At 45.4% G+C, this 69,636-nt stretch overlaps 5 protein-coding genes across 5 annotated transcripts in view; all 5 read left to right on the forward strand.

Annotated features, from left to right (window-relative positions):
* The first annotated feature begins 311 nt into the window (after window positions 1-311).
* On the forward strand, window positions 312-4,832 carry LOC145540761 (keratin, type I cuticular Ha7-like). The gene is made up of 7 exons (XM_081575843.1): window positions 312-966; window positions 1,163-1,245; window positions 2,228-2,384; window positions 2,747-2,908; window positions 2,997-3,122; window positions 3,592-3,812; window positions 4,417-4,832. The coding sequence occupies exons 1-7, from the start codon at window positions 379-381 to the stop codon at window positions 4,508-4,510; spliced, it is 1,431 nt and encodes a 476-aa protein (XP_081431969.1). The 5' UTR covers window positions 312-378; the 3' UTR covers window positions 4,511-4,832.
* Window positions 4,833-15,412: 10,580 nt separating this feature from the next.
* On the forward strand, window positions 15,413-22,872 carry LOC145540792 (keratin, type I cuticular Ha7-like). Its single transcript, XM_081575928.1, has 7 exons — window positions 15,413-15,841; window positions 18,066-18,148; window positions 19,145-19,301; window positions 19,622-19,783; window positions 19,872-19,997; window positions 20,679-20,899; window positions 22,752-22,872. Exons 1-7 carry the CDS (start codon window positions 15,413-15,415, stop codon window positions 22,870-22,872), a joined length of 1,299 nt encoding a protein of 432 aa, XP_081432054.1.
* Window positions 22,873-31,486: 8,614 nt separating this feature from the next.
* On the forward strand, window positions 31,487-34,967 carry LOC145540243 (keratin, type I microfibrillar 48 kDa, component 8C-1-like). The gene is made up of 7 exons (XM_081574433.1): window positions 31,487-31,834; window positions 32,039-32,121; window positions 32,463-32,619; window positions 33,395-33,556; window positions 33,651-33,776; window positions 33,949-34,169; window positions 34,814-34,967. Exons 1-7 carry the CDS (start codon window positions 31,487-31,489, stop codon window positions 34,965-34,967), a joined length of 1,251 nt encoding a protein of 416 aa, XP_081430559.1.
* Window positions 34,968-49,404: 14,437 nt separating this feature from the next.
* Window positions 49,405-52,846, forward strand: LOC145540394 (keratin, type I microfibrillar 48 kDa, component 8C-1-like). Its single transcript, XM_081574959.1, has 7 exons — window positions 49,405-49,861; window positions 49,965-50,047; window positions 50,712-50,868; window positions 51,544-51,705; window positions 51,800-51,925; window positions 52,098-52,318; window positions 52,768-52,846. Exons 1-7 carry the CDS (start codon window positions 49,526-49,528, stop codon window positions 52,844-52,846), a joined length of 1,164 nt encoding a protein of 387 aa, XP_081431085.1. The 5' UTR covers window positions 49,405-49,525.
* Window positions 52,847-62,975: 10,129 nt separating this feature from the next.
* The window catches only part of LOC145543291 (keratin, type I microfibrillar 48 kDa, component 8C-1-like), a 6,933-nt gene continuing 272 nt past the window's right edge, over window positions 62,976-69,636 (forward strand). The window contains exons 1-7 of the mRNA XM_081584335.1: window positions 62,976-63,738; window positions 65,485-65,567; window positions 66,877-67,033; window positions 67,912-68,073; window positions 68,168-68,293; window positions 68,466-68,686; window positions 69,477-69,636. The exon at window positions 69,477-69,636 is cut by the window's right edge and continues 272 nt beyond it. Of these exons, the coding sequence (XP_081440461.1) occupies window positions 63,391-63,738; window positions 65,485-65,567; window positions 66,877-67,033; window positions 67,912-68,073; window positions 68,168-68,293; window positions 68,466-68,686; window positions 69,477-69,597 (1,218 nt within the window). The 5' untranslated portion in view covers window positions 62,976-63,390 and the 3' untranslated portion in view covers window positions 69,598-69,636. The remainder of the gene's footprint in view (window positions 63,739-65,484; window positions 65,568-66,876; window positions 67,034-67,911; window positions 68,074-68,167; window positions 68,294-68,465; window positions 68,687-69,476) is intronic.

Below are 69,636 nucleotides of genomic sequence, written 5' to 3' on the forward strand. Positions count from 1 at the left end.
TCATCAACATTCCTCTAATGAGATGAGGAACTCTTTTTTTTTTTTTTTTTTTTTTTTTTTTTTTTTTTTTTTTTTAAAAATATTTATTTTAATTTATTTATTTGGCTGCACTGGATCTTAGTTGCAGCATATGGGATCTTCATTGCAGCGTGCAGGAACTTTTAGTTTCAGCATGTGGGATCTAGTTCCCTGACCAGGAAACGAACCCGGGTCCCCTGCCTTGGGAGCTCGAAGTCTTAACCACTGGACCACCAGGGAAGTCCCGAGATGAGGAACTCTTAATGGCAAACTCAACAGCTGAGTAAGAGGATGACGGTACAACAGTAGGTAGAGAATCAAGGAAGGGAGGTCAAAGCATGGAGCTCACACCCTCGTGGGATGGGGTATAAAAGGGCCGGGAGGGAAGAGGGTTGTCAGACTCAGTGGCTCAGCCTTCTCAGCGGCTCTGAACCTCCTGCGTATCCTCAGTCCACCATGACTTCCTCCTGCATCAGCTCATGCCACCCTCTGGGCTGCACCAACAGTCTTGGAGCAAGAAACATCTGCGTCTCCTCCTTTGATGCTGGAGACCAGCTTGGGGCAGAGGTCAATGCTGCCCTTCTGGGCCTCTCGGCCACCCTGGCACATGCCAACCGAGTCCGAGTGGGCATGACCCCTCTGGGCCGACCCAGCCTCTGTCTGCCCCACAGCTGCAATGCCACCTGTCCCTTGCCAGGGACCTGCAACATTCCCAGCAACATTGGAATCTGTGGAACCTTCAGTGAAGGCTTCTTCAACAGCCACGAGAAGGAGACCATGCAGTTCTTGAACGACCGGCTGGCCAGCTACCTGGAGAAGGTGCGCCGGCTGGAGCAGGACAACGTGGAGCTGGAGAGCCAGATTCTAGAGTTGAGCAAATGCCCTGAGTCCACCGTGTGTCCAGACTACCAGAGCTACTTCCGTATCATCGAGGAGCTGCAGCAGAAGGTGAGGTGTGGAGCAGCCTGGGTGGGGTGTGCTGGGCCTGAAGGAGGCAGAAGGGCATGGAAGGCAAACACCCACCAAGAGCTCAAGGAGCTTCGAGTTCTTGGAGTCTCCTGAGCATGTACGTAGACATCACACGAAGAGCCGGAACCCAGAGTGTGATGCTCTGTATGTGAACTGTCTTCCTGGCTTTCCTCAGATCCTGTGCAGCAAGGCTGAGAACGCCAGGCTGATCATCCAAGTGGACAATGCCAAGCTGGCTGCCGATGACTTTAGAATCAAGTAAGTAAGGTTCCCTGTTGGCTCAGTAGTAAAGAATCTGCCTGCAATGCAGGAGACCTGGGTTCAATCCCTGGGTGGGGAAGATCCCCTGGAGAAGGAAATGGCAACCTACTCCAGTATTCTTGCCTGGAGAATCCCATGGACAGAGGAGCCTGGTGGGCTATAGTCCATGGGGTCGAAAAGAGTCAGACCCAACTGAGTGACTAACAAGTAGGGTTGAAGGAGGGCTCAGAGTGACTCCTTCCTCCGCTGTGAGTCCCAATGTCAGAATACTTGCTGAGTGAGTGAATTACTGTCCTTTTTCTTCCTTATTAAATTTTTTTTGCTGGGCTTCTCTCACTTTTACAAACCAAACTAATAGAAGGTAGATCAAATTGAGTATCTATAGTTTGGTATTAGTCTGTCTTCATTTATGGTTCCTAAAATGGTTGTGATAAGGCAATCAGACTTCACTAACCGGGAGCAAAATCAAGTGATTTCTAGAATAAACTAGCCATCGACAGCCACTAAATTTCACATATAAGTTAAGGGAGTCTCTTAGAGGCAAGTCAGGGTCCAGATTTATCTATGGAGCAATCTATGGAGCTCTCAGGTGCCAGATGTTTCCACTAAACAAAGATGAAAGCTGAGAGATGGATCAATGACCAGGCGGTTGGCTATTGCTTATCCTAGTTAACTAACAGTTCATACAATGGCATGAACTCTGTGTTGGGTCCGAAGGTACATGATCTTAGGCAGGTCAGTTAATCTTTCTGAACGAAAGTTGCCTCATTTCACAATGGTGAAAATGATTAAGTGCTGTGAATGCCTCACTAGACGGTGAGCTATTTGAGAGTGGGTGCTGTGTCTAACTCATCTCCAAGGCCAGTGCTGAGCCCAATGAGCAAACAAGGGTCCAAGCTGGTGAAGAGGGTAGGGGCGGGGCCAGCTAAGAGGGGCTCTCCTTGGCATCTCGGTTGACTTGCGCCTTCTGTGATGGAAGGCACGAGAGTGAGCGCTCCCTGCTCATGGTGGTGGAGGCGGACATGTGCAGGCTGCACAAGATCCTGGATGACGTGAGCCTGGCCAAGGCCGACCTGGAGGCCCAGCAGGAGTCCTTCAGGGAGGAGCAGCTCTGCCTCAAGAGCAACCACGAGCAGGTCTGGTCCTGCGGCTGCAGACTCCATGGGGAGGGGAGGGCGCTGGGCAGAGAAGGGAGCACCTGCCACCAAGGGTCTCCAGGGTTAGAGTCTGGGCTCAGGTGGCAGCTGCATAAAGGACTGATCTGGGCCTGAGAGTCAGCCTGGCCCAAAGGGATGTGGCAGAATGGGGTTTCTTCTCTAAAGGTGTGCTTGTGAGATTGGGAAGGTCTCCAGGTGGGTCCTTCCCACTGGACCCACGGCAAGACCTTTCACGTCAGTGTGTGTGGTGTTGCATTTCATGCTGCTTGTCGGGGATGGGGCTGTCTGCTCTGTGAAATGCCCTTTTCTTACTGCAGGTCTTGGTCTCTCTGTCTCTGTAGGAAGTGAACACTCTGAAGCGTCAGCTGGGAAATAAGTTCAAGATTGAGCTGGACATGGTGCCCACCGTGGACCTGGGCAGGGTGCTGGAGGAGATGCGGGGCCAGTACGAGGCCATGGTGGAGACCAACCTCCGTGACGTGGAGCAGTGGTTCCAAACTCAGGTGAGGGCGGTGCTGCAGAGCAGGGAGGGATCTGGCTGCATCTGGCCAGGGAGGTGATCAATCACTTCTCTGTGTGCTCGTGCTACAGTCTGAAGGCATCAGCCTGCAGGCCGTGTCCTGCTCAGAGGAGCTGCAGTGCTGCCAGTCAGAGATCCTGGAGCTTCGACACACGGTGAACACTCTGGAGGTGGAGCGCCAAGCCCAGCACAACCTGGTATGGTCCTCCTCATCCTCACCACGCTGCGAGGGTCAGAGGCCCTGGGCTCATAGCAGCATCTCTTAGATGTCTCACTAATCAGCTTCATTAACAGTTAAGTCAGAGCTCAGGATCTGAGTCCTCTGAAACTTGATGCCTTGTTGTCAAGGTTATTTTGACCCAGAGAATGGTTTCCATTAAAAGTCACTTCCTTCAGAACCAGGTGTGGTGGTTTAGGCACTCATTCTACATGATTTTACTGTATGTCTATGTCAGGCATGGGGGATGCATGGGTAAACATGACACCATTCAAGTTAGATTTTTTTTTTTGGTGAAAAGTCTTGGCTGTATTGACAGTGGTTTATCCAGAGCTCAGGAGTGTCCTATGACTTCTTGGAATCTGTCCCATGTGGCTGAGTGTGGCCAGGATTTTCACTGCATGATTTGGGGGCAGCTAGGTCTCTCACCCCGTTATTTTCCATTATAGAAGGACTGTCTGCAGAACTCACTGTGTGAATCTGAGGCCTGCTTTGGCACCGAGCTGGCCCAGATGCAGAGCCTCATCAGCAACGTGGAGGAGCAGCTGTCTGAGATCCGGGCTGACCTGGAGCGGCAGAACCAGGAGTACCAGGTGCTGCTGGATGTCAAGGCCTGGCTGGAGTGTGAGATCAACACGTACCAGAACCTTCTGGAGAGTGAAGACTGCAAGTACGTATGATCTAGGCCAGGGGTCCCCAGGCCCTGGGCCATCCTGGTCCTTGGTTCATTAGGAACCAGGCCATAGAGCAGGAGGTGAGCAGCAGATGAATGAAGCTTCATCTGCCGCTCCCCATCACTCCCATTATCACCCAAGCCATCCCCTCTTCCCGACTCCCAGTCCTTGGAAAAATTGTCTCCCACGAAACAAGTCCCTGGTGTCAAAAAGGTTGGGGATTGCTGATCTAGGCAATTCCTGGCTAGGCCATTTTACAGAGCACTGAAGTGCTTGTGGAAGATCTCATTGTAAAGAACAAGCTACCCTGGGTGTGCTCTCTCAGTGAAACATTCACCTCTCCCAGTGTGTGCAGACTGCAATGCTGATAGAATGTTACAGGAATGATAGCAGGGTCCCTAAGCCACATTGACCAAGGGACTCCTGGATGTGGAAAGATACAGTGAGAGTGAAAGTGGGACTACTTTTGTAGATTCCATTGGGCTGTGCAATTTGTTGCTGGTGGACCTGTCCTTAAGACTTTTGGTTTTACCTTTCTGTCCATCACTGAGATACTTTTCACCTCCCAGGTCTAACTTGTTCTTTTCTCTATCCCTGCAGACTCCCCTGCAATCCCTGCTCTACGCCTGCCTCTAGCACCCTTCATCCCAGCAGTGCTCTGCCTGCCTGTACCGGCACTAAGAGCCAGGTCTGAAGGTCTGTGTCCCAGGGCAGAAGACCCAGGCTGCTTGTACTGGGGCTAAGATTGCCCTCACCAGCTTAGTCTTCCTTCAAAAAGACCAAACCCACTGGAGGCATTTTCACTGAATCATAGGGTAACAGATAACTTCTGAGCAGTGGTTTCCTGTTTATTCCTTAAGCTGTAATTTTTCCTTTTGTTTCCATGTTGTAATGGTCTTTCACTAAAGACCAGTGTCCCGTCTGGGATTTTGGTTCTACTCCAGTGCTTTAGAATCTCCTTAAATTTAATTGGGTTCCTGTATTCAGTGGTCAATAAACCTCCTTCCTGTATGACATGCTTCTGGTGTTTGGCAATGTATGTGGTATGATAAAGAGCCCTGGCTGTCAAGACCTTGGGTGGTCACTGGCCCTGGCATGTCGCTGTCAGGAGCTCTCTGGGGCACTGGGGTCTTGGCCTCTGGACGGAGGCCCTTTGCTGACATTGGGATGTGTACATATCTTGCCCATCAATCTCAACTGACTGGTGAAAGGAGGCGGTGTTCATTGCCAAACCTGAATTCCTTCAGAATAGCTCAAAACTAACATGTCCCTACTGTGCTTTTGGCATCTTCAGCCTCTTGGTATTTTGTCCAAGAGCAAAAATCACACAACTCAGAGTTCCAGTCTGGTCAAAGGGAGGTCATGTTGAGAGCTGCCTTGGCCAAGTTGCCAAGTTTTTTCTTCATATTTAAATTGGCCCCTTTCATGGAGGCCGTCTTCCCTGGTGGCTCAGATGGTAAAGAATCTGCCTGCAATGTGGGAGGCCTGGGTTCAATCCCTGGGTCAGGACGATCTCCTGGATGAGGAAATGGCAACCCACTCCAGTATTCTTGCCTGGAAAATCCCGTGGACAGTCTGTGAGGTTGCTACAGTCGACATGACTGAGCGACTAACATTACACTACTACACTTTTATGAAGGCATGGGATCCTCATCTATTCTCTTAGACATGGCAGCCCAGATTGGGTTCTGGGGACAGTTTTCTTGATCCTGGCTCACCTCTTGTTTACATTTTTCTCTAGACAGATGCTGCCACTTTTGTATAGGCTTGTCTCCTCTGCTGCTGCCTTTGAAGTGCTGAAGTGAGGAATGCAGTTGGAGTGAGTGCTGTCTGCTTCCTGGACATGGCTCTGACCCAGGCCAAGATGGTTCCCAGCCAGACACAGTGGAAGAGCGGACAGGGAACAGCACCTGAGAGGCTCTATTCTCTCCTTGCTATGCTAGTCAATTTAGCTTTTGGCATATTTATGCTGAGCGGGTCCAGAAGAACGAAACTCTCAGGTCTCAGCTTACTCTTGAACCCTGGTCCAACGACCAGTGCAGAATCGATTCTTCTTCGTGGTAGTGAGACAGGCTGGGACTTGGGACTCTCTACTGCAATGCACACGTGTGTGAGTGTGTGTGCTAAGTCACTTCAGTTGTGTCTGACTCTTTGCTACCCTATGGACTGTAGCCCACCTGGCTCCTCTGTCCATCAGATTCTCCAGGCAAGAATACTGGAGTGGGTTGCCATGCCCTCCTCCAGAGGATCTTCCTGACCAGGGATCGAACCCACATTCTCCTGCATTGGCAGGCGGGTTCTTTACCATTAGCACTACCTGGGAAGCCATGCACCTAGACAAATGTCTCTTTGAGCAACAAAATACAAAGAAACTATAAGGGACTAAAAATAACTGTGTGCATGTCCAGCTAAGGCAAATCCTAGACAATAAGAAGCAAAAAGACCAAAAAGACCAACTGCTACTTCTGAAGAGCTGGGGACAAAAACAGGGTGTCGGGAGCAAAAACAGGGTACTGCAAATGCCCTTGCACTCAACACCACCAAAGGGGTGGGCCAACCATCTAAGCCACCCCTCTGGCTCATCCCCTGGACACACCCCTATTCTCACTGCATGTAAGGAACCAGCTTGCCCCGCCTTGGGCAGTGAATAAGGGAACCTGTTACTTGTTTTGCTCCCTCCTGCAGCTGCAAGAGCCCCGTAAAGCCTTACCTGGATTTCTTGTCTGGCCTCATATCGATTTATATTGATTGGGGGAGGCCACGAACTCTGGTTGGTGACAGTACCATAGTGTGAGGGAAAGAGCATGTGCTCCAGAGTCAGACAGACCTGGGCTCCAGTCTGACCTCTGTGACACTAGCTGAGTGAAACTGGCTAGGTCACTCCACACTCTTGAGACCTATTCCTCAGTGGTAAAATTAGAAACATACTTTCCTCTCGCTGTTGTTGAGGGATAATCTGTACAGTGCTCCTGTCATACGGAAGGAGCTCGGGGCATATCTGTTTATGGGTTTCCCTGGGAAACTGCAGGGATAGTTTTTTCCTCTTAGAGGGACAGAAGAGCTAGAGAGGTGGTCACATAACCCATTAGCAGCACCAGGGGCCATACATTTCCATGTGGGTGGGCTGGAAGCCTGGCTGTATTCTTTGGCTATTTAAAAGCAATAATGAAATCCAACCACTATCGCTATTGGAGTTCAGTTTTTCACTCAAGTGGCCTAACCAAAATCAAAAAACTTTCTGTGGGCAGTCAGAGGATAATAATGTACTGGCTGTTCTTGTGGGCTTTCTTCTAACAAGTAACTCAAATGTCATATGTTGTAAAAAGTGGCCGTGACCACCATGTGATGGGCCATGGAAGTCTGGCCTATACCCCGTTTGCCTTGCCAGGTCACATCCTGAATGAACTCTAATTGTGGGACCCCTCCAGGGCTATGAGGTGTGAGGAAAAGGCTATTCAGATACAGGGGACTGCAGCCGGGGAGGCTGGCAGGTGGTGAGCATCCTGGCCCAGGGCACCTGGACATTGTGGTTTCACTCACATCCATTCTTGCAATCAGAGGACTCAGGGCTCCCTCTGATACCAAATCCCAAGCGCTCCTCTTCTTACAGGCAATTCTCCCAGCTGCCCACTAGTTTCCTCTCTCTTGATCTCCCTGTATTGTACTACCCGCATAGATTAGACTGATACGGGCCCTGAATTCGGTATCTGGTTTTACTTGGGACACAAAAATTTCAGCCATGTGGACTGATTATTTTTTTCCCCTGAGACTTTTGCTCCCTTGGCTTGGAACCAGGTCCAGTTTTGAGCCACCTAGTAAGTAAGGCCATTAGTTTTCTGTTTACCAGTCCTGTATTACCAAGGTGCTCATCTATAATATTTCTTTCCAAGCTTCACATAATGACACCAATTAAGTCTCTGCAGGCCCCTCCATTTACTATCTGTTTTTTTGACTCCAAATGGCATTTCCCCCAAATCCTAGCAAAGTGGAAAGGAGTAAGTGTGGCTGCCTACAGGCCCCTGGGGTGGATGCTGGCCCACACAGAGAACTCTGGGAAAGAACCCACACTTCTGTTCCCACCACTGTCTATGTTGGGAAGACAAGAAAACTGAGGTGGAATTCTAGACTTTCCATAATAGGAGCATTTTTTCATTTAGACAGCATTTTTTTTTTTGGATGGCCCATGATATGCTACTCCTAAGGCTCCACTTTGCCTTCCTCTCCTTTATAGAGTCCCTTGGACTGCGAGGAATTCAAACTAGTCAATCCTAAAGGCAATCCGTCCTCAATATTCATTGGAAGGACTGATGCTGAAGCTGAAGCTCCAATACTTTGGCCACCTGATGTGAAGAACCAACTCATTGGAAAAGACCCTGATGCTGGAAAAGATTGAGGGCAAGAGGAGAAGGAGGCAACAGAGGATGAGATGGTTGGATGGTATCACTGACTCAATGGACAGGAGTTTGAGCAAACTCTGGGAGATGGTGAAGGACAGGGAAGTGTGGTGTGCTGCAGTCCATGGGGTCACAAAGGGTTGGATACGACTTAGCGACTGAACAACATCTTCCTAAGAACAAAATCAAATTTGCCTCTTCTGAAGCCCACTTAAAATAATTTTCATGAGCTCATCTTGTTGAACCGTTTTTCTGTCTTTTTCTTATCTAATTACATGTTTCTCAACCATGCCTTCTCATTTAATATATATGGAAAAGGTCCCATCTTTTTACTTAAAATTGTTTTAACTTTCAAAATATAAATACAAACTAGTGACAGTTCAGTTATGATACAGATTGTGATTGTTTTCAAATGACATGCCTTCTAAGCAAACTATCTTCCCTGCCACCTGTTTTGGAGACTGCAAAGGCCACCCCTCCAGCTTTAGCAAGGGGAGGAGGGACTCTCATTGACCATCACTGCTGGTTTGGATATGAGCCCCTGTGCTAAATCAAGCCATTGTACCTGCCTGCCAGGTGTAATAAATATCAGTATCTGCATCTGCAAAGAGTTTCTCTGTCCCTCCAAAGAATCCGACTGCTCTCTCCTGGCTCCAGGCTTTTCTCTCTGACCCCCTGGTGAGTAGCTCCTTTTAGCTACCTTTCATTCATTGGCTACAAACTTGAACTCCGCTTCTTCCTCTCAAGCCAGCTCTCTGCCTTGACTTCTCAGCTTCCTTTCACTTCACCTTATTGTCCTAGGAACCCAGAAGTAACCTCAAGCACACTTTTAGGGGTCCTCCTTCCTTAGAGGAAGTCCTTCCTTTGACCCCTACCCCCATATAGAGTACATGGCTCAGACCTGTAGCATTCTTTTGTAATATCTCTGTTCTCTATCCCTTTCTTTCTGATGGTGCTGCAGGCGGCCAGATTTGGTTTCTATCACATGCTGTCAGGATTCTTTAAGAGCCTCCTCTTGCCCCATCCCTTCTCTGCCAAGTTCATCCTGCACACACCTCCAGCCCTTCACTCTTCCGTTTAACATATCTTAAGCATATATTATGTACCAGGCACTGCATTATGTATTAGAGAGCACACAAAATGGAGATTCAGTGTTCCTACCCCAGGGTGCGTACTAGTACTAGATTAAGTTTCCTGAACTGCTACTTTCATCATTGCTCCTTCTTGCTCAAAAACCACTGGAGAACTCTGTTCTGTCCCCTGCTGTATTTCCAGTTCCTTAGATGAGTGTGTGGTCCAGAGTAGGAAATTGGTACCTGTCTGTTGAATGATTAGAATGATCAGATGGGTCTATTGGACATTCTGTGGCTGAGACCTAGTGGCTTTGACTTGGTGTTCGGAGACAAGGAACCTGGACTTGAGAGTCAGGCAGACTTGAGCTAATATTTCAAGGTTTGTGAGCTCAGGTAAGTTACGTGATTGCTCTGAGTTTTTCCTTATTCTACGGTGGGATGCTTGAAACTACTCAGCAGTGTAATTATAATTAAGAGATGGTTACCTGGAGAAGGAAATGGAAACCAGCTCCAGTATTCTTGCCTGGGAAAGCCCATGGACCCTCTGAAACCCTGGTGGGCTCTAGTCCATAGGGTTGCAAAGAGTCATACACAACTGAACACATACACACACAAGCAACAAGTAAGCAATAGTGGTAAAGGTTCATTAAAATAATGTATTTTAAAAAGAGAGGTGGTTATATGTGAAGCACATGGTGTACCTGACGTGGTAGCATATAGTAGATAGTCAAATATGGTATATCAACTTTGAATATATAGGGGTATGTGTGTGTCACAGAGAGAGAAAAAAAAATGAAATGAAATCCTGTATGTTAAGTGCCAAATGAGATTCCCAGCACATAATAGATGTGGCCTTTGTCAAGGCCAAGGTGCAAACTTGACCTCTGTCTGTCCTCTACAAGCGTTTCCATTTGCACCCCTTTCTTAGCCACAAGATTAACAAGCACTATATGGGTTTCCCTTCTTGCCCCTCCTTTCTTCCATCTCAGATGTTCTCATAAAACAAACCTTGGTGAAGAAGAGGGAACTAGGAAAAGAAACAGAACTTGCCTATTATATTGACAAAATGCAAGCTAACAGATTTTAAATGTGATCATTCAAACACTGGCTCCTTCTGCACTCAGCAAACACCGTTTTGGTACAGTGGGCTTCATCTACACAGGATGGTAGTCACAACAAAGCTCATCTATCTTCCTAGAGCAGCCCTTCTGTTCTCAAAGTGTTGGCCCCAGACCAGCAGAATCAGTATCACTCAGCAATTTGTTAGAAATGCCAACTCTCAGACCTGACCCCAGACCTATTGAATCAGAAACTCTGATGTGGGACCTGGCAATCTACATTTTGTAAGCTCTCCAGGTGGTTCTGATATTGGCTAAAGTTTGAGAGTCACCTGTGCAGATGTTACAAAAATAGGAGACCATATTTTTAGCCATGAATTAGCCTGGGTTTCAGTTTTACTGGCCTTAAAAATGCCCTGTGACTCTCTACATGTGTGCTAAGTTACTTTAATTGTGTCCGACTCTTCGCGACCCTATGGACTATAGCCTCTCAGGCTCCTCTGTCCATGGCATTCTCCAGGCAAGCATATTGGAGTGGATTTCCAGGCCCTCCTCCAGGGGATCTTCCTGATCCAGGGATCGAACCCGGGTCTCTTATGTCTCCTGCATTGGCAGGTGGGTTCTTTACCACTAGCGCAACCTGTGACTCTTCAGAGCTATGTTTTTGTGTCATTCAGGGGCAGACCCCTGCTGTATACGGAACCAGCTGGTGCCCAGGAGAGTGGTGGTGATATAAGTGTAGTTCACACGAGAGGCTTGGACAAGAAATTTTGCTGGGGAATCTACTGGTTGCCTCTTAATCCAAATTCATCAGAAATTCCATTCTAGGGACCCCACTGCAGAGTACGGGAACAACACAGAGTGTATTCAGAGGAATATCTTCAAGCTGGTATGAGGGGCTTTAGAACCTTGCTAAATGAAGAACCAGGAGTGAGAAATTGCACCCTTGTCATGAAGAGTAGAGGTCCGCCCATGTGGCAGAAGAACTGTGCTTATCTTCTATAGGCACCCATGGGTAGAACTAGAAACTAAATTAACTAAAGGGCAAACTCTCTGACTTACTTGCTATCACCAAAGTTCAGCACCCAAACCTGCCTGGCACAGAGATGGTATTCAACAAATATTCGTTGAATGAATGAAAGAACAAATGAAAGCAATAGGCAGAAATATCATAGAAGGAGGTAGATTTTTTCTGCATAAAGAACTTTCTAACAATCTCCTATATTGTAAGCCCCTTTAAAGCAGAGCTAGCTGTTATTTATCTCTTTTTTTTTTCCAGAAAAAAAAATGGATTCACAATGTTGCGCTAGTTTCAGGTACACATCAAAGTGATTCACTTATACATGCGTGCATGCATGCTTAGTTGCTTCAATTGTGTCTGAATCTTTGCGACCCTATGGACTGTAGCCTGCCAGGTCCCTCTGTCCATGGGATTCTCCAGGCAAGAATACTGAAGTGGGTTGTCATGTCCTCCTCCAGGGGATCTTCCCAACCCAGGGACTGAACCTGAGTCTCATGTCCCCTGCATTGGCAGGTGGGTTCTTTGCCACTAGCACCACGTGGGAAGCCCTCATAGGTTTACATATATTCATCCTTTTTCAGATACTTTTCTCATATAGGTTATCACAGAATATTCAGTAGAGTCCCCTGTGTTATTCAGTAAGTTGGTGAAAAGCTGAAGGCATGCCCTCTGAGATCAGAAACAAGACAAGGATGTCCACTTGCACCACTTTTATTCAACATAATTTTGGAACTCCTAGCCATGGCAATCAGAGAAGAAAAAGAAATAAAAGGAATCCAAATTGGAAAAGAAGAAATAAAACCGTCACTGTTTGTAGATGACATGATACTATACATAGAAAATCCTAAAGATGCTACCAGAATACTAGTAGAATTCATCAATAAATTTGGTAAAGTTGCAGGTTACAAAATTAACACACAGAAACTCTTGTCTTCCTATAGTATATATAGTAACAATGAAAGATTAGAAAATTCTTTTTGGTAATCAAAAAAGTAAAATATCTAGGAATAAACCTACCTAAGGAGAAAAAAGACTTGTATTCTGAAAACTATAAGACGCTGATGAAAGAAATCGAAGATGATACAAACAGATGGAAAGATATTTATTTCTTGATTCCAGTGTCTTGCACAAAGCCTAGGAAACCATGAGCTATAGGAGCCAAGTTGGCCAGTGACGGGATGGGCCATCTTTGAAAGTGGTAGGTGAGACAATGAATTGGAAGGTTATAATGCTAAATGCTCTTAGGCTAGAGGACTTGGAGATCTCTTTGGGCTTGGAGAGTCCATGTTTTAAAGTCAGCTAAACATGTACTTCCCTGGTGGCTCAGTGGTAAAGAATGTGCCTGCAAATGCAGGAGAGGCAGGTTGGGTCTCTGGGCTGGGAAAACGCCCTGGAAAAGGAAATGGGAACTTATTTCAGTATTCTTGCTTGGGACGTCCCACGGACAGAAACAGCCTGATGGGCTACAGTCCACAGGGTTGCACAAGAGTCAGACAAAATTGCGTTGACTAAACAATAACAAAATATGTACTGCTGCCTCAGGGGCCCTGGTGGTGAACTCATTCATCTTAGGAGTGGGGTCAAGGTAGCATCTTCGTTAGCATAGCCTAGAAGCTGGCTAGCTGCCCTTTTCCAGGGCTTATTGAACAACCAGCCACTTTGTTTGTTTGAGGAATAGAGGAAGCCATAAAGCTTCTGATCCTCTGAGTGTGTCTGAAGATTAAGGACATTCAAATTTTGTTCTAGAGTCTCCTAGAGTCTCGGACAACCAAGGTAAGTGACTTTCAAAGAAAACACAGGAAGTTTCAAAAGATGAAAGATCAAAGTTCTTGAGTGTATATCTTCTTAAATAAAATGAGGAAGAAGTCTCTCAATGAGAGGACCAGCGTCTAACAAGGGAAGATGCCAGAAAGCAGGGGGAGACATCTGAGAACAGACATCAAAAAGTACTAACCGTGCCCACCTTAATTAGCCTATGGACGCCAATACACAGGAGCATAATTTAAGTTCTTGAGAATCTTGAATTACCTAGTTTCATTCATTAGTTTTTTTCCCCAATTCCGAAAATTATGTTTTTTGTATAGGGAAAGTCTAAATCGCCAAAATTAGTAGTATTTTCATTTTAATCTAGTTTAAAATACTTTAATTTCTCATTTGACTTTGGCTCATGGATTCTTAAAAAGTGTGTTATTCAGGTCCTTGTTAGTTATTCATTTTAAATATAGCGGTGTGTACATGTCCATCCCAAACTCCCTAACTATCCCTTCACCTACTGTAGAGCGCGTGGAACTCTGCTCAATGTTACGTGGCAGCCTGGGTGGGAAGGGAGTTTGGGGGAAAATGGATACAGGTACATGTATGGCTGAGTCCCTTCGTTGTTCACCTGAAACTATCACAACATTGTTTAATTGGCTATACCACAGTACAAAATAAAATTTTTTTTTAAAAAATGTGTTATTCAGTTTTCAACCACCAAAATCAGCTTGGAATTTAGGTTTCTCTTCCATTGTTCTGGCCTAGTGTTTCCCCCTCATATTTACATAGGAAACTTCCATCTCTTTTCTGTTCATTTCGTTCTAAAGGGATCTGGATATTATTTTTCCTCAGATCTAAGGAGAATCAGCTTCCAGGGCAAGTTCCCTGTCTTTGACTCCCCTTAACTGAAGACTAAATATGAAATGGTCCTGGCATTCAAGGCTTCCAACAACCTGGACTAAACATAACTTTCCAGTGTTAGCATATAGTCTTCATAGTAAGTACCAACACAGGTAGACTATTTTCCATTTCTCAAACATGTTTCATTCTGTTCATTTTGTTCTCTATGAGAAATGCTCTTCCCCCCCAACCCTTTCTGGAAGCCATCATTCAAAGCACATTTACTTTTATTTTTTGATGTGGACCATTTTAAAAGTGTTTATTGAATTTGTGACTATATTTCTTCTGTTTTATGTTTTGATTTTTTGGCCACGAGGCATATGGGATCTCAGCTCCATGACCAGGGGTTGAACCCCACACCTCCTGCATTTGGAGGCAAAGTATTAACCACTGGACCAGTGTGGAAGTCCCCAAAGCACATTTTAAATGTTCCTATTGGACTTCCCTGGTGGTGCAGTGGTTAAGACTCTGCCTACCAATGCAGGGGACATGGGATCGATCCCTGGTCCGGGAAGACCCCACATGCTACAGGGCAACTACGCCTGTGCACCACAACTATTAAACCTGTGCTCTTAGAGCCCGCACATCACAACAAAGAGTAGCCCCTGCGGACCAAACAAACAAAGCCCATAAGCAGCAATGAAGACCCAGCACAGCCAAAAATAAATAAATAGAAAAATAATTTAAATATTCTCTTTGCCATGAAGAGAACACACTGGTCTCTCAGTGTGTTTTCTTCTACTTAAAAATCATCACAGTTCTTTAAGAATTTTTTTTAGTTAAAAAAATTATTTTCTAGCATTCTCTCTTATTGCCTTTTTAATATCAAGATCACTCACTTCCTTATCCTTCTTATTAAAATCTAACTCCCTCCCTCCAGCAGTGTCCCACAATGCATAGTCCACACCAATCTGCTGAAATGAACTCCTGACTTTTTCCTTTCCTCAGTGTGCCTGTTGGATTAATATTTTAAACTTGCCATGATGGGAACATTCGGTGGCAGGAAAAGAGTATGGAAGTGAGAGTGATTTTGAGGACATTGTTGGAGGCTCTTGTTCTCCATGCCTTCACAGGGATCAGTGGACAGAGGGGTGAGAGACAAAAGCCGCAGGATGTGGCAGCTCAAAGATGACCTCATTTTCCCCGTTTTCTAGGACCCTGTGGTCAGGGAAGGCTGTGTGGGTCATGGCCTCTTTCATGAGCTCATTAACTCTTTACAGGGGGCAAACTCAACTGACTAATAGCGAGATTGTTTAAGAATCCATATGCATATTCATGAGGAAAACGCCAGTTTTCTTGTACCAACGCCCACGACAGGCCTATATAAGGTCTAGGGAAGAAGGGAGATTTCAAACTCGAGCAAATCCAACCGTGGACAAAGCAAGAGTCTTGGCCATGACTTCCATCAGCTGCAGTTCTCTCCTCAGTGGGCCGCTCTCACAGGCCGGGGCCACCCTGCTGGGCCTCTCAGCCACCCTGGCACACGCCAACCGCGTCCGAGTGGGCACGACCCCTCTGGGCCGACCCAGCCTCTGTCTGCCCCACAGCTGCAACGCTGCCTGCCCCCTGCCAGGCACCTGCAACATTCCAGGCAACATTGGAATCTGCGGGACCTTTGGCGAAGGCTTCTTCAACAGCCACGAGAAGGAGACCATGCAGTTCTTGAATGACCGGCTGGCCAGCTATCTGGAGAAGGTGCGCCAGCTGGAGCGGGACAACGCGGAGCTGGAGAGCCAAATCCGAGAGTTGAGCAAATGTCCTGAGTCCACCGTGTGTCTGGACTATCAGAGTCACTTCCGCTTCATCGAGCAGCTGCAGCAGAAGGTGAGGTTTGTGATGCTTCCCATCAGAGGTGGGCAAACAACAGTTCCTAGGACAAAGTCAATCTCTTGCCTGACTTTGTAAATAAAGTTTTATTAGTACACAGCCATGCTCATTCATTGAGGTACTGTCTCTGGCTGCTTTTAGGCTACAGTGGCAGAGTCCACTAGTTGTGATAGAGATTAATGGTCTGCAAAGCCTGAGAGATTAACTGTCTGGCCCTTTTACAAAAAAAGATGACTGACCTTTGCACTAAATGTTCAGGGCCTGGATTGATGGTGGAATCAGCTGCAGCTGATGTTTTTTTAAATTGAAGTGTAGTAAGCATTGACTTACAATGCTCTGTTAATTTCTGCTGTACAGTAAAGTGATTCAGTTATACATATGTATATATACTTTTTAATATTCTTAAAAACATTTTTTTTGATGTGAATCATTTTTTACAAGTATTGAAATGTTACAGTATTGTTTCTGTTGTTACTGTTTTGGTTTTCTGACTGCAAGCCATGCGGGATCTTAGCTCCCCCACCAGGGATCAAATCTGCACCCCCTGCAGAAATCTTAACCACAGAACCACCAGGGTAGTCCCTATATTCTTTTAATATTTTTTTCAATTATGGTTTATCCCAGGATATTGAGTATAGTTCCCTGTGCTGTACAGTTTGTTTATCCAGTCTTTGTATAATAGTTTGCACCTGCTAACCCCAGACTTGGGGGGAAGAGATTCTCTTGAGTGAAGGTGAATGTGAATGTGTAAAGGATAAGATGTAGCATTTGATTCTCTGGGATTCTGAGTTTATGCTAACTTAGTTTCAGTACTTACAATTCCTCAATTGTAGTTGCAAAAACAGTGCAAATTAAGTTTGGTGCAGTTAAAGGGGTCAGGGATATATGTTCTAACGCCCTTTAAGAGCCAATGTATTCAGTAGCATTGGTCTCTTATGTATATCTGCTATCCCCTTCAATTATAAATGGAATGCTTCTGTAGAGCTTACTTAGTTTTGGAGACAGAAAGACAAAGAATGTCAGAATAAGGGCCATGGAGCTATGGCTAGATTCAGAGAAGAACTTTGAGGAGGTTGACCAACCAGTAGTAGGGACAACTTATTAAGAATGGATCCTACCTTAAGTGTAAGTTGGTATAGCTGCTATGGAAAACGGTATGGAGATTCCCAGAAAACTAATTCTAACAGAATAGAATTATAAGAATAGAATTATCATATGATCCAGTAATCCCATTCCTGGGAATATACCCAGACAAAAATATAATTCAGGATCAGAAAGTTACAGGCACCCCAACATTCATAGCGGCACTATTGATAATATCCAAAACATGGAAACAATCTAAATGGCTATCAACAGATGAATGGATAAAGAAGATGTGGTACATATACAAAATGGAATATTACTTAGCCATAAAAGGAATGAAATAATGCCATTCCCAGCAACATGGTTGCAACTAGAGATTATCACACTAAGTGAAGTAAGTCAGAAAAAGACAAATTCCATATCATATCACTTATATGTGGAATCTAAAATATGGCAAAATGAACCTATCTACAAAACAGAAATAGGCTCACAGACATAGAGAGCAGACTAGTGGTTGTCAAGGGAATGGCAGGAGGGAGAAGGATGGACTGAAAGTTTGGGGTTGGTAATGACAAACCATTATATCGAGAATGGATAAATAACAAGGTTCTAATATATAGCATAGGGAACTATATTCAATATCCTGTGATAAACCATAATGGAAAAGAATATAAAAAAGAATGTATATATATGTTCAACTGAGTCACTTTGCTGTATAGCAGAGACTGGCACAACATTGTAAATTAACTATATTTCAAGGAAAAAAAAGTTAAAAAGAATGGATCCCATCTTACCTGAAACTTTCATAACCAGCCCGTTGTTCTGTGGCCTAGATTCTAGCTCTTCTTGTTTATATCAGATTAAGCCTCAGATCTGGCAAAATAATAAGTCTTAGCTATGTGTTCAGTTTGCTACTCTCTCCCACCTCTTGCTTCTTTTGGCTATACACCTTCCCCCTTTGCCATGCATCCTCTTGCGTGTGCCCCTTCCATGCCACACCAGCATCGCTCACATATTTGGGAGTTTGTGTTGTCAAGGCGATATTGTAGATTGAACCCGGCCAATGGCTCTTCTTTTGACTGAGGCCATAGGTGACTCTGGGAATAAATGAATTCCTGAGTGTACTTTCTTTCCTCAGATCCTGTGTGTCAAATCTGAGAACAACAAACTGGTTGTGCAAATAGACAATGCCAAACTGGCTGCAGATGACTTCAGGACCAAGTGAGTCGGGGTAGCACACCTGGGGGAGGAGCCAGATGCCTACCTTGATGTCTCTCTGGTGATGCACCTGGCATCAGAGATACAGTCAACCAAGATCCCAAACCAACAGTTACAGCTGACATAAACAGAGGGCATTAAGTTCAAGGTCTTGAGAAAACACCCCTGCCCCCTGCAGTTGTTTCACCTTTATAGTTTATAGTGTGATTTGAAACGCTTCCTCCACTTGAGTCTATGTAAGAAGAACCTGGTAAGGTGGGGAGGGCAGTGCTGGCATCTGCTTTCTGAGGACACGGGGACTGGAGCCCTGAAGGGACTTGCTGACTGGAAGTCACATGGCTGTTGAGCGGTAGAACCAGAACTTGCCCCCTCATTTCCTATCCGAGGTCATTTTGTAGGAAACTCTGCTGCCTTGGTAAAAGATGTATCTCCACAATGCAGCTCCACCAATTTGTGAGCACTAGTAATTCATGATAGAAATCTGGAGCCTAGAGCCATGTGGAGGTCAGAGGGTTTACATTCCCTGAGAGGGTCCAGTGGGGCAGCAGGAAGGACATTATGTTCTATTGTCTTTCTTCTGGGCACTGTGGACACCTCACTCCTCCAGGGTGAAGGAAGTTTCTTCCCATCCTGGCAGTTTGGCTCCTAATCTAGGACAGAGTCCAGGGTCCATCTCAGTTGGGGGGCATGGAAGATGAGGGTTTGCAGTGAGCCCACTTGTCTGGCTACTCTGATGCTTCCCCTTTGGCCATCTGCCCTTGAGGGCGGCACTGTCCGTGGGCCACCCTGGTATCGTCAGGCCCGGCTGCTCTGCCTGGTTGTCCTAGGTGCTTAGTGTTGAATGAGTGAGAATCACCCTGCAGTTTCTGCGAGCGCACGACCCAGGCAATGCCAACTCACAACTGGACGGCAGAGGGAAGGCCAGTGAGTCACTCTGTGGGTTGTGTCCCATGGGCCCTCTTCTCTTTAACCCCGATCCCTGCATCTGCCCTGGTGAAGGTTCCAGACGGAGCACTCCCTCCGCCAGCTGGTGGAGGCTGATATTTGCGGGATGCGCAGGGCGCTGGATGACCTCACACTTGCCAAGGCTGATCTGGAGGCCCAGCTGGAGTCCCGGAAGGAGGAGCTGCTCTGCCTCAAGAAGAACTATGAGCAGGTGCAGGGGCCCTTTGGGTGGCACGTGGAGATGTCCTGGGGGTGAATTCAGGCTTCTTTGGAGGAAGCAATGAGGCTCTTCCTTCCGCTTGGGGTAGATGCTTGTGCCTTGTGGTTAAGCCTTGAAGGGGAGTTCTGACTTTCACAGGGAGGCTGCTCACTGAATGGCTTCGGAAACCACCACACTGATGCAGGCAGTGCCTCATCCTCAGAGGAGTGCAGGGAAATTGCTGGAGTGAATGGAAGTGGGAAGTGGGAGTTGAGGCTCTGAGCAGAGGGCAGCAGGAGCCCCACCAACGGGATGTCCTCCTATGCCCATAGGAAGTCCACACTCTGAAGTGTCAGCTGGGAGATAAGCTCAAGATTGAGCTGGACTTGGAGCCCACTGTGAACCTGGGCAGGGTGCTGGAGGAGATGCGGGGCCAGTACGAGGCCATGGTGGAGACCAACCTCCGTGACGTGGAGCAGTGGTTCCAAACTCAGGTGAGGGCAGTGCTGCAGAGCAGGGAGGGATCCGGCTGCATCTGGCCAGAGAGGTGATTGATCACTTCTCTGTGTGCTCGTGCTACAGTCTGAAGGCATCAGCCTGCAGGCCATGTCCTGCTCAGAGGAGCTGCAGTGCTGCCAGTCGGAGATCCTGGAGCTTCGACGCACGGTGAACGCCCTGGAGGTGGAGCTGCAGGCTCAGCACACGCTGGTGAGTTCCTCTGGGAGCGTGGAAGACTCAGGTGGGCTCTCGCTTCTCATGGGCAGTCTTCAGGTTCAGTACATGCCTCAGTTAGGTATCGGCCAAGGAGCAAGCTTTAACCTTGACTTCTTTGCCTTTGGGCTTCCCTGATGGCTCAGTTGGTAAAGAATCCACCTGTGATGCAGGAGACCCCGGTTCGATTCCTGGGTCGGGAAGATCCATTGGAGAAGAAAATTGGCTACCACTCCAGTAATCTTGGGCTTCCCTTGTGGCTCAGCTGGTAAAGAATCTGCCCACAACGTGGGATTCAATCCCTGGGTTGGGAAGATCCCCTGGAGAAGGGAAAGGCTAGCCACTCTAGTATTCTGGCCTGGAGAATTCCATGAACTGTATAGTCCATGGGGTCGCAAAGAGTTGGACACAACTGAGTGACTTTCACTTTCACTTTCTTTACCTTTGGAAGAACTCTCTAGTGTATGTGGATGCTGAGGAAATGAACATTCATGCAGTGAGGGAGGTTTTGCAAACGTCTCCTAAGGTCTATAATAAAGAGACACAGCATGTTGTTAGTTGTTGCTGCTGAGGACTTGCTCTCTGGGCCTGACGACAGCTTGGAGTGTCATGGTCTGAAAGGGTTGAGGACAGGGTCCATGACTTTTAACCTCTTCCCCTCTTTCTTTGGTATCACAGAAGGACTGTCTGCAGAACTCACTGTATGAATCTGAGGCCCGCTTCGGCACCGAGCTGGCCCAAATGCAGAGCCTCATCAGCAACGTAGAGGAACAGCTGTCTGAGATCCGGGCTGACCTGGAGTGGCAGAACCAGAAGTACCAGGTGCTACTGGACGTCAAGGCCCGGCTGGAGGGTGAGATTGCCACATACCGGAACCTTCTGGAAAACGAGGACTGCAAGTATGTAGCCTGATATTGTTTATGTCAATATCATGTGTAAAAGCTGCTGCTGCTGCTGCTGCTAAGTTGCTTCGGTCGTGTCCGACTCTGTGCGACCCCATTGACGGCAGCCCACCAGGCTCTCCCGTCCCTGGGAGTCTCCAGGCAAGAACACTGGAGTGGGTTGCCATTTCCTTCTCCAATGCATGAAAGTGAAAAGTGAAAGTGAAGCCACTCAGTCGTGTCTGACTCTTAGAGACCCCATGGACTGCAGCCCACCAGGCTCCTCTGTCCATGGGATTTTCCAGGCAAGAGTACTGGAGTGGGTTGCCATTGCCTTCTCCATGTGTAAAAGCAGAGACCTTTTATTGGAAACGAACTAAAAGGAGGGAGTGGCATTGCAGATTCTACCTCTGAGGACAAACTTGCTCCTCAGTAAGCCTGGTGCTGCTTGGACATGGAGGAAGGTGTGTAAGAATTCTGAAACTCATGCCATCCATGTTACACATCCAGGTGCTAGTCACTCCCACAGGGGCTAACATACTGAGGGTTCAGTACATTTAGGTTTTGCTAAATTCCTTCTGGAATATCCCAGGAGCGTCACTTTCAGCATTTAAAAATATTGCATGGAGCACTGGTACCTATTATCTCATTTTTAGTTTCTCAATAGCACTGTGACATAGGTGGACAGATGGTATAACCCAATGAACAGTCAGGAACAGGATCAGGGACTGTGTTTATAAATGCTTTGTTGCTGTTGTTTCGTCATTCAGTTGTGTCCGACTTTCCATGACCCAGTGGACTGTAGCCCACCAGGCTCCTGGGGTTTTGGGTTCTGGGGTTCTCTAGGCAAGAACACTGACGTGGGTAGCCATTTCCTTCTCCAGGGGATCTTCCCAACCCAGGAGTCGAACCTGCATCTTCTAGGTCTTCTGTGTCCGCAGGCAGATTCTTTACTGCTGAGCCACCTGGGAAGCCCCTAGGGGCTGTGTTTAAATTGAGAGGGTGGTTGGCCTTGGCCTGTTCCTGCTCCGCTTGCTTTCTGCCTTTCTCTCTGCTGTGTTCCATTCCTCGTGGGAGAGAACATTGGTTTTGTACAAGGCATTCTGAGCTCTGGCTACAGCCTCACTGAGAACTTGGGACAGTCCCTCCCCTTTCTAGGCTTAGAGGGACCTGTATGGCCTAAGCTCTGCTTTGCTCTTCCAATTCTTTTAAAACTTATTTGGCTGCACCAGGTCTAAGTTGCAGCACGTAGGATCTTCAGTCTTTGTTGTGGCATGTGGGATCTGTCACTGTGGCATGAGGACTCTTAGTTGAGGCATGTGGGATCCAGTTCCCCGACCAGGGATCGAATCCAGGCCCCCTGCACTGGGAGCATGGAGTCTCAGCTACTGAACCACGAGAGAAATCCCCTGCTCTTTCAGTTTCAAAGTGCCTATTTATTTTGGACTTTCCTGCACTTCTCATTCATTGTTGTCGTTCAGTCTCTCAGTCGTGTCCAACTCTTTGTGACCCCATGGACTGTAGCACACCAGGCCTCTCTGTCCCTCACCATCTCCTGAAGTTTGCCCAAGTTCATGTCCATTGCATGCATATTGCCATCCAGCCATCTCATCCTCTGATGCCCTCTTCTCCTTCTGTCCTCAATCTTTCTCAGCATCAGGGATTTCTCCAATGGTCAGCTGTTTGCATCAGGTGACCAAAATACTGGCGTTTCAGATTCAGCATCAGTCCTTCCAAAGAGTATTCAGGGTTAATTTCCCTTAAGATTGACTGGTTTGATCTCCTTGCTGTCCAAGGGACTCTCAGAAGTCTTCTCTAGCACCACAGTTCATGCCAATGTTTAAACACTTTTTTTTTTCTCTCTCTACAGGCTCCCTTGCAACCCGTGTGCGACCCCAGTCTCCAGCACCTGTGTGGGCCCTTCAGCCTGTACCTCCTGCTCTCCCTGCCTTTCTAGGCCTTCTGGGCCCTGCTCATCACCTCAATGCTGAATTACTCCTCACCTGGAGGAGCCAGAAAATGGCAAACGCCTGTAGTCCCTTGGCTCCATCCCCCAGGCCTGCCACCCCAGGCCTTTCTGTCCCAGTCAGCCTAAGGGGAGACTGAAGGCAGGCAGAGCTTCTCTACTGATGGGCTTTCTGGTCCAGCCGCTCGGCCCTGGCCCTTAGATTTGTCCTTCCTCCCTTCAGAGTGTCCTGACTGCTCTACTTTCTCTCTTCTGCTGCCCCCTGGTCTTTCAGACCTTGCTTTTAATTTGCTAATAAACTTCATTTCTGCAGCATAAGGAGCCCAGTGCCCTCGGGTCTGTTCCTTCATCCCATGTTGAGTGATGCTGAGAGTGATGCTGCGGGGCTCCCTGAGCCAGTCATTCGTGTAGAAGCAGAGATTGTGGTTTACTCACCAGGGTGGTTCTGGGAGATGGCAAAGCCAGTGAGGACTGTGGCTAAAATATGAAAGTGCAGCAAAATGGCACAGGTGAGAGATACCTAGCTCTTGACCTGACCAAGTCTGATTGCAGAGCCAGATCACAGAGCTTTAAAAATACAGACTAAATAACAACCCCCACACCCCCACCTTTTTATCTGGATAAAGCCAGCTGGTCCTTGAGCAAGGGAAAAACTCAGGTCAGAGGTTCTGCTGGCCCCTCCAGAATACTCTCCTTAAAGTAAGTTTTTGTGATCACATGCTCATTATGGGCAAGGCATCGTCCTGGGGCTTTATAAACACTGGGACACAGGGTCCCACAAAAACCCTGCAAAGAGGGAGTGGCTGTTACCATTTCAGCTGGGGGGCTGAATCAAGGCTTGAAGCCCAGTTTCTTTGAACTATATCCAAAATTCATACTTTGGAAGCTTTGAAGAGGCAAAAATTAAACATGAGAAAGTTTAGGACACTAGTTCTAAAATTGTGGGTCCTCCAACCAGTAGTAACAGCATCATATGAGAACTTGTTGGAAATGCATCTTCTTGGGCCCCACCCCCAGGCTTTCTGAATAAGCAGTCAGTTTCATTGAGCCTTCCAGGTGATTCTATGCACAATCAAGTTTAAGAAACACTGTTGGGGGTTTATTTGGAAAGTGAGATCACTGCAGAAGGGATGGGCCTTACTCTCCTGATCTCATGGGTGAGGAACTCTTGATCCCATTGAGTTAGTGGTGAACATGTTAAGCGACGATAATTGCTGAGCTGGTCACTATATCAATCTAGAAAAGGCCAAACTCACCCACCCAAGCTCCCCTACAGGCTCCATTGGCAAGTCCTTCTGGCTGCCCAGCTTGGAGCTCCAGTCAATAGACACGTGAACCTGAAGCTCCATATTTAGGCAGCCATGGCTAAGAAGAGCATGACTCCAGAAAGCAGCATCAGAATTGGCCAAGTAGTAAGTAGTGAGATCCCCATCACTGGAAGCACTCAAAGAGGACTTTTATAACCACGTGGTGAAGACATTGAGGAAGTCACTCAGGTATCTGATGGAGCTGGATAAGATGGTTGTAGAGGGTCTTCTAGCTCCTCAAATTGATGACTTTCTACTTTCTAGGTCTTATTAATCAGTGAAACTACAAGCAGAGCCAATACACTGAATCAAGCAGCTGGTTCTTGTCTTCCCTCTCTACTCCTTAAACTCTCTGAATCAGAGTAGCTTGCTGCGAAATTTACAAAGTCTAGCTGATGGCTCTTGAGTTCAGCCCATGCTCTGCACGAGTAACCACAGTCCCAAGTCTCAGGGATGGAGAGGTTTTAAGTCAGAACCTGGCTGCTGTGCCTCCAACTGCTCTCAAGCCTGGAAACCTACCTGTTGGCCACTGTCTCTGTGCTGCTGCTGCTGCTAAGTCGCTTCAGTCGTGTCCAACTCTGTGCAACCCCATGGACTGCAGCCTACCAGGCTCCTCTGTCCATGGGATTTTCCAGGCAAGAGTAATGGAGTGAGTTGCCATTGCCTTCTCCAACTGTCTCTGTAGATGGGACTGATTTGCTTGGGAGCCATCAGGACTTGCATGGTAGGAAGCTCTGGAAGGTCAGAGGCTGTTCACCCTCCCCTCCCCTCCACTGTGCCTCTGCTCTTTTCCCAAGTGTAGAGCTGTCTGGGCGCAGGCGATGCATCCCCGAGACACATATCCAAGAGTAGGTCCTAATAAGAAAGAGCAATCTCAATCAGTCTTAATTTAGCCCCCAGCCCAGACACCTTTGCTTTTTCCTTTGTACTTAAATAGCTCCTTTCATCCAACAAGTTCAAAGCCAACTAACAAAATAAAGCCACTTACTCTCGCACCATGAGTGAGGAGGGAAGCATTGTGTTTTCCATGTAAGGAGACGGAGAGGAGGTGAGTCATTCATTGGTGGAGAGATTCTTCTGGTGACATGAAATGAGTCAGTTTGGCCTCAAGGTGACTGACCTGTGTTTCTTAATACAATGCCTTGTCATCTATAATTAAAATATTAGCTTTGATGAGAGATTTTGTGTGTGTGTATGTCTGTGTGTGAATGTGTGAAGTGGTTTGGGAAGAAATGCTGGGTAAAGGAGATAATTATGCTTGGGAAGGTGTGAAGAGCTTCCCTGAAAACCAAACAATCCATTATTACCATCATCACTACCATTATCACCACCACAATTATCTTTTTCATAATCATCACCATCACCATCATCACCATCGCTACCATCATCATCATCATTACATATCTTCACCATTATCATCATCACTGATGCTTATACTCACTGAGCTCTTACTGTGAGCCAGGCACTAATTCAAGTTAGGGATAAGTTTACGTACATATACTCATTTAACACTACAGCAATCCTATGAAGCCAATACCATTGTTATTCCCATTTTGCAGATGAGGAACCAAAGCTCAGAAAGGCTAAATAACATGCCCAAGGACACACAGCTACTCAGTGGGGAAGCCAGGGTTCAGATCCAGGTAGTCTGCCTCCAGCAACTGTTCTTTCAACCATTGTGCTGTACAGAGGCCAAGTCTCAGTTTGTGTCAGCAGGACAACAGAACTGTAATCATACCAATGTTTTGATTTGTTTTCCTTGAAGGGAATAAGACAGTGTTTATGCTTGAGAATTCTTTCATATCTGAGAATTTATGCCATAAAAGGTAGGTGCAAAGAATGAAAGTTCTATAGTATCTGAAAATAGCATGAGGACCCTGGCGATTTTGATGGTGGGAAATCATCAAAGAAGGCCAGTCACTCTCCGCCATTACTAGGACCACTTTGTCCACTGAGGTAGAGAAGGAGAAGAGAAATAGAACCCTGTATATATGTTCATCATTTTACCATTTGCAAAGTACTTTCATATGTGTTATCCAACTTGAGCCCCCACCCCTAAACCCTGAGAGAGACAGAACAGGTTCCATAGTGTGCATTTTGCAGTGGAAGAAGTTCAAAGTTAGGGACTCATTCAAGTCCAGGTCTTATCATTCCTGGCACATCACCCTGAACCAAACTGCCAAGCATTTTACTGGAGGTACCTCTGGATAAAACTTTAGATTTAGACACTCTCCAAGGCTGGTGGGATGGTTGGATGGTTGGATGGCATCACCAGCTCAATGGACTTGAGTTTGAGCAAGCTCTGGGAGATGGCGAAGGACAGGGAAGCCTCGTGTGCTGCAGGCCATGGGACTGAGCACATGGCAAAGAGTCGGATACAACTGAGCGACTGATCAACAGCAATAAGTCTGGGGGGAGATGGCCGAGATGGATTTTGCAGGGCCTGGGAATTCCCCAAAGGATAATCTTCCCAGTGCATCCTTTCACCCTGCAATGTCCTCCTCACCCACCACATTGCAGGCTGAGTCTCCTGGCCTCCTTCAGCTGAGGCTCCCCCTTTAGGCTAGTTTTTGTACCCACACTTCTCTTGCCTTACTTCCCCTTTCCTCCCCCAGCTTGTCAGACATCTTAAACATGTGGTTTGTTCATTCACATTAGCTTCAAGGCCCTTTAAGAGGCCTCCACCATCAGTATCTCTCTCTGATTCTGAGGGTGGCCACTATGTCCACCTACCAACAGGGTCACCCATCACCTCCGTTTCTCCCTGCTAATATCGTTCCCTTTCCTAGAAAGAGGAAGCTCTTACACTTGCTTGACTCAGCATTGCCTCTTTTCTATCTTCTGACCCACACCCCATCCCTGGAAGCCTCTTTCACCTGCTTTGAAACTCATCTCAATGACCACAGATCCTACGGGGATGCTGCAGCTCCATCAAGCAATGAGAACCGATATTAAAATAAAATAACCCATTACCAGGTCTGGTGGAAGAAAAGATTCTTAAAGGGATTAGGGTTCTAGGGAGATCAGTTGTTTGAAGCCAACCTCTGAGTCACCTAGAGAATAGAGTCACCGATAAATCTCCTTTAAGGGACAAGGAGATAATCTGAAATGGCCTCTTCCTTCACCTCCTGGCTGAGAATCATGAAATGGGTTGAAATGGCCTGACTGCAGTTTGGGGCAGGAGCAAGTGTGGGAAAAGAGGGAGGGGGAAGGAAGGAACTGTTTTTTTGTTTTTTTGGAGGGAAGGTGAAGGGCTCAATTATATTACCGTACATTAGAGTTAGTTATAGACTTGACTGCCTGCTCAGCGGGACTGAGAGCACATCATTTGCCCATCCCCCACAAGTATCCCCCTCCCCACCCACCCCCGGCCATCAACCCCCCATCCCACAGTCCTGGGACTATGCCAGGCACTTGGTAGAAGTTCAAAAAGTGATTACTGCCCTTAATATTATATATACAGTTTTCTAAATCCATTAAATACAAATAAATTTCCAAATGTCCGTATGTCTTTAAAATATCTCCTCTCCTCATCTTCTTGTCATTTCTCACGTATTTGGGAGACCCATGTTAGTTTGAGTTGTTTGTAAAAAGATAATCTGCTACAGGAACTGTGATTATTCTGTTTCAATTTCATCCCATGCCCAGCATGGAGAAGCTGCTCTTTAAATGTGCTTTGGAAAAACTGAACTAAGTAAAATTGTGGGTTTGATAGTCCTGGACTGCTCAGTTTCTCTCTGCGTGAATAAACTCTGCAAGTATTTTCAATTAGGAGATCAAGAGAGTACATGAAGTCTATTCCCAATCTGTGTGAGGCCATGAAGACCTTATAATCTTGGAGTCCCATGAAATTATTAGTTGCTCAGTCATATCCAACTCTTTGCAACCCCATGGACTGTAGCCCACCAGGCTCCTCTGTCCATGGAATTCTCCAGGAAAAAATACTGAAGTGGGTAGCCATTCCCTTCTCCAGGGATCTTCCTAATCCAGGGATCAAACCCAGGTCTTCTGCATTGCAGGCAGATTCTTTACTGTCTGATTCACCAGGGAAGCCCCTGGAGTCCCATCTTCCCCACTAATTCAAGAAGCAAATTCACATAAGCCTACTGATATTTTGAAAGCATCGCAAGAAAGAAAGTAGATTTACAAGGGATGGTAGCATTATGTTTACTTACCAGCTCTTCTGTCCACTGTCTCCCTCCTGAATTCTTGTGCCATTTCACCTTCTGCAGGGAAAAAAGGAATCTCCAGGAGAAGCCAGCAGGTAACAGGTGTAACCTGTTCTTTGCTGCATCTTCTCTGTGGTTGCCGATTGACTGTGACCTGGAGATGTACAGGTGTGACTACCCCAGCTCCTTTCTTCCTTTCTCTTCTACACACCCCCAAGGAACAGGTAGCAGGGTCCCTTTTGACATTTTGCAGCCTGGACGTAGACAACAGTGCATTTCTCAGTGGCGAACAAATCTCAGACTGGATCATGGAGTTGATGCTCTGGTCTGAACATCTTGGAACAATGTCACTTCTGCCCGAGGTCTCAGAAACTATGGTCCCATGTCTGTAGATCTCTTCTGAGTCTCCATTTACATCTCTCAGGACACTCATCAGGGTGGACCACTCTTCTCTACCTTCATTTAGGTTGTCTTGGTTACTTCTCAGCTTTCCATCCTCCAAGTTCCCTCACTTGAAGACAGGCTAGCTTTGTCTGATCAGCATGACCCATTGTGGTTCTGAGGATTCCTTCCAGGTCCCCTCCTTGCCTCTTCTTTGTATTCTTATCTTTCTTATTAAACACATATCTCCCTGCTTCCCTCTTTTCCCAGTTCTTGGCTCTTTCTGCATTGAATGCAAGGTATGTCCGCTTTTTTGTCCCAATCCTTGAAACTTCTCATACTTAGAACCTAGACCTTCTCCTTTGCTTAAAGCCTCCATGATGCCACACTGGCCAATCAGTAGATAAGATCAAAGAGCTTGGAGGATGCTGCTGGCATTTAGTCTGAGCTCCCTGGGTGGGGAGGAAGGCAGGACTGTGGTGCCTTGCTGGAAAGCCAGTGCTTTGGAGTAGGCTGACAAGAGTTGGGAAGCAGGCTTGTGCTGTTCACTAGGAGCAAATGCCCATCAGTCTGATTCACAGGGCTTTCTGTTTGTCCCAAGCCTGGATGAGTGAGACAGGAGCTCCTGGCCTTGAGTCCTTCCTCCGGGAAGTCTCAGTGATGCTTGCCTCAGGATCCACCTATTTCCCCCCCTTTAATTGCCTTGGAGGAAAGCAAAGAGATTTCGATTTTATTATAAGTCTGGAGCTTTTGGTCTGAATGGCATTACAGTAAGTGGCAATAATGGCCTTGGAGAGAGGGTAGATGAAGGACCTCTCATCTGAGACAAAGCGGAGCACAGCGTGAATACTGTCATGAAAGCTTGCTGCGGGGAAGGACTCCAATAAGCTGTCAATAAAACTGCCTCTGGAGGGCAGCCAAAACCACAGCGAAGGCTGGGGTGCTGCTCCCCAAGGAGCAGGTGGTACCTGGTGGTGCAATATTTATATGTTCAGAACTTTGGTCACCCCTTCCTCAGACCTTCTAGTGACTTCAGTGACTCCAAGATTGTCTTGCAAAATCCCCTTTAGCCGTGTCTCCTCATTTTCTCTCCTGGGTACCCAGGTCCTTGGATTCAATGACATGACCACAGAGCCCCTTCCCTTGGCACCTTTCAACCTTTGGTTCTTAAACCAAGTAGCAGGTAACCCAGTAAGGCTGATGGTGGGAGCCTGGGACAGGGTATGATGCATCTTCCTGGTGTGTCAGTTATACTTGGAGAATTGGGCAAAATGTTAGAAAGTCTAACTGGAAATTTTAAAACATTTTCTGTTAAAGCCAACATGAAATTTTCATGCTTGAAGGGGCTCCTTTAGACTATCTCCTAGACTTACCACTCATTCTATTCTAACACCATGGCTAGATACCTCACTGGAAAAGTTTTGCAAACCTAGCCATATTCCTTTCTCACACCTCCCTCCAGAGACTTCCTTAGTTTTAATGCATTTATATGGATTTCTCAGCTTGCATTTTCTCAGCCTTCTTTCTAAATGATCTCTTCTTCCAGAATCTTCCTTGTTCTCATTCTCAAACTAATTATCAAAGCCTCTATCTTTAAAATTCCTCTACAGTCCTTTTTTATTTTGCCACACCTCGAAACATATAGGATTTTAGTTCCCCGACCAGGAATCGAACCCATGGTGCCTGCAGTGGAAGCACGGAGTCTTAACCACTGGACCACCAGGGGAGTCCCTTCTCTACAGAACATTTTAAATTTTATTTTTTAATTAACTAAAATTTATTACTTATTAAAAATTTATTTTTTTAATTGGAGGAAAATTGCTTTATGTTACATTAGTTTCTGCTATACAGCAAAGTGAATCAGTTATGCATATATATATATCTGAGTTTCCCCAGTGGCTCAGCCGTAAAGAATCTGCCTGCAATGCGGGAGACCCGGGTTTGATCCCTGGGTCGGGAAGATCCCCTGTAGGAGGGCAAGGCTACCCACTCCAGTATTCTTGCCTAGTGAATCCCATGGACAGAGGAGCCTGTTAGGCTACAGTCCTTAGGGTCGCAAAGAGGTGGACACTACTGAAGTGATTGAGCATGTCTGCACACATACATATATCCACTCTTTTTTAGATTCTTTTCCTTTTACAGTCCTTTTGAGTGATAGGCAGGTGGCATTACATAAATAGCTGTCCATCCTTCTTGGCTGTGGCCCGAGTCAATTCTTATCCACCTCGTGTCTTCTAAGGCTTGGATGCTACATCATTGAAGGATTCTTGTCTCAAAGCAGATGGAAAGGGAACACACTTCTGACATTTAATGCAACTTGTTCCTTGATTCAATCCTAGTCCCTCCCTGGAAATGCCAAGTGGGCCAGGAGGTGAATTTGATCATGGTTTTACCAGGTCACATAACACAAAAGAATGTCATTGGATGGACTAACTCCCAATTAACAAGGGCAGATCCTCAGGCTAGACCATGTGGCTTCTTTGAAGGTCTACCGCAGGCCTCTGATTTCATGGGTGCACAGCCTGAAGAGTAGTCCTGACTTAATAAGAAGCCAAGTAAAAAAATTTATGGGACAAGGGACTCTTCTGAGGAAGGCCAATAACAGATTGAAGGGAAGGGCGTTTGAAAAGCAGTGAAAAAATAAAAAGGAAAAAGACATTACATACTGTGTACACACCCTCTGGGGATGGGGTATAAATGCTCCACAGAGGCAGAAGGCTCACAAGCTCCTTGGAAAACTTGGACTCTGTGTTCAGCTGGGCACCTCGCTCCCTCTAGCACCATGTCTTACAGCTGCTGCCTGCCCAACCTGAGCTTCCGCTCCAGCTGCTCTTCCAGGCCCTGCGTACCCCCCAGCTGCTGTGGCACCACCCTGCCCGGGGCCTGCAACATCCCTGCCAATGTGGGCAGCTGCAACTGGTTCTGCGAGGGCTCCTTCAACGGCAATGAGAAGGAGACCATGCAGTTCCTGAATGATCGGCTGGCCAGCTACCTGGAGAAGGTGCGGCAGCTGGAGCGGGAGAATGCGGAGCTGGAGAGCCGCATCTTGGAGAGGAGCCAGCAGCAGGAGCCCCTCTTGTGCCCCAACTACCAGTCCTACTTCCGGACCATCGAGGAGCTCCAGCAGAAGGTGAGGGGCCTTGCTGTCATCTCTAAGCAGGGGGAGTGCGCCAGGATTCTCAATCTGAGGGAGAGAACTGTGTTTCTTAGATCTAGGCCATCTTGATTCTTGGTTCCTCCTTTTACCTTCAAAATGGCTTTATAAGGATTTTTAAAGAAGTTAATGATTTTATAGTTATTTTCAGTCCTCACCCAGCAACCTCTCATTCTCCAGATCCTGTGTGCCAAGTCTGAGAATGCCAGACTGGTGGTGCAGATTGATAATGCCAAGCTGGCCGCAGATGACTTCAGGACCAAGTAAGTGGTTCAGATTTCGCCTGGGTGCCCGCTCCTTTTGTTCAGTCTCTAGTGAAAGAAGAGGGTTTTCCATGGTTGACTGAACAGCAGTCAATCCATCAATCATGAAGGATTCTGCAGAGGATTGAGGGGACCAAACAAAGGAGTCACAAAAGTAGAGGAGGAATCAAGTCAATTTGGGGATCAATATTGGGTCTTGACTGAGCCTCCAGCACCCTGCCTTTGTCTCCTGGGTCTACTCATTGCCGAAGGGGGAAGGCAAGGGGATTGGGGTTATCCAAGATCATTCCTGTGAGTCTTCAGGGTCTGCCAGTTACCGCTCTGACCCTGTCCTTGTGCAGGTACGAGACAGAGATGGGCTTGCGGCAGCTGGTGGAGTCGGACATCAATGGCCTGCGTAGGATCCTGGATGAGCTGACCCTGTGCAAGTCCGACCTGGAGGCCCAGGTGGAGTCCCTGAAGGAGGAGCTGATCTGCCTCAAGAGCAACCATGAGGAGGTGAGACCAGAGATGAGAAATGAAAAAACCTGACTCAGTCTCAGGCCTAGGGCGGCTTTAGTGACTTGGGGTGGTGGAATTAGGGATAAGAATCTTTCAGATTTCTTCAAAAACACCAAAACTTCATGATGAAAGAAAACATTGGAAGATGAAACCTATCCATGTTCCCAGATAAGCTGTATCTTTCACTTGAAATTGGGGCGTCACTTTAGTTTCCCAGGGCACCTCCCTGGGCTTGTGATCAGCTGCTGATTTGTAGAAGTCCCAGCACTGCTCTGATATGCCATTCGAAGCCATCTCTCTTCCCCAAAGCCAAAATAGCAGTCCTGGTGAATCAAAGTCTCTATTCTTTCAAAGTTTTGATGAAAAATGATCCAGGGTTCCTTCTCTCTCTTGGGAGGGGTCATGACAATATCTTACTTGATGGCAAGAATGGTTTGATATACAATCTGAAATTATACAGCCAATTCTTTTTATTTATGGGCTTATCTGCAGCCAATCTACAACCTGGGAAATTTGGGCATTTATACATCCTTGAATAGCCCCCAAGCAAACCCCTGGAAATTTTTTTTGAATCCAAGGATCATGACACAGTCATGGTGGGAAGGAGCCGAACACATGGAACACAGACCACTTTACCTCCTGCTGTCATAGCTGTTTCACTAGAAGTTCCTTTTCCAAGGAAGTAGATGAATAGGATGTCAACAAGCAGTGCCGTTTCTTAGGTTCCACTCTTCATTGAGGATAGTCACTCTTGCATTTTCTGCATCCACAGGAAGTCAACACCCTGCGGAGCCAGCTGGGAGACCGCCTCAACGTGGAGGTGGACGCCGCCCCCACTGTGGACCTCAACCGTGTGCTCAATGAGACCAGGGCTCAGTACGAGGCCTTGGTGGAGACCAACCGCAGGGACGTGGAGGAATGGTACATCAGGCAGGTGAGCATCTCGGTGCGTGGTGTCTCAGCACCCTCGGCCCCTTGGAGCCCTTCAGGCGGGGTCTGATCCTGTCTTCTGCCCTTTGGTGTTTCAGACTGAGGAGCTGAACAAGCAGGTGGTGTCCAGCTCAGAGCAGCTGCAGTCCTGCCAGGCAGAGATCATCGAGCTGAGACGCACGGTCAATGCCCTGGAGGTGGAACTGCAGGCCCAGCACAACCTGGTGGGTAACGATGAGACTCCTGGTGAGGAGTTGAGGTCAGGGAGTCAGGAGCACTGGGATGCCCTCCGGACCACCCTTTCCTGAGCTCTTGGAGCTCATGACTTGTTTGGAAGCGATGGAGAAGTCCCTGAAGGAGCAGCTCTGTGACCTTCCTCCCCTTGTCCCCTGACAGAGAGACTCCCTGGAGAACACCCTGACGGAGACGGAGGCCCGCTACAGCTCCCAGCTGGCCCAGGTGCAGGGCCTGATCAGCAATGTGGAGCTGCAGCTGGCGGAGATCAGGAGTGACCTGGAGCGGCAGAACCAGGAGTACCAGGTGCTGCTGGACGTGCGGGCCCGGCTGGAGAATGAGATCAACACGTACCGGGGGCTGCTGGACAGCGAGGACTGCAAGTGAGTACCAAGCAGGTGTTTGGTGAAGCCATGCACACATAGATGTACTTCTTAGTTGGACTCCAGGCAAAGATTGCATACCTTGGAGAGGAAATTATGACTTCACACCAGACATGCTCAAACAGAGCTCAGGAAGCAATGTGGTTAACATTAAAACATAAAATGGCATGAATTGCTTGAGGGACAAACTGAAATTGTACAGCCAACTCTGCAGTCTACTGTGATGATATTGATATGTGATCAATGATATTTCTTACATTTTGCAATACCATACTGTGTAGAGGGTACATTTCTACATGCTACCTCATCTGCTGCTAGAGTTACCATGAGGTCAACAGGATCAGTATTCTCATTATTCTATAGGTGAAGGGATTGGGGCTTGAAGAAATTTAGTGACTTATCCAAGGTCACCAGCTAGGAATGGACAGTGTTGGGAGCTGAGACCAGAGTTTCTGAGTCTCTGTCCAGCACTTTTGATAGCATATGACAGGGAGACCATTAGCACTGATAGTGAGCTTTGTATCAGGTGAGCCTGTGACCTTCTCTGTTATAGGTCAGGTCAAGTCCCAACGGGCAGTCCACTCTGGGGGTCTCTCTGGTTACATCACAAGCCTTCCTCAATTTATATCATTCCCTTTTTCCAGGCTGCCCTGCAATCCCTGTGCCACGACCAATGCATGCGGGAAGACCATCACACCCTGCATCTCCAGTCCCTGTACCCCCTGCGCTCCTGCTGTCTCCTGCACACCCTGTGTCCCCCGCTCCCGCTGTGGGCCCTGCAACTCCTACATGCGCTAGAGTCCAGTGGTTGCCCAAGGAGCAAGGAGACAGGGCCCAGGGTTCTGAAGCTGTGACCTGGCCCTGGTTCTTTCCAACAAACCGTCTAGAAAACACACTGTGCATGGCTGGAGCTGCCCCAGGGGGTAAATCCAGAAGCTCACCCGACCTCCTCCAGATGATTCCTGCCCACACTTTCCTTCACTGGGTACTGTTTCTTCTTGGCTTGCCCAGAGAGCCTGCCCACGTGTCAGAAACCCTCCCTTGTAACCTCCTAATAAACTCAATTTCCTTGGCAAAGTACATGCCTTTCTCATTGGTATTCATTTGTCTCACCACGCCTGTTGCTTGAGCATTCTATAAAAGGCCACTTGAAATAAGAACCTTACATATAATGGCTTGAGTCTTGGATAGGAAAGCTGCTCCAGGCCTGGTGGGCAGATGGCTGGTCCCATGGGTGAGTGGGGGTGGGCAGGAAAGAGCGCAGGACAACTGCAGTGTGGCTCCATCTCCCCTTGGCCATTCTTGGATTTACTCCCTCACCCCTCTTGACCAGGACATCTCCTAGAGTTGATTGTAGCCGAAACTAAAATGAAGAGGCATGAGCTGGGGGCTGGAAGGAGGCTATGTAAATCTCATCTTTTCTCAGCTGGAAGTTTTATTTATTTATTATTGGAGTATAATTGCTTTACAATGTTGTTAGTTTCTGCTGAACAACAAGGTGAATCAGCTGCATGTACACATACAGCCCTTCCCTCCTGAACCTCCCTCCCACCACACCCCCTTATCCCACCCCTCAAGGTCATCACAGAGCACCGAGCTGAGCTTCCTGTGCTATGCAGCAGCTTCCCACTAGCTGTATTGTTTTTACACATGGTAATGTATGATAATGTATCACACATATGATAATGTTACTCTCTCAATTCATCCCACCTTCTCCCCCCGGCCATGTCCACAAGTGTGTTCTCTACATCTGTGTCTCTATTCCTGCCCTGTAAATAGGTTCATTGGCATTATTTTCTATATTACACATATATGCATTAATATACAATATTTGTTTTTCTGACTTACTTCACTCTGTACTCAGCAGGAAGTTTTAGATCTAGCACTGTATTACTTGTGTTACTGGTGGTCCAGGCAGCCTCAGGATCACACAGTGAAGGGTCCCCCTGGCTTGCCTGCTGTGCCCTGGACTTCTTCCTTCCTCCTGATCTCCTTCCTGGGGGTCATAATCAGCCTGGGCTCCAGCGGCTTGCTTCCCCTCCTCTGGGGCTCTGGGGCTCAGAGACCTCACCAGCTTTTCTGTTTATACTCCTACCTTTCTCTATCCAATCCAACCAGTACCTGTTGGATACCTACTCTATGTAGACCCTGGATGGTGGGGAAGGGAGAGACACATCATGACAGACATAGTCCTGGCTGCAGGTTGTTCAGTTCAGTTCAGTCGCTCAGTCGTGTCTGACTCTTTGCGACCCCATGGACTACAGCAAGCCAGGCCTCCCTGTCCATCACCAACTCCCAGAGTCTACTCAAACTCATGTCCATTGAGTCGGTGATGCATCCAACCACCTCATCCTCTGTTGTCCCCTTCTCTTCCCACTTTCAATCTTTCCCAGCATAAGGGTCTTTTCAAATGAGTCAGTTCTTCACATCAGGTGGTCAAAGTATTGGAGTTTCACCTTCAACATCAGTCCTTCCAATGAATAGTCAGGACTGACCTCCTTTAGGATGGACTGGTTGAATCTCCTTGCAGTCCAAGGGATTCTCAAGAGTCTTCTCCAACACCTCAGTTCAAAAGCATCAATTCTTTGGTGCTCAGCTTTCTTTATAGTCCAACTCTCACATCCATACATGACTACTGGAAAAACCATAGCCTTGACTAGACGACCTTTGCTGGCAAAGTAATGTCTCTGCTTTTTAATATGCCGTCTAGGTTGGTCATAACTTTTCTTCCAAGGAGCAAGTGTCTTTTAATTTCATGGTTCCAGTCACCATCTGCAGTGATTTTGGAGCCCCCTAAAAATAGAGTCTGCCGCTGTTTCCACCATTTCCCCATCTATTTGCAGGTTGTTTTAGAAAGTCTTAAAAGGGATCTTTTATCTAATCTTTTATCTAAATCTAATCCCCAATTACTGCTATTATAAACTAGTCCCTGGTACTGTGAATACTCAGGCTGGCACTGCAGGCAATTCTCAGAGTGCTGACTGTGACATCAGTATTCAACAAGAATGGGTATCTTGATTTAACTCTAATGAAGAACCTCCAGAAAGGAACACAGTCCTGCCAACACGTCGACTTTTAAAAAAATTTTGGTAAAATATAGATGACATAAAATTGACCATTTTAACCTGTTTTAGTGTACAACTCAGTGGCGTAAGGTATATTTACATTGTGGTGCAACCATCACCTCTATCCATCTCTAGAAATTTTTCACCATCCCAAACTGAAACTCTGGACTTACTAAACAATAACTCCCCAAACTCCCCTGCCCCAAGCCCCTGGTAATGTCTATTCTATTTTCTGTCCATAAGAATTTGACTCTTTTTGGTACCTGGTATAAAGAAATGGAATTATATATTATTTGTTCTTTCATATCTGGCTTTTTTCATTGTATACTGTTTTCAGGTTCATTAGTGTTGTAACATGTACTGAAATTTTTCTCTCTTGTTTTTTTAAAGTTAAAAATGCCTTAATTTTTTTATTCCTGGTACTACTACCAGGGCAATATACCTGATATAATGAAAAGAAAAAGGAAAAGACAAAGCTACAACAAATAAAAGACCTCAGGAACGTACATCTAATTGACACTACATTGCATTAATCAATAGCTGCACTTTTTGCAAACTGTTGCCATGACAGTCCTGAACAAGAAGGGTTTCCTGTTTAAGCTACAGTAACTTTTCTGACTACGGATCGTTGTTCCTTCTGTGGCAGATTTTTACAGTTCCTCTAACACATTTGGGACGACTGTCTCAAACTAACCTGCAGCTTTCCTGACAACTCCTCGCCCTCTCTCCTGCTAAGAACTGTAGCCCTTTTCTTCTGAGTATTTAGAACCTTCTGCTACCATATCCACCACTTCCACCACCAGATCCATAACCACCACCATAGGGACTGGATGGGCTTTTTCCACCAAAACTGCCCCCTTTCATGGGTCCATAATTTGATTGCTGTTGCCCACTATAAGTCATCTATGGGGTCGCACAGAGTCGGACACGACTGAAGCGACTTAGCAGCAGCAGCCCACTATAATTTTCAAAATCATTATAGTTTCTGCCACCACATAGTTACCTCCAAAATTTCCTTCTTCATTGTAACCATCATATCCTCCACCACCGCCACCATATCCACCACCTTAGTTACCACATTCTGGTCCAACACCACCATAGCCTTCTCCACTACTATAACCAGGACCACTGCCATAGTTGCCACCATCACCTCCAAGTTCTTTTAAAGAGCGAATAAGGATTTTATTTTATATATATAAAACATTTTTTTGTTTGTTCATCCACCAATGGATATTTTGTGTCATTTCCACTTTTGGTTGTGACTAATGCTGCTATGAACATTGGTGAACATATGTCTTCTGTTCAAGTCTCTGCTTTCCATTTTGTGTGTGTGTGTGTGTGTGTGTGTACCTAGATGTGGAATTACTAGGTCATACAGTAATTCTATATTTAATTGAGAAAATCCAAGACTCTTTTCCACGGTAGCTGCACCATTTAATATTTCCAGAAACAATGTGCAAGGATTCTAATTTCTCCCCAATACTCATTTTCTGTTTTTTTTTAAAGTTGTAGAACTTCTTTATAAATTCTTGACATTAATCGCTTATTAGATATATGATTGGTGAAAATATTATTCTCCCATTCTGTGGGTTTCCTTTTCATTCTTTTCATTTTCTCTTTTTAAGATTTATTTGTTTAATGGCTGCACTGTTTTTTTAAATTTATTTTTCAATTGGGGGAAAATTGCTTTACAATGTTGTGTTGGTTTCTGCCATACAACAATGCATATCAGCCACAATTATACATATATCACCTTTCTCTTGAGTGTCCCTCCCCTCCTCCAACCCCACCGCTCTAGGTCATCACAGAGTGCCAAGCTGGGCTCCCTGTAATATAGCAACTTCTCACCAGCTATCTATTTTATACAAAGTAATGTATATATGTCAATGCTACTTTCTCTGTTCTTCCCACTCTTTCCTTCCCCTACTGTGTCCACAAGTCTATTTTCTGTATCTGTGCCTCCATTCTTTCCTGCAAGTAGGTTCGTTAATACCATTTTTCTAGATTTCATATATATGCGTTAATATATGATATTTGTTTTTCTCTTTCTGACTTACTTCACTCTGTAAAACGGGTTCTAGGTTCATCCACTTCATTAGAACTGACTCAAATTCGTTCTTTTTTATGGCTAATTGCTCTGGGTCTTTGTTGCTGCACATGAGCTTTTCTAGTTTTGGCGAGTGGGGGCTACTCTCTGGGTGTGGAGCATGGGCTTCTCACTGCAGTGGCTTCAGTAGTTGCTGAGCACCAGCTCTAGAGCGTGGGCTCAGTAATGGTGGCGCACGGGCTTAGCTGCTCTGAGGCATGTGGAATCTTCCGTTGTTGTAGTTCAGTCACTAAGTTGTGTCCAACTCTTTGCAATCCCATGAACTGCAGCACATTAGGCTTCCCTATCCTTCACTATTTCCTGGAGTTTGCTCAAACTCATATCCATTGAGTCAATGATGTATCGGGATCGAACCCACGTCCCCTGCATTGGCAGGCAGATTCTTAACCACTGGGCCAGCAAAGAACTCTCTTTATTTTTAATCTTTGTAAAGTTCATTTTACCTACTTTTTCTTTTGCTATCTGTGCTTTTGGTGTCATCGCCGAGAAATCATTGCCAAATCCAGTGTCATGAAGATTTTCTCTTATGTTTTCTTCTAAGAGTTTTATTGATTTAGTTCTTATGTTTAGGTCTGTGATCCATTTTGCAAAAGACATCACTGGAATTTTGATACAGAGTGCATTGAATCTGTAGGTTGCTTTGGGCAATAATATCTTTGTAATAACATTAAATCTTCCAATCCATAAATATGGAATGTCTTTCCATTTACATTGTTGTTGCTGTTCAGTCACTCAGTCATGTCTGACTCTTTGTGACCCCATGGACTGAGCACCCCAGGCCTCCCTGTACTTCATTATCTCCTGGAGTTTTCTCAGACTCATGTCCATTGAGTTGGTGATGCCATCTCCTGGAGTTTTCTCAGACTCATGTCCATTGAGTTGGTGATGCCATCCAACCATCTCATCCTCTGTTGTCCCCTTCTCCTTCCACTCTCAATCTTTCCCAGCATTAGGGTCTTTTCCAATGAATAAGCTCTTCTCATCAGGTGGCCAAATAATGGAGCTTCAGCTTCAGCATCAGTCCTTACAATGAATATTCAGGATTGATTCCCTTTAGGATTGACTGGTTTGATCTCCTTGCTGTCCAGAGTACTCTCAAGAGTCTTCTCCAGCACTACAATTTGAAAGCATCATATATTCATCACTCAGTCTTCTTTATGATCTGACTCTCACATCCAAATGACTATAAATGATTTTATAGCCATTTTTCATGACTACTGGAAAAACCATAACTTTGACTATAGGGACCTTTGTTGGCAAAGTGATGTGTCTGCTTTTTTTCTCTTCATTTAAAAAAATAAGTTAATTTATTTTAATTGGAGGCTAATTACTTTACAATATTGTAGTGGTTTTTGCCATACGTTGACATGTATCAGCCATGGGTGTACATGTTTCCCACCATCCTGAACCTGCCTCTCACCTCCCTCCCCACCCCATCCACTGGGTTGTCCCAGAGCACCAGCTTTGGGTGCCTTGCTTCATGCATCAAATTTTCACTGGTCATCTATTTTACATATAGTAATATACATGTTTCAATGCTATTCTCTCTTATTGTCCCACCCTTGCCTTCTTCCACATAGTCTAAAAGTCTGTCCTTTACATCTGTGTCTCCTTTGCTGTCTTGCATATAGGGTCATCGTTATCGTCTTTCTAAATTTCATATGTATGCGTTAATATACTGTATTGGTATTTCTCTTTCTGGCTTACTTCACTCTGTATAATAGGCTCCAGTTTCATCCACCTCATTAAAACTGACTCAAATGCGTTCTTTTTTATAGCTGAGTAATATTCCATTGCGTATATGTACCACAACTTCCTTATCCATTCGACTGCCAATGGATATCTAGGTTGCTTCCATGTCCTAGTTATTGTAAACAGTGCTGCGATGAACATTGGGGTACATGTGTCTCTTTCAATTCTGGTTTCCTCAGTGTGTGTGTCCAGCAGTGGGATTGCTTGGTTGTATGACAGTTCTCTTTCCAGTTTTTTAAGGAATCCCCACACTGTTCTCCATACTGGCTGTACTAGTTTGCATTCCCACCAACAGTGTAAGAGGGTTCCCTTTTCTCCATACCCTCTCCAGCATTTATTACTTGTAGACTTTTTGATGGCAGCAATTCTGACCAGCATGAGATGGTACCTCATTGTGGTTTTGATTTGCATTTCTCTGATAATGAGTGATGTTGAGCATCTTTTCATGCATTTGTTAGCCATCAGTGTGTCTTCTTTGGAGAAATGTCTGTTTAGTTCTTTGGTCCATTTTTTGATTGGGTAGTTTATTTTTCTGGCATTGAGCTGCATGAGTTGCTTGTATATTTTGGAGGTTAATTCTTTGTCAGTTGCTTCATTTGCTATTATTTTCTCCCATTCTGAAGGCTGACTTTTCACCTTGCTTATAGTTTTCCTTCATTGTGCAAAAGGATGTCTCTGCTTTTTAATACACTGTCTAGGTTTGCCATAGCTTTTCTTCCAAGGACCAAGTGTCTTAACTTTGTGGCTGCAGTCACCGTCCATAGTGATTTTGGAGCCCAAGAAAATAAAATCTGCCACTGTTTCCACTTTTCCCCCAGAAGTAATGGGACTTGATGCCATGATCTTAGTTTTTTGAATGTTGAGTTTTAAGCCAGATTTTTCACTTTCCTCTTTCATCCTCATCAAGAGGCTCTTTAGTTCCTCTTTGCTTTCTGCTATTAGAGTGGTATCACCTGCATATCTGAGGTTGTTGACATTTCTGCCAGTAATCTTGATTCCATTTTGTGATTAATCTGGCCTGGCATTTTCCATGATTTACTCTGCATATAAATTAAATAAGCAGGGTGACAATATATGGCTTTGACGTACTCCTTTCCCAGTTTTGAACCAGTCCACTGTTCCATGCCTGGTTCTAACTGTTGCTTCTTGGAAAGTCTTCTTTAATTTCTTTTGGCAATGTTTTGCAGTTTTCAGTGTATAAGTCTTTTGCCACCTTGGTTATGCTTATTCCTAAGTATTTTATTCCTTTTGATGCTATTGGAAATATAATTTTCTTCCTAATTTTTTTTCAAATTGCTTATTGCTAGTGTTTAGAAATGCAACTCCACACCTTGATTTTAGACCCATGTCAGAATTTTGATTTATAGAACTTTACAATAATACATTGTATTGTTTTAAGTCACTAGATTTGAGGTCATTTGTGACAGCAGGTATAGGAAACAAATATAGCTTGCATCTATTGAATATTAACTACAAGTTAGGTAAAATACTAGGAACTTAATTAATCTTTGTAAGTGCTGCAAATTAAATTCATTGTACAGATGAGGAAACTGAACCATAGAAATATGCTCCAAATTAGTCATTAACAGTTATGGGATTTGAACCAAGTTCTGTCTATTGTTATCCATAAGATACTACTATAAAGTATGGAGAATAATTTAAAAATTGGAGTAGATTGACACATCCAGGTCAGTGCGAGCTCAGTCATGTGTGGCTCTTTGTGACCCCATGAACTGTAGCCTGTCAGTCTCCTCCATCCATGGAATTTTCCAGGCAAGAATACTGGAGTGGGTTTCCACTTCCTACTCCAGGGGATCTTCCTGACCCAGGGATTGAACCAGCGTCTCTTGCATCTCCTATATTAGCAGGCGGGTTCTTTACCACTGCACTATTCAAGTCACTGACATGTTTCAAAGTTGTCTTCTACACAGAAATTCCAACTAATTTTTGGCAAATCTATTTAGGAAATAGTTTTCCAGTCAATTATGAGCCACAATCATATAAAAAAAATTTTTTTATTATCTAATTTCATTGTCTACTTGATTCACAAGATTTCCTTTTGAATGAATTTCAAAAAATCAAACCCATTAATAAATTACAAAGGTTTGAATAAAAAAAAACTGGGTATTAGAAGGATATGTGAAAGTGAAAATGTTAGTTGCTCGGTTGTCTCTTTGTAATCGCATGGGGTGTAGCTCGCCAGGCTCCTCTGTCCATGGGGTTCTCCAGGCAAGAATACTGGAGTAGGTAGCCATTCCCTTCTCCAGGGGATCTTCTCGACCCAGAAATCAAACCTGTGTCTCCTGCATTGCAGGCAGATTGTCTGAGCCACCAGGGAAGCCCCTTAGAAGGATATAGACATCGTCAAAACAGAACGGTCTAAACATGCTCTGAGCAGAGAGTATCAACAGAATAAAGGATAAATTCTGGCCAGAGACAAAGCTTTTTGGATCTGTAAACTCTGCCATTTTTTTTTTTAATCTCTGTCTTTGTAGCTACTCCTTAATTTTATAAATAAATGTCCTATAGTCCCTTAAATACTCCCATGTGTCTTTTTTTTTTTTTTTAATTTTTTTTTTATAAATTTATTTATTTTAGTTGGGGGCTAATTACTTTACAATATTGTAATAGTTTTTGCCATACATTGACAAGAATCAGCCATGGGTTTACATGTGTTCCCCTTCCCGGACCCCCCACCCACCTCCCTCCCCCTCTCATCCTTCTGGATCATCCCATTGCCCCGGCCCTGAGCCCTTGTCACATGCATCGAACATGGAATGGTGCTCTGTTTCACATATGAAAATACACATGTCTCAATGCCATTCTCCCAGAACGTCCCACCCTCACCTTCTCCCTCAGAGTCCATAAAATTGTTCCATGCATCTGTGTCTCTTATTCTGTCTCGCATATAGGGTTATCGTTACCATCTCTCAGATTCCATATATATGCATTAGTATACTGTATTGTTGTTTTTCTTTCTGGCTTACTTCACTCTGTATAATGGGCTCCAGTTTCATCCAAAAAAAATACATTTGAACCGGTTCTACTGAGGTGGATGAAACTGGAGCCCATGTGTCTTTTAAATTGCTTATAGGTGCTCATCACCAACCACACACACCAGGATGGGGTTCTCAACTTGATTGTGCTTTGGAATAACCCAGAGCACTTAAAAGTATGCCGAGGCTTGAGTCGGCCCTCAGAGAATCTGATTTAATTGGTCTGGGATGTATCCTGGCCACTGGGAATTTTTGAAACTATGTATATAGTTCTAATGAGCCAGTTTGCTAGGTTACCAGAATCCGGCTTTAGTTCTAATTTATCTTGTCATCAGCTCTGTGTCCTTGGACAAACATGCAGTCTCTCTGAGCCTCAATTTTTCCAAAGGTAGAGTGGAGGTAACACTCTCCTCTCTATTGGCTCTGTATATCTACCAAGATGATCATGGAAGATCATGTTTATGGAAAGACTTTGCAAACCAGACGTTTTTATTATGATTATTAACCATTTTGATTATTGCTGACTTAACACATAGCTTAGATTCTTAAGGATAAAAAACAATGGTCTTCTTTTTTCTTTGTTTCATGCCCAACGTTAGAACTTATATATCATCCTGTTCTTTTATGCCACTATTTCTTTCTTCAAATCCCCCACCCAGCTCTGGAGCAGGAGTATATGCTCTACTAAGCATTACCTGATACTCTTTGACTCCAGATCCACCTTCTGCTGGGGCCCAGTTCCTTCTCAGTTGTACTTCAGTGCTCTTGATGACCTGTTTTACTGGCTCCTGGTTGTCCTGGTCTGAACTCCTAGCCAAATGGACATACCATTCTCACACTTTGATTTTTCCCCAGGCTTACATTCTAGATATTTTTGCTGATTCTTTTTATTTCTGTTTCCCTCTTATTTTATATTTGCTTTGGGATAGAGGTAAGGCATTTCCCCCCATCTTCATACCTGATGTTAAAGCCATGGTTTGAGTTCTCTTTGGGGTCTGAGGCTGCTATCAGGAAGATCAGGGCTGTCTAGGAGTGCTCAGCATTTTCCTTTATACAAGCCCATCACATTACTTCCAGGATTCATGCCTCATCACAAGCTTGTAGGATTGTCACTTTTTGACCCCTAGTTTACTGAGGAGCAAAGCAGTATGCAATAAGTCTAGGTATGTCTTCCTGTCTGTACTCAGAACTGGCCTCAGAATTCATGATCTTGTTTCTGTGTTTTTTCCTAGTTCTTGTGCTTTGACACATCTTGACCTCTAAATAGTGTCTCATCTCTAATTTACAACGAAGTAAATTGGGCTGGGCAAACTTGAGTCTACATACTTGTGCCATTTGCACAAGTTAAATCTCTCCCCAGTATCTTAGATTCTTCATCTCTGTTAATCAATGACAGTAATAGAATCCAAACACCCAATGTTTTGGGTGAGGATGGAATACTATGTGTGAAATGTCCTAGAAGACCATCGGACTAGAAAGATATCTATTGCTATTCATTTCCAGCCTACATCACTATCTGGTCCTCAGTTTTTTCCTTCATAAGTTCAGGTCTTTCTGGCTTCAGATTCTTTGATTCTAGAAAACAGAACTTACTTCTGAGGTGAAGGTTTACAGGGTAAGGCGGGTAGACTTTCTCCCAGATTCTAAATTGCCTGGGTCATGCCATTGTGCATTTTCATTTGCTTAGGTGTTAAGAAAAGGCAATCTGATTTTAAATCTGGACAGATCAATCAATTGTGCAAAAGGATAGCAATTTCCCTTGGGAAAAAGTAAATGAGTGTAACTTGATTATTTACCAAGTTCAGGAAGGTACTAGAGCGTAGCTGGGTATAAGGACTGCTTGAGCAGAGAGGCCTTTGGAGGACTGACAAGATAAGGGGAGTGGGGAAGAAGGCCCCAGCGGGGACCAGAAACAAAAACTATAAAGAGAGGGACAATAAACGGAAATGAATCTAAGGTTTCTTTCCTCTCACAAAACCAGAGAAGCTTCTGTGCCAAATGTTCACATCATGTTTAGGTATTCAGGCTCAGGAGTTAGACATCTGAATAGTTCAAATCCCTGCTCTGCTATTTATGGACTTTGTCTTAGGAAAATTCTGAGCCTTTCTCATTCTGTTACCTTATCTGTAAAATAGGAATAATTTTATAGGTCAATCTTACTGGGTTGTTGGGATGATTAAATGAGAAATGTGCCATAGCACTTAGCAACAGTTTGGCACATAATAAGTAAATTCATGTGTGTGTGTGTGTGTGTGTGTGTGTGTGTGTGTGTGTGTATGCGTGTGTGTATGCTCAGTTGTGTCCAACTCTTTGCAACTCCATGGACTGTAGCCCGCCAGTCTCCTCTGTCTATGGGATTTTCCAGGCAAGAATACTGGAGTGGGTTGCCATTTCCTACTCCAGGGGATCTTCTGACCTGGGGATTGAATCTGAATCTCCTGCATTGGCAAGTGGATTCTTTACTACTGCACCACCTGGGAGGCTCTAAGTATTCATGAAATGGTAGCATCATCGTCACCATCACCATCATCAGGAGCAGCAGTAACACTATCATTATTTTATGAATGCTCACAGAGAGCTGTAAGGCTGGAGGATTCCCAGAGGATGAGAAGAGCCTATTTCAATGCAAGCACCAGAATGGAGGCTTTGTTGGCAATATAGCCCCATGTGGAGAACTCTTCCTCCTCAAGAATCACCCCAAGTGAGATAAACAAACCTAGAAGATGAGGAAGTTAACAGAGAAAGTAGGGACAATAGACCATCTGTCAACTTCCTAATCTAGCCACTAAATTAATGTTAACATTTGAATTTTTGTTGATTAACTCATGAATATAGTTCTGTGCCTCTAGTATTTGTGAGATGAGTAAGGTTTGATCACCATTGGGTTGGCTTGGACAACCTACCCAAGTGTCTGCTCAACAAAATTGAATGTTCACAAAATTCTTCACCTGAGCCATTTGAGCCAACAGTAGGAAGAAGGAAGGTTACAGAAGTAACCATCATCACCCCCTCTCATATTCACACATATCTTACTTACCTTTCACAATGAACCCATGAGGTGGGCAGCGTTATCATTACTTCAAATTAAGAGATGAAGAAAACAAGAGTCAAAAAAGGGATCCACTTCTCTGAGCTCATACTGTCAGGAAGGATGTGCACCCAGGTCATTTAGCTTCAAATGTGGTCCTTTCTGCTCTTCAATACTGCTTTTAAAATCTGGATACATTCTTTTAAAGTGTCTTATATTGTATTCCATGAATAATCTTTTGGGACTTCTTTCTGAACCATGATTTTGGTCCTTTATGGAACAAAGGACAGCTAGAGAGAGACAGGGAATAGGAGGTAATCTGGGGAAGGCTAATTTGTTAATATTTGTTACTTGGCAATAAGGGAGACTCCCTAGGGCTGGGAAGGGTCAAAGGGTATCTGAACCCAGAGCTGATGGAGAGCTGTGTACTCACCAGGGGTGGTGCCCTCTTCTTAGGGATGACAGAGTCAACTGCATTCTCATGGGCTCTGACTGTCTGAGAACATCTCAGGCTGGAAAAGTCATATCTCTAGGGTTATTCAATACTCTCAAAGGAATAAGTCTAATAGCAAGGAAGAGAAATTTCTAGAGGCTTTGAGATAAGGTTGCTATGGATACAAAGATACCTCTGAGTGCCTGATTCTGGTTTTACTTTCTTGTTGAGTCTGAAGTAATCTGCTTTGTATTTGTGCTTTGACACTGACCCTTGAACTCTCACTCTGTGGAATATTCCCATCGTAAATTTTCTTCTAGATATTTCTTCTCATTCTCACTTTTAGGGAGATTATGGCTTCAGTGCAGGTTGGTTGACATCTTTTGTAAAGGGCCAGACAGTAAATATTTTAGGCTTTGCAGTCTAAGTGGTATTTGTTGCAACCACTCAACTTTCATGTAGTACAAAGGCAGCCATAGACAACACCTAAATGAAAAGGCCTGGCTGTGTCCCAACAAAACTTGATTTACAAAAAGGAGGCTGGAGGATGAACTGTGGGCTCTAGTCTGCAGCTTCAGTGCCATTCCCATCTGTCCAGAGGTTTCATTTTCTAACCATGAACACTCAATTATTTTCTTTATTTAAAATAATTTTATTTATTTATTTTTGGCTGCACTGGGTGTTTGCTGCCGTGTGTGAGCTTTCTCTACTTGTGGTGAGTGGGGACTACTCTTTGTGGCAGAGCACAGGCTCTAGGCGCATGGGCTTAGGTAGTTGTTGCGGTGCATAGACTCGGTAGTTGTGGTGCACGGGTTCAGTTGCTCCAGGACATGTGGGATCTTCCCTGACCAGGAATGAAACTTGTGTCCCCTGCATTGGCAGGAGGATTCTTAACAACTGGACCACCAGGGAAGTCCCCTATTTCTTTCTTTTTTAAGAATTTTATTGAAGTACAGTTGATGTCAATGTTGTGTTAGTTTCAGGTGTATAGCCAAGTGATTCAGTTACACATATACCTGTATGTATTCTTTTTCAGTAGCTCAGATGGTAAAGAATCCTGATAATGCAGGAGACCTGGGTTCGATCCCTGGGTCAGGAAGATCCCCTGGTGAGGGGAATGGCAACCTACTCCAGTGTTCTTCCCTGGAGAACTCCATGGACACAGGAGCCTGGTGGGCTGCAGTCCACAGGGTCGCAAAGAGTTGGACATGGTTGAGCAACTTAGCACAATACAGCACATTCTGTTTCAATTTCTTTCCCCATATAGGTTATTATAGAATACTGAGTAGAGTTCTCTGTGCTTTACAGGAGGTCCTTCTTGGTTATCTATGTTGCATATAATGCTCAATTATTTTCAGTCTCTCCAGGTATTGACAAATTCCCAAAGCCCCAGTAAATACTCTCCCTGAGGAAGGCTCAGAATCCTCATAGTTAATACAGGACAAGCTTCTGCTCCGAGGATGGGTTGAACTGAACAGTGAAGCATGGGTAGACTTGAGAGAAGCTGGCTGGCCATTGAAAAGACTATTCACCCCACACTCTCTTTCCAAGGAGTCCAATGGCAAAAATTCATGGGCGAGGAGTTCCTGATTCCTAAGCAACTCCACCCCATGTCCCTGGCTGTCCTCCCCTCTGAGTAATGGGGAGAGCCACCTGGGGCCGTGATGATTCTACCTCCTTTGAAGCCATCTGATGAAACTCGGATATTACCAGCCACAAGCACCCTGGAGGAGCCTGTTATGACACAAGCTGAATGGAATAATTTTATGAGTTGAGGGGGGACTCTTGGGAGGCATCTAAGTAGCGTATTTTGGAGAAAAAAATTAGCCGAAGCATTAGGAAAGGAAACTGCTGAGTGCCAAGACCCCTCCCACCCTTAAGGGTATAAAAGGACCACGGAGAAAGGAGAGACTCAAACCTCATCGACTTCCACTTCCATCAGTTCACCTGTCCTACCATCACCTCTCCCAGCACCATGCCTTACAGCTGCTGCCTGTCCACCTTGAGCTGCTCCTCCCGGCCCTGTGTGCCCCACAGCTGCCGTGGCACCACCCTGCCCGGGGCCTGCAACATCCCTGCCAGTGTGGGCAGCTGCAACTGGTTCTGCGAGGGCTCCTTCAACGGCAACGAGAAGGAGACCATGCAGTTCTTGAATGATCGGCTGGCCAGCTACCTGGAGAAGGTGCGGCAGCTGGAGCGGGAGAACGCGGAGCTGGAGAGCCGCATCTTGGAGAGGAGCCAGCAGCAGGAGCCCCTCTTGTGCCCCAACTACCAGTCCTACTTCCGGACCATCGAGGAGCTCCAGCAGAAGGTGAGGGGCTGGGCTGCGAGGGGGCACAGGAGCAGCTTCCTGTCTTTGAGCAATAAAATATTCTCAAGTTCAAATGGTCCTCACCATGGAATCTTGTTTTCAGATCCTGTGTGCCAAGTCTGAGAACTCCAGGCTGGTGGTACAGATCGACAATGCCAAGCTGGCCTCTGATGACATCAGGACCAAGTATGTTGAGGTTTTGGGGCTAGGTGACCTCCAAGGCCCCTGTGTGGGCCTAACATTGCCTGGAAGAGAAGAGAAAGCCATTTCTCCCTTTTTATTTCTCCTGGCATTTTTTTTTTTTTAAGACCAGCTAGGTAAAACCATTGGCAAACAGAGATCCAGACTCATGTGCTATTTGAGCTTCAGTTTATATTGCTCTTTCTGAAAGGCCTTCAACTCCCAAATTTTGAGACTAATGAATTGTTCTTGGTGAGATTGATTGATTGGGTGGTATGCTGCTGCTGCTGCTGCTAAGTCGCTTCAGTCATGTTTGACTTGTCGCGACCCCATGGACTGCAGCCTACCAGGGTCCCCCATCCATGGGATTTTCCAGGCAAGAGTACTGGAGTGGGTTGCCATTGCCTTCTCCGGATTGGGTGGTATATTAACCAACAAAAATTGACAGGAGAGAGAGTCCACTTCGTGAGTCCCCTGAGTGCTTTCTGGTGTTGGGGTGAGTCCAAGGCTTCTCCATCCTGTTTATGTAGATTTTGAAGAAAGCATGGATGTGAAGAGGCGGAAAACTGTCAGCGCAAAGAGAGCCAGACCAGTCCCATGAACACAAGACATGGGGCAGGGAGCGAGGCTTCTGCCTGGCTCATTCTCCCACTCTGGTCTGTGTGTGCAGGTACGAGACAGAGCGTTCCTTGAGGCAGCTGGTAGAGTCAGACATAAACAGCCTGCGTAGGATCCTGGATGAGCTGACCCTGTGCAAGGCTGACCTGGAGGCCCAGGTGGAGTCCCTGAAGGAGGAGCTGCTCTGCCTCAAGAAGAACCATGAGGAGGTGAGAGGAAAAGAAACCATAGGCTTCAGGGATAAGTCTTTAGCTTTGGGAGTCAGGAGGCAACTGCTGTCAGACCTCCTGGGCTGGGACCTTTCTCTGAGGAACTCAAGGTCAGCTCCGGGAATGGTGATGCTATCTCCATCGAGAGCAGGGGTGAGGAGAGCTGCGAGGAGTGGATGGTGTTGGAGATGCTGGGAAAGAACTTATATTCATTGAGGTCTCCTCTCTGCTGGTCCTGAATTTGGTGGTAGAAATAGAGGGGAAGAGAAAAAGGAATAACACACTCTCTAGTCTTAAGGCTGTGGAGATGATCATGTAAAAACACAGTGCATCATACAGGTAGAGGGAAATAAGTATTATATGAAGTATAAATATAAAATAGCTGCTATCATGACATCATTATTTCCTTGCTATTATTCACCCTCCTAGAAAACATGATCATTCAATTCCACAATTGTGTGTTTCTAGCTAAGTACTCCAAATGGAGAAAATAACACATTTCTTTTTCCTGGTGTGCCTCTGTGTTTACAATGGAAAGCTCTGTCACATTTCTTCCTTAGTGAATGTCACCTTTGTTCCTTGTGGGTTCTTTGGGCAGGGTTGTGCTCACTTCCCTGCAGCAGGAAGATTGAAGATCCATTTCTGTGGATTCATTTCTTCTCCTTCCTCCCTCAGGAAGCCAACTCACTGCGGAGCCAGCTGGGAGATCGCCTCAATGTGGAGGTGGACGCTGCCCCCACTGTGGACCTCAACCGTGTGCTCAATGAGACCAGGGCTCAGTACGAGGCCTTGGTGGAGACCAACCGCAGGGACGTGGAGGAATGGTACATCAGGCAGGTGAGCATCTTGGCACATGCTCTCTCAGGACTCTCAGCTCCTTGGAGCCCTTCAGGCGGGGTCTGATCCTGTCTTCTGCACTTTGGTGTTTCAGACTGAGGAGCTGAACAAGCAGGTGGTGTCCAGCTCAGAGCAGCTGCAGTCCTACCAGGCAGAGATCATCGAGCTGAGACGCACGGTCAATGCCCTGGAGGTGGAACTGCAGGCCCAGCACAACCTGGTGGGTATTGATGAGACTCCTGGTGAGGAGGTGAGGTCAGGGAGTCAGGGGCACTGGGATGTCCTCTGGACCACCCTTTCCTGAGCTCTTGGAGCTCATGACGTGTTTGGAAGTGATGGAGAAGCCCTTGAAGGAGCAGCTCTGTGACCTTCCTCCCCTTGCCCCCTGACAGAGAGACTCCCTGGAGAACACCCTGACGGAGACGGAGGCCCGCTACAGCTCCCAGCTGGCCCAGGTGCAGGGCCTCATCAGCAATGTGGAGCTGCAGCTGGCGGAGATCAGGAGTGACCTGGAGCGGCAGAACCAGGAGTACCAGGTGCTGCTGGACGTGCGGGCCCGGCTGGAGAATGAGATCAACACGTACCGGGGGCTGCTGGACAGCGAGGACTGCAAGTGAGTAGGGGGAGAAGGGATCCTGGGAAAATGTGTGGTGGGTCTACAAGACACTGTGGGCATGCCCATGTTGGCCATGTTTCCAATTCACCAAAGAGCACACATTCATGGAGTGTCTCCTTTGCGATGGTTAGGCAAATGTGAAAGGTCAAAGGCGAAAGACATTCATCCCCTGCCTCAGGGAGCTAACAGTGGAGGGGTGGTGGTAGAAACTGTTACAATAGCAACTGTTGGGTGAGGGAGACTGTGTTGAGTTCTGTGAGATCTCAAGAGCATTAGATAACAATTTTCCATCTGTGCACATGGCAGAGAGGGAGAGGGATTTGGTAACAATCAAAGTTGATTGCAACTAACTTCAACCACTAAGAATTCAGATGTGTCTTGTAAAGTACCTTAGCACTCTTGCCACTCCTTTGCCCAACCCATTCTAAACCTCTGTGTTCTCCCAGGCTCCCCCGCAACCCATGTGCCACCACCAATGCTAGTGGCATTTCCTGTGGGTCCTGCTCTCACAATCGTCGCTGTTAATTAAAAAACCTGCCTCCTCTTTGAAGACAACAATGAAGCCTAGAACAAGCACAGGAAAGATCCCCATGTCCTGCCTTGGCTGGAGCTCAGTTACCATTTAGATACCTTGTCAAGCCAGCTCTGAAATTTCTACACACGGAAGTGCTCTCCATGAGCCAAGACACACTTCATCCGCTTCCGATGTCTGGAAAAGTCCCTCCTGCTGAAGGTCGAGTCTCTGTCTCTGAAGACAGTCCAGCAATCTGAGCTCCAGGTTTTACTTTAGGGTGTTTCCTCTAGGTATTGTGTTTCCTGCTTTCCTAGCCTCTTTGGTATTCTCTGGAATGCAAGGAGGCTACTTCAATTACTTCCCAATAAACTTTATTTCTCTGGCATAGTAAATGTGTTTCTCATACATATGCATGCATTGTAAAGTACTTGTCATGGCTGTTTCATAAAAATAACCCTTCATTAGGAGGATGAAATGGGTTCAGTGACTGTCCCAGTCATATGTTCCACTGGTAAAAACAGAGGGAGAGAGAGGCTGTTCTCCTGAGAGGCTCCCACCCAGGAAGACCATGCAGAAAAACTGGCTTTTAAAACACATGCTTTTTTTTTCCCTGGCCATGGCTGCAATTGTGAGCATCCTCCCCAAAGCTTACAGCTGTCTCCCACTCTCATCCCCATCATTCTGGAATTCTCTGTTTCCATTTCTCCCTAACTGTGAAGACTAGCTCCTGTAGAGGCTGTTCAAGAGGAGCTCTCCTCTCCTCTCAGCCTCTTGGCTGCACATGTGTCACCAGTGTAGATGCCTACTATTTCCTTAGAATGTACCTTCAATGATTTCCATCACCCCGCACATTCTGGGTCCTCTTGTTAGACCTCTATTTGTTCTCTGTCTTCTGATTAGCCTGTCTTCCTCTTTCTATCTCAAGTGGAGGAAATACCTGGATTTGTGAGTCTACGTTTTTCCTTCTACATCCCTGCTCATGGAGAACTCACACCTCTCTGCTGACGACTCCAAAATCTTACACCTCAGCTTGACTTCCAAGTCTTCACACATAGGACAGTTTCACCTGGTATCAAGCCATCGCATTGCATTTAATTGGACAAAAACTTATCTTTGCCAAACTGGTCCATCTTGTTACCCACTTGTTATACTCAACACTTAGTAATCTAAGGACCCTTTAATGCAGACAGGTGTATCTCTTTACCTCCCTCTCTTCAAAGTTATTCTTTCCACTAGCTCTTTGCTCATATCTAGAATGTTCTTCCATAACCTCATTATCATTTCATTGCCTATCATTTCAAGAAAGGCCAATGTTCATTAAGTCTCCCTACAACAAACACGAATCCTACCCCACCCTCACTTGCCTCATCGCTGAATATTCAAAATTTTGAATTCTATTGGCCACTGTCTCAATGATTCATTCATTTGGATGCTGACTGACACAGCCCCAAACAACCATCTGTTGTGTAGTACTATGTATGGTACTGAGGACACACAAATAAGTGAACCCCAATCCTAGACCACAGTGTGTTTATAGTCTAGAGTGGATAAGACAAAGAGACAAGCACCATACAGACAAACCTTGTGTGGCTCCATAATTCAAAAAGGTACCTGTACTCCAATGTATACTGCAGCACTATTTTCAACAGCAAACTAAATGTCCAGCAACAGAGGAATGGATAAATAAGATGTGTTACATAGGTACAATGAAATATTACTCAGTCACAATAATGATAGAAACTGTGTCATTTGCAGAGACATGGATGGACCTAGAGACTGTCATTTGGAGAGAAATAAGTCAGGAAGTGAAAAACAAATATCATATATTAACACTTAAGTGTGGAATATAGAAAAATGGTATAGATTAACTTGTTTGCAAAGTAGAAATAAAGACAGAGACACAGAGAACAAATGTATGGATACCAAAGGGGGAAGCGGTGGGTGGGATGAATTGAGATCAACATATATACACTACTATATATAAAACAGATAACTAATGAGAACCTATGATATAGCACAGGGAACTCTACTCAGTGCTCAGTGGTGACCTAAATAAGACGGGAATCCAAGGAAGAGGGGAGATATATATACATGTGGCTGATTCATTTTGCCATACAGCAGAAGCTAACACAACATTGTAAAGCAGCATAGTTGCTTTACAACAATTTTATTGACAATAAAATTTCTTTCAAAATGCGGCTCAAGAATGGTGTAAATAAAAATGATGAATTTCCAAGGTGTGAGAGTGTTAAGAAGAGACTCCAAGAAGAAAGTAGCTCCCAATCAAAGCTCTGAAAATCCAAACATTGTTCATATAAATTTCACCTGCCTGCATCATTGATTGTAGGTCCTTCAAGAGAGAGTATGTTCACCTAATTGAAGGCTAGTGTAAACCAGGGAGCATCATAAGTGAAATAAATAAGGAACAGTAACACTAACGAGGGTTCATGAGAAGGTTATTAAAACTTTATATACTTCCCACAGTTGCAACTTCAATCAACTATTATTGTATGATATTAGCATAATTCTGAACTAGAGTTTGATGGGATATGGTTAGACAGATGAGTGTGTGCAGGTCTAAGAAGAGGAAAGTTTTTTAAGCATGAACTTTGCCTGGTAGGGAGATGAGAGAGCCTGGGGTGTGTTTAGAGCCTGACATACCAATTTCTATCCTGGAGCAGAGGATTAATATGGTTTAGCAGAAGATGATACTGCAAAGTAGTTAGGGAGGGCCATATCTAGCAGCACTTTGAATGGTTACCTGTAAGATTTGCTATTAAGAGAAGTTGACATAGGATCTATAGGGCAGCTGTGTATAGGATGGATTGTAACGGGTCCTAGAAGTTTGTGAAAAAGAAGGAAGATCAATTAGGAGGCTAGTGAGAGACAACAAGAACTGAGATGGTTGGTGGTGGTGGGGAGTGATGGGGCAAGTGGTGGGGTGGATTTCAGAGGCACATGGAAGCCGACTGGGGGTAGAGAAACAATGGAGAGAGAAGGAAGGAAACAGTACTGATTGACTATCTGGTATGGTCAACATGAATAAAGTTTTTGAGGCTCAGAAAATGAAGTAACAGTGGTTCTCCAAGAGAGAGCTGGAAAAGGATGACTAGATTTGGGAGAGATGTCAGAGAGTTACCTAAATAAAGATGATAATAGAGCTGTGGGAGTTGTTTAGACCATCAAGGAGAAGATATTGGAGTAGGAAAGAACCTTGGGGATCATTGTAGAGGATGACAGAACAGGTCTGGACCCCTCCAAAGTCCTTGACCTGAGGTTTGCCTTGGTTTAGCTGAGTCTCTGAGGAGAGGGAGGCTACAGGCCATGGGGTCGCAAGAGTCGGACATGACTTGGCAACTAAACCACCACTGAGGAGATAGATGATATCTGGTTATAAGCGGTTGGAGAGGGAGGTGGGGATGCAACTGAAGAACCACAGAAGTCTAAAGAAGTCAGTTTCAACAAAGGCATGATCAATAGCATCCAGGGCAAGGAATATGAGTATTCAGGCAAATCCACTGGGTACAGTAACAGGGAGATCACTGGTGGCTGTATGGAGACATGGTTGGACTCTGGGTGAAGCAGTCATATTTCAAGGCTCTTTCACATCTGTCTTGGATCACCAACTCCATAGTGAACTTAATGCAAGAATCCAACCCAGTGCATTCATAGTAAACATGAATTTTACCTCGCTTTGTTCTCTGTGTTCTTTGATAAACGTTTTAGCATCTGCTCTTCCCTTTGAGGGCTTCCCTGGTGGCTGGTAAAGAATCTGCCTGCAATGTGGAAGACCTGGGTTCAATCCCTGGGTTGTAAAGATCCCCTGGAGAAGGGAATGGCTATCCACTTCAGTATTCTGGCCTGGAGAATTCCATGGGGTCACATGGAATAGTCCAGGGGGTCACAAACAGTCAGACACGACTGAGCAACTTTGACTTCTTTTTGAGGTTCAGAGCAGTCACATAATCAGGTTTTCATTTCTTTTCTGAGTGGGCCCTGAATCCAGCTCATTCAGAAGATTAAAACCATTAAGGTTACATTGTCCTGGATTGTTTCACATTTTTTTTAACTCCTCTATTCTAGACTGGATAGAGTTAAAAACATAGGGAATAATGTTGCACTTTTCTAACTCAGCTTGTCCCTTAGAACCTCCCTGGACTCCATTCCTATTGAGAATCTAGGACTGAGTGTAAGACAAATAATGGATGCTCTGGAGAGGCTTTGTGGAGTGGTCCCTGAATCCTGTTTGAAGTGTCTATATCTCTCTTTGCTCAGTTCATTTTGCTCTTGAGGTGATTCATCCTCCAGGTCCTCTGCTACTTGTCCCTCAATAGAAATCCTGTGTGAGTATCTTCTCAGAGCCAAATCTGCTGGCTTAGTTCCTGTATCACCATCACAATTTCTCTCCTCAATGCAGTGAGGCTGGATAATTAGTAAATTGGCAACAATTGCCTTTATGGAACAGCCTGTGGAAGCCTTATATCCTGTTCTTGTAAGCACCTCTCATTTGGGCTGACTTGGGTGGGCTGGTATTGTAATTGGACAGTGTTTCTGATCTTCTTATCAATCAGTGAGTGATACTTCATCACTCTTTGGCATAAGTCGATCCCCCGATCTGTGTGCACCCAGTGATTCCACTCCTGGCCTCTCCTTGCTATGTGTAAACATTAAAATTAAATAGTTTATTTTAATTGGAGAATAATTACTTTAAAATGTTTGTGTGTTAGTCACTCAGTCGAGTCCAACTCTTTGTGACCCCGTGGTCTGTAGCACACCAGGCTCCTCTGTCCATGGGATTCTCCAGGAGAGAATGCTGGAGTGGGCTGCCATTTCCAGGGGATCTTTCTGGCCCAGGAATTTAACCCGGGTCTCCCACATTGCAGGCAGACTCTTTACTGGCTGAGTCACTAGGGAAGCCCTTTACTTTAAAATATTGTGATGGTTTTTACCATACGTCAGCATGAATTGGCCATAGGAATATATGTGTCACCTCCATTCTGAATATATGTGTCCCCTCCCACCTTCCTCCCCACCCTATCCTTCTTGGTCAGTAAGTGGTCCAATATGTTACTTCGCATCTCCCACAGAATACATTTTACATTTCTGCTGGTGAGAACTTCAGGTGCTGTGCCTGGCCATCAGGGGAGAAGGTTTTGGGAAGGAGGAGAGAGAGGCCTCTGATGCCTTTAAAATCCTGCTGGAGGGAGGATGCCTCAGCACATCTGCTCTGACTCTACTCCATGGTTATGAGTTTGCGTGTGATCCCTCCCACAGAAATAGCCTTGGCTTCCATAATAAATAGTATCCTTCAACCTCAACTGCAATTTGCTCACATCTGGAGACCAGAAGCCTTACCATGGCATCTGCCACAATTACATGAGCAAGTGTAAAACCTTTCTGTTTGTTAGCAGTTGATTTGCCCATCATGTTTATTGAAGGATCATTGACTAGAGACAAGGTCTTTGCTAACATAAAGGTAAGAATTCACAGAACACAGTAAGTGGAATAAATAAAAGGCAATTGCCTTCCAGAATTTCTGGGATGTGAATTAAAACTTGGCTGTTTTCTCAATAGATACAGGACCTCTCAACCATCATCTAATGACCACTATGTAGCGATCATAGTTACTTCTACGCGAGATGTGGGATGGTTGCCTTTTCTAAACATTGCCTTCCACTTTTGAAGATACAGGATACTTACTTCTGGATTATTCCATCCTAACTGAGATGAAAGCTACAGTAATGGTTATAGGGGTCTCCATGAACATATTTACTAGTCTACAACACATATTCCTTTCCTATTCTTTAAAAAGTGCCATTGTCTAGATTTTTATGTTTTGAAGCTCGGGGTATTGAAGAAGGGGAGAAAGAGAAAAGCTAATGAATTCAGCTATTCCCTGATGGCTCAGAAATAAAGAATTTGCCTGCAATGCAGAAGACCTGGGCTTGATCCCTGAGTCAGGAAGATCCCCTGGAGAAGGAAATGGCAGCCTGCTCCAGTATCCTTGCCTGGGAAATCCCATGGACGGAGGAGCCTGGAGGGCTATAGTCAATAGGGTTGCAAAAGAATTGGACAAGACTGAGTGACTGAATAACAACAAAACAACAAATTGGCTTTACATTATCAGATCTTGTCCAGGAATGCTTCAGTCAATTTGGTAGTGATTTTGAATTAACACACCTGTTCCACATCTCCCTAAAGGTAGAGATTCAGGCAGGAGGAGCAGACTGTGGACTGTGGATTGTGAATGTTGGTGAGGATATAATTACCTTCAAAATGAAACCACTAGGTGGCATTTCAGGGGGCTCCGAAGAGCTCCCGTCCTTTATGTCTTAGCCCAGAAAGAATTCAGCAAGAAGCAAACTGATAGATAAGAAGTGATTTATTAGAATATGATACTTGTGAGGTTTACAAGTGGGTGGGCGAGAGGGTGCTTCCCTGAGAACTTAGAGGGCTACAGTTTTATAATCAAAGGAAAATGTGAAGAGGGGGAAAAGACCACTTTCTTCCTCATTCTTGAGTAGATGTCATGCTTCCATCATCAGCTCCTCCTCCAAGTTGGGTTGGGGGGTTTTCTTATTTCTACATGGTCAAGCCAGAACTGTCATGGCACAATGGAAAAATTATTTCAGGTTTCAGTATAATGAGGATCTTTACTTTGAAATGTCACCTTTCCATAATTTTTTTTTTATCTGTGTAGAGAGCATATCCTAGGAGTCATTAACTTACTGAACACACTGGGCAGAATGTGGGTCTCATGACACCATTGTTTTGTTGTTTTGGGTCATGTCTCCTGCTTCTGCTGCATGATTTTTTTGTTGCTAAGCATGCCTGCTGTTTTATGGTTAAGCAAACCTGCTTTCTTGAGTAATCATTAACTTACAGGGTCTTCTATACTCTTTCTTTACTTATATTTCTCTAGTGGGATAAACTATACAATTACCTAATTTGTTCCTGTCAAAAACATATCTTTTGGAAGAATACAAGTTTATTCCAATGCTGTTGTCTTTTATGAATACATAGTTGAAGTTCCACATTGGAAATGACTTTCAGAATCACCCAAGAAAACATACATTATAATTTTACAGTCACAATGTGTATCTGACCCACTGAAGATGCTATTCAGTTTGGTTTTTATCCAACTCACTGGGCTGGGTCCCAAAATAAGCACACTCTCTTGGAGATGAAGACTTGCTTTCAGTGAGGATAACCAAAAGAAAGAGTCCAGTGAGAGCAAGTTAGAAGAAGGGGTGATCTGAGTAAGGCTATATAGGAGGAATTAGCTTGTAGCTACTAAAAGGAACTTTAGCTACTAAAAGTAGCTACTTTAAGGAGTATTTTTCATATCTTGAGCACCGATAGATTGAACATAAAATCCTCATATTTCATAACTCCATCTGGAATAGCAAAAGGGTAGGATATGTTTGCCAAAATGTATAGATGGTTTTGAAATGCCAATAAACACGTAATTTAAATCTAAGTGGGGCACAATGTTTACTTAACAAAAACTAGTCCTATTTAGGGGCTTCCCAGGTAGCAACAGTGGTAAAGAACCTACCTGCAATGCAAGAGTGCTGGTTCAGCCCCTGGGTTGGGAAGATCCCCTGGAGAAGGAAATGGCAACCCACTCCAGCATTCTTGTCTGGGAAATCCCATAGACAGAGAAGCATGGCAGACTGCAGTCTATGGGGTGGCAAAGAGTCAAACATGACTGAACGCGCATGTACTAGTCCTATTTAATTCATTCTCTAGTGCCTCCTTTGAGCAGGCCTTTATCTGAAAAGACTTTTGTGTGTTAATTGATCAGGTGCTTTGGTTCAGAGGATGAAGAATGTCACATACCTTATGTTGCAGTCAACAAGACATCAGCCACTGAAGCCACTCCCTGAGGGGATTCAGGATGGAGAAAAATGGGATACTATCCCAAAATATTGTTGTTCAGTTACTCTCAGCTGTGTCTGACTCTTTGCGACCCCATGGACTGTAGCATGCCAAGCTTGCCTGTCCTTCACTATCTCACAGAGTTTGATCAAACTCATGTCCATTGAATTGATGATGCCATCCAACCATCTCATTCTCTGTTGCCCCCTTCTCCTCCTGCCCTCAGTCTTCCCTAGCATCAGAGTCTTTTCCAGTGAACTGGCTCTTTGAATCAGGTGGCCAAAGTATTGGAACTTCAGCTTCACGATCAGTTCTTCTAATGAGTATTTAGGGTTGATTTCCTTTAGGATTGACTGGTTTGATCTCCTTGCTGTCCAAGGAGCTCTCAAGAGTCGTCTCCAGCTGCACAGTTCGAAAACATCAATTCTTCAGATAGCTGAGGTGCATATCAAAAGAATGATTTCACTGTGCCCAGACTCTTACATCTTCCCATACATAGAAAAGTGCTAAATTCATTCACTTGAGATACTTGGTTTTCTTTAATTAACAGTTATCCTTTGATATTCTGACTATCTGGTTTTTATTGCAAAACTCCCATACATCCTGGATCCTCCCTCACCTCTTTGGAGCAGTCTCTCAGAGCTCTCTGAGAGGCTGTCTTCTGGGCTTAAGTCCTCAGGAAGTCCACTGAATAAAACATAATTCTCAACTGAAAAAAAGAAAGCATGTAACTTAATGTGATGGCTTTTTAGAGTCACGTCCTTTGGAAAGGGTTTCCCAGGTGGCACTAGTAGTAATGAACCCACCTACTAATGCATATATAAGAGACTTGAGTTTGACCCCAGGTTGGGAAGATCCCCTGGAGGAGGGCATGACAACCCACTCCACTATTCTTGCTTGAAGAATCCTATGGACAGAGGAGCCGGGTGGGCTATAGTCCATAGGGTTGAAAAGAGTAGGACACGACTGAAATGACTTGGAACACATGGCATGCATATCCTTTGGAAAACCGGGATCAGGTGTTTTGACATCGAACCCAGTAAATCTCCCTTTTCTCCCTAAGCTTTTAATGGGTATTACATTTTCTCTTAGCAGACTTCCTTCCACTAGAATAGAAGTGACCTTTGGTTCTTTGATAGAGAACAGACTTTTAATTCTTGGCCAACCATTATTTAGGAGGTGATATTGCCTAGTAGTGGTTGAGCCCCATTGCACTCAATCCTTTTGTGCATCACTGCATCTTGGTAGTGAGAAGACTGGAAGAGAGAGATAGTGTGAAGGAGAGATCAAGCCCATTGGAATCAGAGAAGTGGGGGTTTTAATGCTGGCTCCACCATGCAAGAGCTCTGTGACCTTGAACAACCTCTCAAAGATTTGGTGTCCTCATTTGCAAACCCTGCAGGGTTATGTGTAGGCTGAAAGAGACAGTATAAATAAGGTGCTTAGCACAGTGGATTCTCAGTAAGCAGAAGCCATTCTAACAACATGAGAAATGGATATTTCCTGCCATATCAGTAAACAAAGGATGTCATAATCTTCAATGATTGCAGCCACCACCGTTGGTGAGCTGGTGAACCCTGAAGGAACTCAGGAAAGAAAAAATACCTGCCATCTAGCCATCAGACTGCAGCCATTCCCCTTGATGAGCCCTGAGGAAACTCAGAATGTGAAATCATAGGATACTGGCCCCAGAGAGCTGGGATGCATATCAAAGGAATGATTTCAGTGAGCCCAGACTCTTGCCTCTTCTCATACGCAGGAAAGTACTAAATTTCTTAACTTGGGATATCCGGTTTTCCTTTAACAATAATCTTTTGACATTCGGACTACCTTCCCTTTGTTGCAAAATTTATGTATAACCTGGCTCCCCCCATGCTTCCTCAAAGCAGTTCTCTCAGAGTTACTTGAGATGGTGTATCCCAGGCTTGAAGTCCTAAAAATTCCTGCCGAATAAAACATAACCCTCAACTTTTAGGTTCTGAGTATTTTTTAAGTTGACGAATGTCATACTATGTATAAGCACAGAGTAAAATCTTCCTGAAGAGTAGGTGATCCCAAGATGTTAGTTTTCTTAATGTTTTGTGAGCATTGAGAAATAACAGAAATGGAGCCTGGGGGGCTTCCTGCAGCCCCCTAGGAAGAGGGTAGGATTGCCTGCACCTGACAAAGGGACCTTGGACAGGATGACCTCATAATCCTTTCCGGTCTCAGCTTCCTGGATTCCCTACCAAATAGTCTGCTTTTTCTCACAGAGTCTTTACTGAGCATGAGGTAGATGAGCCACTGACCTTTCCTTGTGTAGGAGAAGAAGTGCCCCCAACTCTGGAGGATAGGGCATAGCTCTCACTAACTCTATAGCCCATGAATAAGTGCTGCTGTTGGCAAGATAGGGGTGGGTCACTTTGAAGCTCTTCCTTAACCAACCAGCATGATTGTTGATGAGTCCTGACTTAGCAAGAAGCCCGTGTAAAACATTTTATGAGGTAAAGGACTCACGTGAGGTGGCTAAATAACATGGAAAAATTGGTAGAGAGGGCAAAAAGGGGTAACGCTAAGCGTGGCTACCACACCCACCATTGACAGAATATAAAGACCTGGAGAAGACCAGGGCCTACATCACGGAAAGGAACCAGGCTTAGAAACAGACCTTCAGAGCTCTGCTCCCTCCAGCACCATGTCTTACAGCTGCTGCCTGCCCAACCTGAGCTTCCGCTCCAGCTGCTCCTCCAGGCCCTGCGTGCCCCCCAGCTGCTGTGGCACCACCCTGCCCGGGGCCTGCAACATCCCCGCCAATGTGGGCAGCTGCAACTGGTTCTGCGAGGGCTCCTTCAATGGCAACGAGAAGGAGACCATGCAGTTCTTGAATGATCGGCTGGCCAGCTACCTGGAGAAGGTGCGGCAGCTGGAGCGGGAGAATGCAGAGCTGGAGAGCCGCATCCTGGAGAGGAGCCAGCAGCAGGAGCCCCTCGTGTGCCCCAATTACCAGTCCTACTTCCGGACCATCGAGGAGCTCCAGCAGAAGGTGAGGGGGTGGGCACTGCCAACGGATGAGCTGCCAATCGATGAACTATTTATCTAAATTTGACATACCCACTTCCAAATGGATTAAGTTTGGTCAAACCTAATGTTGAAAATGATAAGGACAGAGACATAGAAGTCACTGGCTTACATAAGACGCATCACATCTTCCTAGAGAATCGATGTGGGATGCCCCATGAAGGAGGGGTACAGACAGGAAAGAGAGTAAGGCATTAGACCAAAGTCAGTCATAGCAATCTAACACTGCTTCTTGTTTAAAACCAGACTGACTGATGCTTTAGTCCTATTATGGTATTCTGGTCTTGTTTTCAGAGCCGGTAGCATTAAAAGGGGCTTCCCAGGTAACGCTAGTGGTAGAGAAATGGCCTGCCGATGCAGTAGATGTAACAGACGTGGGCTGAATGCCTGGGTTGGGAAGATCCCTTGGAGAAGGAAATGGCAACCCATTCCAGTATTCTTGCCTGGAAAATTCCTCCACGGAGGAGCCTGGCCGGCTACAGTCCATAGGGTTGCAAAGAGCTGGACATGACTGAAATGACTTTAGCACGCATGCATGCAGTATGCATTAAAACATAATAATATGCACCTGAATTATTTCTTGGAGCTAGGAATTTCCTGCATGAATACTTAGATATTTAAAGATGTAACAAGAGAGTGTGTCTATAACAAAGTAAAAGAGCCACCAACTCCAAAATCCTCCCTAGTATACACAGAGCAGGCGTGCATACACATGAGAATTCAGGGCCAAAAATATGGGAGTAGAAGTGGGATAAGTACAGAGTGAGCACAGAAGTGGGGCTTAATACATCGTGTAGGTCAGGGAGGGCTTCTCAGAAGAGGCACTATCTGAGCAGGGTTTGAAGGATGAGGAGGAGTTTATATTCAATCTCACAAGCCCTTGATTCTCTGACAGAATTGACTGTCCACCATTCAGTAGTTCTGGCAAAGTGAGTGTCAGAAAGGCGGTGTGGGATTTGAAGATCATGCTCTGATTTCTGCACATTTAGTGAGAATGTGGCACAGTGCTGGAGCAAGGGATAAAATACTGGTTGAGAGAGTCCATTTCCTTCAGGAACTCACAGTGTAATAGGGGAGAGAGGAAACAAATAACCACAGTGAAGGTGATAAGATGTGTAACTGGCTAGGTGCAAGGTACTGTGGGAGCACCTGGAAGAAGTGACTCCTGCAGGAACTGGGGAAGGAAGGGGAATGTGGCCTATGTAGGGTGTCTTGCTAGGTGGGTGAGGGCATCCAGGCATTCCAGGTAGAGGCAGAAGCTTTGTGCAAAAGCTTTGTCCAGGGCAATGTGAGGGGAGAGTGGAGAGTGGTCAGCAGGGCTGGAATGGTGGTGTGTGAGCATAGGATAACCAACTTGTTTTTGTTTGCTTGGGGGTTTTTTGGGTTTAGCACCCCACCTCCCACTAAGCAAACAGGAACACTGATCATCCTATGCGAGATTTGGTTCCCAGTATGTTCAGTTCCTGCAGGAAACAAGAGGCAGACCAAGAAGAGAAGAATTTATGACAAAAGGCACATTTCCTCTTGACTGGTTTAGTTTTGAAATGATCAGTTCTATTAATGAATCCTCCCCTTATTCTCAAACTGAGAATGTGAGAAGACTCAAAGCTTTTTGGAAGGAATATCTGTTTGAAAGAAAATAGTTTTTAACTTTAAGTTATGAGACATTCATTCCTACTACAACTGATTTCACAATTAATCCTGTGCCCAGATCCTGGCCACCAAGGCAGAGAATGCTAGGCTGGTGGTGCAGATCGACAACGCCAAGCTGGCTGCAGATGACTTCAGGACCAAGTAAGATTTCTCTAATGATCAGACCAATTTAATAATGGACAGGCTGAGTTGCAAAGTGATGAACTCTGTCCTGGAAGCATGCGAGCAGAAGCTGTATACGATCATAGTGGGAGGTTTCTTGCATTTGGTGAGTTAGGTTAAATGTTAGTCTCCTCACTGGAAGCAAGAATTCTGTGTTTTAAATTTAGTTTGAAGGAGCTCAAGCAGCCATCTATTCTCTCTCTTTTTCATCTTAACATCTGGATCAACTTTAAAAGTGTATTCCACACCAGTCTCTTAATACAGTTTAGTTATGATTAGCCCATTGGAAAAAGTTAAATGACACAAATAGGAGGCAAAATTCATTTCAGAGAATCCATCAGTTTTTCTAGGTATGACCACTACAATCCTAAGAATCCATTGCATTTTTATGAGACTTGATAGTTTGCAATGTTATCCTACCTATATCATTTTTTCATCTTTGGGCCAACCTGATGACATTTTTTGGGGGGGTGGGGTGGAGCAAGATGAAGTAGGAAAAAATAGCTTTATTGCTTTGCCAGGCCTAGGGGGCAACAGAGGGCTAATGTCCTCAAAACTATGTGTCCCTGACATGTCAGTTTGGTTCCCATTTTACAAATGAGGAAATCGAGGCTCAGAGAGATTAATGAGCTTACCACTGTCCTCACCGCAGGGCTGAATCTCACTGCCTTCTAATCCAGTGCTGCTTTCATGATACCAGGTTGATTCTCAGGGTGGTTGGAAAGGATGGTGAGGAGGTCCATAGTGGGCTAGTGAAGTCACCAGCTCACTTGAGACTGGAGGATGACAGGGCTTAGTTGTTAGCAGCCTGTGAAGGGAAATCAGAACAAATGAAGTGAAAGGTAGATTTAAACTATACAGTGGCTTCCCTGGTGGGTCAACGGTAAAGAATCTGCCTGCAATGCAGGAGACGCGGGTTTGATAATCCCTGGGTCAGGGAGATCCCCTGGAGAAGGAAATGGCACCTCCACTCCAGAATTCTGGCCTGGGAGATCCCAGGGGCAGAAGAGCCTGACGTGTTACAGTCCATGGGGTTAAAAGAGTCAGACGTGACTTAGCGACTAAACAACAACAAAAACTATACAGGGGTGCCCCACCAACACCTTCTCTGTGGGTCTCAGGGAGGAAATAGGTCTTTTCACTCTGTGCAGTGGTCTTTTTCCCTTTCAAAAGACTGCAAAAATTCCAAATATTTCACAATGTAATGAATTAGACTGGGCGAGCCAAGTAAAGCCTAGGAAAAAGTCTTACTCTTTGACCTCCTTTGACTGCTGGTTGTGTGTGCAAGGTACCAGACGGAGCTGGGCTTGCGGCAGCTGGTGGAGTCAGACATCAATGGCCTGCGTAGGATCCTGGATGAGCTGACCCTGTGCAAGTCTGACCTGGAGGCCCAGGTGGAGTCCCTGAAGGAAGAGCTGATCTGCCTCAAGCAGAACCATGAGCAAGTAAGAGAGTCCTGATATCCCTATACTGAGAGTCCTGTAACTTCCCTGAGCAGGATAATGTAGGTCTTTTAGGTCTTTGCTAGACATCCTAGAGCTGAGAACGTTTTGCTGGATGCTCAAAACACCCTTGGTGGGTTGTTGGGGAAGCTTACTTCTTTTACCTAAAAGAGTGTGGTCAGCTAATCTATTTCCATTTGGGGCTAGAGCTTTAAAATACTTTCTACTGCTTGATAAGATTGGTTGTCTTCTGAATAGGTTGTCTTCCCATTAATGACTTAGACTGAAAGGAGATAGCAAACTTCTTTGTTTTATGTGTCACCTAGATAGTAGAACCCAAGCTAGAATAAATGGATGGAAGGATGGATGGATAGATAGGAAAATAGGAGAAATGAAGGCACTGAAATAATGGTTGATTCAGACTTCATGGTTGAATGTAATACTAGGATATCAGATGCATGTCTCAAACATTAGATATTTTGATGAAGAGGAAAAAACCCTCATGGAAAGTGTGTGATGATAAGAAGACATGAAGTAAATGGGACCAGTTAAGCCTAGTTTCTCTCTATTTAAGTAGCATTTAAGTGGCAATGATTACAAACCAGTTATCATGCCAGGTTTATCACTGAGCAAAGGAAAAGTAAAAAAGAAATGGTAGAATCTTGGAGTGGGAAGAAACATTAGCGATCAAGCAGCCTCATGATACAGATATGGAGACTCTCAGACAGGAGGCCTGAGTCACAGGAAATAACTTCATCGAGTTTTATATCAATATGTGTCCTAAATTCTAATGCAATCTTTCCACCACATTCGACTCCCTCAAAGAGAATTTATATATAGATTTCTTTCTACGAGTTCATTCTTTCCCCTTCCTCCATCAGGAAGTCAACACCCTGCGGAGCCAGCTGGGAGACCGCCTCAACGTGGAGGTGGACGCCGCCCCCACTGTGGACCTCAACCGTGTGCTCAATGAGACCAGGGCTCAGTATGAGGCCTTGGTGGAGACCAACCGCAGGGATGTGGAGGAATGGTACATCAGGCAGGTGAGCATCTCAGCACATGGTGTCTCAAGACTCTCAGCTCCTTGGAGCCCTTCAGGTGGAGTCTGATCCTGTCTTCTGCACTTTGGTGTTTCAGACTGAGGAGCTGAACAAGCAGGTGGTGTCCAGCTCAGAGCAGCTGCAGTCTACCCAGGCAGAGATCATCGAGCTGAGACGTACGGTCAACGCTCTGGAGGTGGAACTGCAGGCCCAGCACAACCTGGTGGGTATTGATGAGACTCCTGGTGAGGAGGTGAGGTCAGGAAGTCAGGGGCACTGGGATGCCCTCCAGACCACCCTCTCCTGAGCTCTTGGAGCTTGTGACTTGTTTTAAAGCAATGGAGAAGTCCCTGAAGGAGCAGCTCTGTGACCTTCCTCTCCTTGACCCTTAACAGAGAGACTCCCTGGAGAACACCCTGACGGAGACGGAGGCCCGCTACAGCTCCCAGCTGGCCCAGGTGCAGGGCCTGATCAGCAATGTGGAGCTGCAGCTGGCAGAGATCAGGAGTGACCTGGAGCGGCAGAACCAGGAGTACCAGGTGCTGCTGGACGTGCGGGCCCGGCTGGAGAGTGAGATCAACACGTACCGGGGGCTGTTGGACAGTGAGGACTGCAAGTGAGTACCGAGCAGGTGGTACCCCTGCATGGTACATGCACAGTCCTACCAAAGGACAAAACAGGGGCTGCCCAGGTCAATTTCAGATACCAATATGCCTGCAAAGACTAGAGTTTAATACTGCAGCAGTGGGAAGTGAAGGGTGTTTGTTGCTGTCACTACCAGGCCCAAAGGTATTTTCTGCTCCAAAAGATACTCTTGAGCCTTGACTGTTTACCCCACTGGTGAGCTTTTGGAAGCTTATGGGTAAATAAAGCTTTGTTCCTTCAGCAAAAGGGAAAACAAACCTGTAACTACCATCACATGTACTTGAATAGTGCTTTTGGATTTAGTCCCCACTTTCAAACCTATTGTTTCATGGATCCTGGCTGGGATTCCCCTGAGACAGGCAGAGTGGGGATCAGGGCAACCACCTTATGGATGAGCATTTGGGTATCAAAAAATGGAGGTGACTCAAACACTTCTAGGGTCCAGCACTCTTCACCTAATCAAGTATTTTCATGAACATGATCTGTGCAGTAGATATTATCAATCTGTCTCACAGGTGAGGAAGGATGAAGGGCCTTCTCCACAACTCCAGGCTTATAGAGCTGGGTTCCACCTCAAGGCTTCTTTGCTCTTTTCTGCCCCATCTCTAAGCTTTGCAGAAGGAGCGATCCGAATAAGACTTGGCTTCCTAAGAAGTCAGAGAATGGCTTCTGTTTGTCCCCTGTCTCCTTGGGTTGAACTCTCTCCTTTATTTTTGTTATTATCCATCTCATGCTGATGAGCTAATGGTTCTGTGTCCCAGGCTGCCCTGCAACCCCTGCGCCACGACCAACGCATCATCAGTCGGGTCCTGCGTCACCAATTCCTGTACCCCCTGTGGCCCACGCTCCCGCTTTGGGCCCTGCAACACCTTTGGGTGCTAGACAACCAGGGCCAGCAGGAGGACTGTGTGAAGACAGAGG

The sequence above is a fragment of the Giraffa tippelskirchi genome, chromosome 3 (assembly GCF_054371585.1).
Source record: "Giraffa tippelskirchi isolate mGirTip1 chromosome 3, T2T-mGirTip1v1.2.pri, whole genome shotgun sequence".
NCBI lineage: Eukaryota > Metazoa > Chordata > Mammalia > Artiodactyla > Giraffidae > Giraffa > Giraffa tippelskirchi.

Coding starts and splice junctions, on each gene's coding strand:
- LOC145540792 (XM_081575928.1), top strand. CDS start 15,413: ATGACTTCCATCAGCTGCAGTTCTCTCCTCAGTGGGCCGCTCTCACAG. Junction 19,302..19,621: donor TCAAGAAGAACTATGAGCAG/GTGCAGGGGCCC, acceptor CTATGCCCATAG/GAAGTCCACACTCTGAAGTG. Junction 19,784..19,871: donor AGCAGTGGTTCCAAACTCAG/GTGAGGGCAGTG, acceptor CTCGTGCTACAG/TCTGAAGGCATCAGCCTGCA.
- LOC145540243 (XM_081574433.1), top strand. CDS start 31,487: ATGTCTTACAGCTGCTGCCTGCCCAACCTGAGCTTCCGCTCCAGCTGC. Junction 33,557..33,650: donor AGGAATGGTACATCAGGCAG/GTGAGCATCTCG, acceptor TTGGTGTTTCAG/ACTGAGGAGCTGAACAAGCA. Junction 34,170..34,813: donor CTGGACAGCGAGGACTGCAA/GTGAGTACCAAG, acceptor CCCTTTTTCCAG/GCTGCCCTGCAATCCCTGTG.
- LOC145540761 (XM_081575843.1), top strand. CDS start 379: ATGGGGTATAAAAGGGCCGGGAGGGAAGAGGGTTGTCAGACTCAGTGG. Junction 1,246..2,227: donor GCCGATGACTTTAGAATCAA/GTAAGTAAGGTT, acceptor CTGTGATGGAAG/GCACGAGAGTGAGCGCTCCC. Junction 2,385..2,746: donor TCAAGAGCAACCACGAGCAG/GTCTGGTCCTGC, acceptor CTGTCTCTGTAG/GAAGTGAACACTCTGAAGCG.
- LOC145540394 (XM_081574959.1), top strand. CDS start 49,526: ATGCCTTACAGCTGCTGCCTGTCCACCTTGAGCTGCTCCTCCCGGCCC. Junction 50,869..51,543: donor TCAAGAAGAACCATGAGGAG/GTGAGAGGAAAA, acceptor TTCCTCCCTCAG/GAAGCCAACTCACTGCGGAG. Junction 51,926..52,097: donor TGCAGGCCCAGCACAACCTG/GTGGGTATTGAT, acceptor GCCCCCTGACAG/AGAGACTCCCTGGAGAACAC.